Genomic DNA, 67233 nt, shown 5'->3' with positions numbered 1-67233 from the left:
CATCAGTGTGTCATCAGTATGTCCTCTGTCCTCATTCTGTCCTCTGTCCGTCCTCAGTCTGATCTCAGTCTATCCTCTGTCCTCAGTCTGTCCCCAGTCTTTCATCAGTCTGTCCTCAGTCTTTCATCAGTATGTCCTCAGTCTGTCCTCTGTCCGTCCTCAGTCTGTCCTCTGTTCGTCCTCAGTCTGTACTCAGTCTGTCCTCAGTTTGTCATCAGTCTGTCCTCAGTCTGTCCTCTGTCTGTCCTCAGTCTGTCCTCAGTCTGTCCTCTGTGTGTCATCTGTCCGTCCTCAGTCTGTCCTCAGTCTGTCCTCTGTCCTCAGTCTGTCCTCTGTCCGTCCTCAGTCTGTCCTCAGTATGTCCTCAGTCTGTCCTCAGTCTTTCATCAGTCTGTCATCAGTCTGTCCTCTGTCCTCCGTCTGTCCTCTGTCCGTCCTCAGTCTGATCTCAGTCTGTCCTCAGTCTGTCCTTAGTCTTTCATCAGTGTGTCATCAGTCTGTCCTCTGTCCTCTGTCCGTCCTCAGTTTGTCCTCTGTCCGTCCTCAGTCTGTCCTCAGTATTTCATCAGTCTGTCCTCAGTATGTCATCAGTCTGTCCTCAGTCTTTCATCAGTCTGTCCTCAGTCTGTCCTCTCTCCGTCCTCAGTCTGTACTCAGTCTGTCCTCAGTTTGTCATCAGTCTGTCCTCAGTCTGTCCTCTGTCTGTCCTCAGTTTGTCCTCTGTCTGTCATCTGTCCGTCCTCAGTCTGTCCTCAGTATGTCCTCAGTCTGTCCTCTGTCCTCAGTCTGTCCTCAGTCTTTCATCAGTCTGTCATCAGTCTGTCCTCTGTCCTCAGTCTGTCCTCTGTCCGTCCTCAGTCTGATATCAGTCTGTCCTCAGTCTGTCCTCTGTCCTCAGTCTGTCCTCAGTCTTTCATCAGTCTGTCCTCAGTCTGTCCTCTGTCCGTCCTCAGTCTGTACTCAGTCTGTCCTCAGTTTGTCATCAGTCTGTCCTCAGTCTGTCCTCTGTCTGTCCTCAGTCTGTCCTCAGTCTGTCCTCTGTCTGTCATCTGTCCGTCCTTAGTCTGTCCTCAGTCTGTCCTCTGTCCTCAGTCTGTCCTCTGTCCATCCTCAGTTTGTCCTCTGTCCGTCCTCAGTCTGTCCTCAGTATGTCCTCAGTCTGTCCTCTGTCCTCAGTCTGTCCTCAGTCTTTCATCAGTATGTCCTCAGTCTGTCCTCTGTCCGTCCTCAGTCTGTACTCAGTCTGTCCTCAGTTTGTCATCAGTCTGTCCTCAGTCTGTCCTCTGTCTGTCCTCAGTCTGTCCTCAGTCTGTCCTCTGTCTGTCATCTGTCCGTCCTCAGTCTGTCCTCAGTCTGTCCTCTGTCCTCAGTCTGTCCTCTGTCCGTCCTCAGTTTGTCCTCTGTCCGTCCTCAGTCTGTCCTCAGTATGTCCTCAGTCTGTCCTCAGTCTTTCATCAGTCTGTCATCAGTCTGTCCTCTGTCCTCCGTCTGTCCTCTGTCCGTCCTCAGTCTGATCTCAGTCTGTCCTCAGTCTGTCCTTAGTCTTTCATCAATATGTCATCAGTATGTCCTCTGTCCTCAGTCTGTCCTCTGTCCGTCCTCAGTCTGATCTCAGTATATCCTCTGTCCTCAGTATGTCCTCAGTCTTTCATCAGTCTGTCATCAGTCTATCATCAGGCTGTCCTCTGTCTGTCCTCAGTCTGTCCTCAGTCTGTCCTCAGTCTGTCCTCTGTCTGTCATCTGTCCGTCCTTAGTCTGTCCTCAGTCTGTCCTCTGTCCTCAGTCTGTCCTCTGTCCGTCCTCAGTTTGTCCTCTGTCCGTCCTCAGTCTGTCCTCAGTATGTCCTCAGTCTGTCCTCAGTCTTTCATCAGTGTGTCATCAGTCTCTCCTCTGTCCTCATTCTGTCCTCTGTCCGTCCTCAGTCTGATCTCAGTCTATCCTCTGTCCTCAGTCTGTCCCCAGTCTTTCATCAGTCTGTCCTCAGTCTTTCATCAGTATGTCCTCAGTCTGTTCTCTGTCCGTCTTCAGTCTGTCCTCTGTTCGTCCTCAGTCTGTCCTCTGTCATCAGTATATCATCAGTATGTCCTCAGTCTTTCATCAGTGTGTCATCAGTCTGTCCTCTGTCCTCATTCTGTCCTCTGTCCGTCCTCAGTCTGATCTCAGTCTATCCTCTGTCCTCAGTCTGTCCCCAGTCTTTCATCAGTCTGTCCTCAGTCTTTCATCAGTATGTCCTCAGTCTGTTCTCTGTCCGTCTTCAGTCTGTCCTCTGTTCGTCCTCAGTCTGTCCTCTGTCATCAGTATATCATCAGTATGTCCTCAGTCTTTCATCAGTCTGTCCTCACACTGTCCTATGTCCGTTCTCAGTCTGTCCTCAGTTTGTCATCAGTCTGTCCTCAGTCTGTCCTCTGTCTGTGATCTGTCCATCCTCAGTCTGTCCTCAGTATGTCCTCTGTCCTCAGTTATTCCTCTGTCCATACTCAGTTTGTCCTCTGTTCGTCCTCAGTTTGTCCTCTGTCCGTCCTCAGTCTGTCCTTGGTCTGTCCTCATTCTGTCCTCTGCCCTCAGTCTGTCCTCTGTCCTCATTATATCCTCAGTATGTCCTCAGTCTGTCTTCAGTCTGTCCTCTGTCCGTCCTCATTCTGTCCTCAGTCTGTCCTCTGTTCGTCCTCAGTCTGTCCTCGGTACTCAGTATATCATCAATCTGTCCTCGGTCTGTCCTCAATATGTCCTCTGCACTCAGTCTGTCCTCTGCACTAAGTCTGTCCTCAGTTTGTCCTCAGTCTGTCCTATGTTCTCAGTATGTCCTCTGTCTGTCCTCTGTCTGTCCTTAGTCTGTACTCAGTCTGTCCTCTGTCTGTACTCAGCCTGTCCTCTGTACTCAGTCTGTCCTCAGTCTGTCCTCAGTCTATCCTCTGTCTGTCCTCAGTCTGTACTCAGTCTATACTCAGTATGTCCTCAATATGTCCTCTATCTGTCCTCAGTCTGTCCTCAGTCTTTCCTCTATCCTCAGTGTGTCCTGAGTCTGTCCTCTGTCTGTCCTCAGTATCTCCTCTGTCTGCCCTCTGTCTGTCCTCTGTCCTCAGTATGTCCTCTGTGTGTCCTCAGTCTGTCCTCTGTCCATCCTCAGTCTGTACTCTGTTCGTCCTCAGTCTGTCCTCTGTCCTCAGCATAACATCAGTCTGTCCTCAGACTTTCATCAGTCTGTCATCGGTCTGTCCTCTGTCCTCAGTCTGTCCTCTGTCTGTCCTCAATCTGATATCAGTCTATCCTCTGTCCTCAGTCTGTCCTCAGTCTTTCATCAGTCTGTCATCAGTCTATCATCAGTCTGTCCTCTGTCTGTCCTCAGTCTGTCCTCAGTCTGTCCTCGGTCTGTCCTCAGTCTGTCATCAGTGTGTCATCAGTCTGTCCTCTGTCCTCAGTTAGTCCTCAGTCTTTCATCAGTCTGTCATCAGTCCGTCCTCAGTCTGTCCTCAGTCTTTCATCAGTCTGTCCTCAGTCTGTCCTAAGTCTTTCATCAGTCTGTCATCAGTCCGTCCTCAGTCTGTCCTCAGTCTTTCATCAGTCTGTCCTCATGCTCTCCTCTGTCCTCAGTCTGTCATCAGTCTGTCCTCAGTCTTTCATCAGTCTGTCATCAGTGTGTCATCAGTCTGTCCTCTGTCCTCAGTCTGTCCTCAGTCTTTCATCAGTCTGTCATCAGTCCGTCCTCAGTCTGTCCTCAGTCTTTCATCAGTCTGTCCTCAGTCTGTCCTAAGTCTTTCCTCAGTCTGTCCACAGTCTGTCATCGTTCTGTCCTCAGTCTCTCCTCTGTCCATCCTCTGTCAGTCCTCAGTCTGTCATCAGTATGTCCTCTGTCTGTCCTCAGTTTGTCCTATGTCCTCAATCTGTCCTCTGTCTGTCCTCAGTCTGTGCTCTGTCTGTCCTCAGTATGTCCTCTGTCTGTCATCTGTCCGTCATCAGTCTGCCCTCAGTATGTCCTCTGTCCTCAGTCTGTCCTCTGTCCGTCCTCAGTCTGTCCTATGTCCTCAGTCTGTCCTCAGTCTTTCATCAGTGTGTCATCAGTATGTCCTCTGTCCTCATTCTGTCCTCTGTCCGTCCTCAGTCTGATCTCAGTCTATCCTCTGTCCTCAGTCTGTCCCCAGTCTTTCATCAGTCTGTCCTCAGTCTTTCATCAGTATGTCCTCAGTCTGTCCTCTGTCCGTCCTCAGTCTGTCCTCTGTTCGTCCTCAGTCTGTCCTCTGTCCTCAGTATATCATCAGTCTGTCCTCAGTCTTTCATCAGTCTGTCCTCACTCTGTCCTATGTCCGTTCTCAGTCTGTCCTCAGTTTGTCATCAGTCTGTCCTCAGTCTGTCCTCTGTCTGTGATCTGTCCATCCTCAGTCTGTCCTCAGTACGTCCTCTGTCCTCAGTTAGTCCTCTGTCCATACTCAGTGTGTCCTCTGTTCGTCCTCAGTTTGTCCTCTGTCCGTCCTCAGTCTGTCCTTGGTCTGTCCTCATTCTGTCCTCTGCCCTCAGTCTGTCCTCTGTCCTCATTATATCCTCAGTATGTCCTCAGTCTGTCTTCAGTCTGTCCTCTGTCCGTCCTCATTCTGTCCTCAGTCTGTCCTCTGTTCGTCCTCAGTCTGTCCTCGGTACTCAGTATATCATCAATCTGTCCTCGGTCTGTCCTCAATCTGTCCTCTGCACTCAGTCTGTCCTCTGCACTCAGTCTGTCCTCAGTTTGTCCTCAGTCTGTCCTATGTTCTCAGTCTGTCCTCTGTCTGTCCTCTGTCTGTCCTTAGTCTGTACTCAGTCTATACTCAGTATGTCCTCAATATGTCCTCTATCTGTCCTCAGTCTGTCCTCAGTCTTTCCTCTATCCTCAGTGTGTCCTGAGTCTGTCCTCTGTCTGTCCTCAGTATCTCCTCTGTCTGCCCTCTGTCTGTCCTCTGTCCTCAGTATGTCCTCTGTCTGTCCTCAGTCTGTCCTCTGTCAATCCTCAGTCTGTACTCTGTTCGTCCTCAGTCTGTCCTCTGTCCTCAGCATAACATCAGTCTGTCCTCAGTCTTTCATCAGTCTGTCATCGGTCTGTCCTCTGTCCTCAGTCTGTCCTCTGTCTGTCCTCAGTCTGATATCAGTCTATCCTCTGTCCTCAGTCTGTCCTCAGTCTTTCATCAGTCTGTCATCAGTCTATCATCAGTCTGTCCTCTGTCTGTCCTCAGTCTGTCCTCAGTCTGTCCTCGGTCTGTCCTCAGTCTGTCATCAGTGTGTCATCAGTCTGTCCTCTGTCCTCAGTTAGTCCTCAGTCTTTCATCAGTCTGTCATCAGTCCGTCCTCAGTCTGTCCTCAGTCTTTCATCAGTCTGTCCTCAGTCTGTCCTAAGTCTTTCATCAGTCTGTCATCAGTCCGTCCTCAGTCTGTCCTCAGTCTTTCATCAGTCTGTCCTCATTCTCTCCTCTGTCCTCAGTCTGTCATCAGTCTGTCCTCAGTCTTTCATCAGTCTGTCATCAGTGTGTCATCAGTCTGTCCTCTGTCCTCAGTCTGTCCTCAGTCTTTCATCAGTCTGTCATCAGTGTGTCATCAGTCTGTCCTCTGTCCTCAGTCTGTCCTCAGTCTTTCATCAGTCTGTCATCAGTCCGTCCTCAGTCTGTCCTCAGTCTTTCATCAGTCTGTCCTCAGTCTGTCCTAAGTCTTTCCTCAGTCTGTCCACAGTCTGTCATCGTTCTGTCCTCAGTCTCTCCTCTATCTGTCCTCAGTCTGTCCTCAGTATGTCCTCAGTCCGTCCTCTGTCCATCCTCTGTCAGTCCTCAGTCTGTCATCAGTATGTCCTCTGTCTGTCCTCAGTTTGTCCTATGTCCTCAATCTGTCCTCTGTCTGTCCTCAGTCTGTGCTCTGTCTGTCCTCAGTATGTCCTTTGTCTGTCATCTGTCCGTCATCAGTCTGCCCTCAGTATGTCCTCTGTCCTCAGTCTGTCCTCTGTCCGTCCTCAGTCTGTCCTATGTCCTCAGTCTGTCCTCAGTCTTTCATCAGTGTGTCATCAGTATGTCCTCTGTCCTCATTCTGTCCTCTGTCCGTCCTCAGTCTGATCTCAGTCTATCCTCTGTCCTCAGTCTGTCCCCAGTCTTTCATCAGTCTGTCCTCAGTCTTTCATCAGTATGTCCTCAGTCTGTCCTCTGTCCGTCCTCAGTCTGTCCTCTGTTCGTCCTCAGTCTGTCCTCTGTCCTCAGTATATCATCAGTCTGTCCTCAGTCTTTCATCAGTCTGTCCTCACTCTGTCCTATGTCCGTTCTCAGTCTGTCCTCAGTTTGTCATCAGTCTGTCCTCAGTCTGTCCTCTGTCTGTGATCTGTCCATCCTCAGTCTGTCCTCAGTACGTCCTCTGTCCTCAGTTAGTCCTCTGTCCATACTCAGTTTGTCCTCTGTTCGTCCTCAGTTTGTCCTCTGTCCGTCCTCAGTCTGTCCTTGGTCTGTCCTCATTCTGTCCTCTGCCCTCAGTCTGTCCTCTGTCCTCATTATATCCTCAGTATGTCCTCAGTCTGTCTTCAGTCTGTCCTCTGTCAATCCTCATTCTGTCCTCAGTCTGTCCTCTGTTCGTCCTCAGTCTGTCCTCGGTACTCAGTATATCATCAATCTGTCCTCGGTCTGTCCTCAATCTGTCCTCTGCACTCAGTCTGTCCTCTGCATTCAGTCTGTCCTCAGTTTGTCCTCAGTCTGTCCTATGTTCTCAGTCTGTCCTCTGTCTGTCCTCTGTCTGTCCTTAGTCTGTACTCAGTGTGTCCTCTGTCTGTACTCAGCCTGTCCTCTGTACTCAGTCTGTCCTCAGTCTGTCCTCAGTCTATCCTCTGTCTGTCCTCAGTTTGTACTCAGTCTATACTCAGTATGTCCTCAATATGTCCTCTATCTGTCCTCAGTCTGTCCTCAGTCTTTCCTCTATCCTCAGTGTGTCCTGAGTCTGTCCTCTGTCTGTCCTCAGTATCTCCTCTGTCTGCCCTCTGTCTGTCCTCTGTCCTCAGTATGTCCTCTGTCTGTCCTCAGTCTGTCCTCTGTCCATCCTCAGTCTGTACTCTGTTCGTCCTCAGTCTGTCCTCTGTCCTCAGCATAACATCAGTCTGTCCTCAGTCTTTCATCAGTCTGTCATCGGTCTGTCCTCTGTCCTCAGTCTGTCCTCTGTCTGTCCTCAGTCTGATATCAGTCTATCCTCTGTCCTCAGTCTGTCCTCAGTCTTTCATCAGTCTGTCATCAGTCTATCATCAGTCTGTCCTCTGTCTGTCCTCAGTCTGTCCTCAGTCTGTCCTCGGTCTGTCCTCAGTCTGTCATCAGTGTGTCATCAGTCTGTCCTCTGTCCTCAGTTAGTCCTCAGTCTTTCATCAGTCTGTCATCAGTCCGTCCTCAGTCTGTCCTCAGTCTTTCATCAGTCTGTCCTCAGTCTGTCCTAAGTCTTTCATCAGTCTGTCATCAGTCCGTCCTCAGTCTGTCCTCAGTCTTTCATCAGTCTGTCCTCATTCTCTCCTCTGTCCTCAGTCTGTCATCAGTCTGTCCTCAGTCTTTCATCAGTCTGTCATCAGTGTGTCATCAGTCTGTCCTCTGTCCTCAGTCTGTCCTCAGTCTTTCATCAGTCTGTCATCAGTCCGTCCTCAGTCTGTCCTCAGTCTTTCATCAGTCTGTCCTCAGTCTGTCCTAAGTCTTTCCTCAGTCTGTCATCAGTCTATCATCAGTCTGTCCTCTGTCTATCATCAGTCTGTCCTCTGTCTGGCATCAGTCGATCCTCGGTCTGTCATCTGTCCGTCCTCAGTCTGTCCTCAGTATGTCCCCTGTCCTCAGTCTGTCCTCTGTCCGTCCTCAGTTTGTCCTCTGTCCGTCCTCAGTCTGGCATCAGTATGTCCTCAGTCTGTCCTCTGTCCGTCCTCAGTCTGATCTCAGTCTGTCCTCAGTCTGTCCTCTGTCCTCAGTCTGTCCTCAGTCTTTCATCAGTATGTCATCAGTCTGTCCTCTGTCCTCAGTCTGTCCTCTGTCCGTCCTCAGTCTGATCTCAGTCTATCCTCTGTCCTCAGTATGTCCTCAGTCATTCATCAGTCTGTCATCAGTCTATCATTAGTCTGTCCTCTGTCTATCCTCAGTCTGTCCTCAGTCTGTCCTCGGTCTGTCCTCAGTCTTTCACCAGTCTGGCATCAGTCGATCCTCGGTCTGTCATCTGTCCGTCCTCAGTCTGTCCTCAGTATGTCCTCTGTCCTCAGTCTGTCCTCTGTCCGTCCTCAGTGTGTCCTCTGTCCGTCCTCAGTCTGGCATCAGTATGTCCTCAGTCTGTCCTCTGTCCTCAGTCTGTCCTCTGTCCTCAGTCTGTCCTCTGTCCGTCCTCAGTCTGATCTCAGTCTATCCTCTGTCCTCAGTATGTCCTCAGTCATTCATCAGTCTGTCATCAGTCTATCATTAGTCTGTCCTCTGTCTATCCTCAGTGTGTCCTCAGTCTGTCCTCGGTCTGTCCTCAGTCTTTCACCAGTCTGGCATCAGTCGATCCTTGGTCTGTCATCTGTCCGTCCTCAGTCTGTCCTCAGTATGTCCTCTGTCCTCAGTCTGTCCTCAGTCGGTCCTCAGTCTTATCTCAGTCTGTCCTCAGTCTGTCCTCTGTCCGTCCTCATTCTGATCTCAGTATGTCCTCAGTCTGTCCTCAGTCTTTCATCAGTCTGTCCTCAGTCTGTCCTCTGTACGTCCTCAGTCTGTACTCAGTCTGTCCTCAGTTTGTCCTCAGTCTGTCCTCAGTCTTTCATCAGTCTGTCCTCATGCTCTCCTCTGTCCTCAGTCTGTCATCAGTCTGTCCTCAGTCTTTCATCAGTCTGTCATCAGTGTGTCATCAGTCTGTCCTCTGTCCTCAGTCTGTCCTCAGTCTTTCATCAGTCTGTCATCAGTCCGTCCTCAGTCTGTCCTCAGTCTTTCATCAGTCTGTCCTCAGTCTGTCCTAAGTCTTTCCTCAGTCTGTCCACAGTCTGTCATCGTTCTGTCCTCAGTCTCTCCTCTGTCCATCCTCTGTCAGTCCTCAGTCTGTCATCAGTATGTCCTCTGTCTGTCCTCAGTTTGTCCTATGTCCTCAATCTGTCCTCTGTCTGTCCTCAGTCTGTGCTCTGTCTGTCCTCAGTATGTCCTCTGTCTGTCATCTGTCCGTCATCAGTCTGCCCTCAGTATGTCCTCTGTCCTCAGTCTGTCCTCTGTCCGTCCTCAGTCTGTCCTATGTCCTCAGTCTGTCCTCAGTCTTTCATCAGTGTGTCATCAGTATGTCCTCTGTCCTCATTCTGTCCTCTGTCCGTCCTCAGTCTGATCTCAGTCTATCCTCTGTCCTCAGTCTGTCCCCAGTCTTTCATCAGTCTGTCCTCAGTCTTTCATCAGTATGTCCTCAGTCTGTCCTCTGTCCGTCCTCAGTCTGTCCTCTGTTCGTCCTCAGTCTGTCCTCTGTCCTCAGTATATCATCAGTCTGTCCTCAGTCTTTCATCAGTCTGTCCTCACTCTGTCCTATGTCCGTTCTCAGTCTGTCCTCAGTTTGTCATCAGTCTGTCCTCAGTCTGTCCTCTGTCTGTGATCTGTCCATCCTCAGTCTGTCCTCAGTACGTCCTCTGTCCTCAGTTAGTCCTCTGTCCATACTCAGTGTGTCCTCTGTTCGTCCTCAGTTTGTCCTCTGTCCGTCCTCAGTCTGTCCTTGGTCTGTCCTCATTCTGTCCTCTGCCCTCAGTCTGTCCTCTGTCCTCATTATATCCTCAGTATGTCCTCAGTCTGTCTTCAGTCTGTCCTCTGTCCGTCCTCATTCTGTCCTCAGTCTGTCCTCTGTTCGTCCTCAGTCTGTCCTCGGTACTCAGTATATCATCAATCTGTCCTCGGTCTGTCCTCAATCTGTCCTCTGCACTCAGTCTGTCCTCTGCACTCAGTCTGTCCTCAGTTTGTCCTCAGTCTGTCCTATGTTCTCAGTCTGTCCTCTGTCTGTCCTCTGTCTGTCCTTAGTCTGTACTCAGTCTATACTCAGTATGTCCTCAATATGTCCTCTATCTGTCCTCAGTCTGTCCTCAGTCTTTCCTCTATCCTCAGTGTGTCCTGAGTCTGTCCTCTGTCTGTCCTCAGTATCTCCTCTGTCTGCCCTCTGTCTGTCCTCTGTCCTCAGTATGTCCTCTGTCTGTCCTCAGTCTGTCCTCTGTCAATCCTCAGTCTGTACTCTGTTCGTCCTCAGTCTGTCCTCTGTCCTCAGCATAACATCAGTCTGTCCTCAGTCTTTCATCAGTCTGTCATCGGTCTGTCCTCTGTCCTCAGTCTGTCCTCTGTCTGTCCTCAGTCTGATATCAGTCTATCCTCTGTCCTCAGTCTGTCCTCAGTCTTTCATCAGTCTGTCATCAGTCTATCATCAGTCTGTCCTCTGTCTGTCCTCAGTCTGTCCTCAGTCTGTCCTCGGTCTGTCCTCAGTCTGTCATCAGTGTGTCATCAGTCTGTCCTCTGTCCTCAGTTAGTCCTCAGTCTTTCATCAGTCTGTCATCAGTCCGTCCTCAGTCTGTCCTCAGTCTTTCATCAGTCTGTCCTCAGTCTGTCCTAAGTCTTTCATCAGTCTGTCATCAGTCCGTCCTCAGTCTGTCCTCAGTCTTTCATCAGTCTGTCCTCATTCTCTCCTCTGTCCTCAGTCTGTCATCAGTCTGTCCTCAGTCTTTCATCAGTCTGTCATCAGTGTGTCATCAGTCTGTCCTCTGTCCTCAGTCTGTCCTCAGTCTTTCATCAGTCTGTCATCAGTGTGTCATCAGTCTGTCCTCTGTCCTCAGTCTGTCCTCAGTCTTTCATCAGTCTGTCATCAGTCCGTCCTCAGTCTGTCCTCAGTCTTTCATCAGTCTGTCCTCAGTCTGTCCTAAGTCTTTCCTCAGTCTGTCCACAGTCTGTCATCGTTCTGTCCTCAGTCTCTCCTCTATCTGTCCTCAGTCTGTCCTCAGTATGTCCTCAGTCCGTCCTCTGTCCATCCTCTGTCAGTCCTCAGTCTGTCATCAGTATGTCCTCTGTCTGTCCTCAGTTTGTCCTATGTCCTCAATCTGTCCTCTGTCTGTCCTCAGTCTGTGCTCTGTCTGTCCTCAGTATGTCCTTTGTCTGTCATCTGTCCGTCATCAGTCTGCCCTCAGTATGTCCTCTGTCCTCAGTCTGTCCTCTGTCCGTCCTCAGTCTGTCCTATGTCCTCAGTCTGTCCTCAGTCTTTCATCAGTGTGTCATCAGTATGTCCTCTGTCCTCATTCTGTCCTCTGTCCGTCCTCAGTCTGATCTCAGTCTATCCTCTGTCCTCAGTCTGTCCCCAGTCTTTCATCAGTCTGTCCTCAGTCTTTCATCAGTATGTCCTCAGTCTGTCCTCTGTCCGTCCTCAGTCTGTCCTCTGTTCGTCCTCAGTCTGTCCTCTGTCCTCAGTATATCATCAGTCTGTCCTCAGTCTTTCATCAGTCTGTCCTCACTCTGTCCTATGTCCGTTCTCAGTCTGTCCTCAGTTTGTCATCAGTCTGTCCTCAGTCTGTCCTCTGTCTGTGATCTGTCCATCCTCAGTCTGTCCTCAGTACGTCCTCTGTCCTCAGTTAGTCCTCTGTCCATACTCAGTTTGTCCTCTGTTCGTCCTCAGTTTGTCCTCTGTCCGTCCTCAGTCTGTCCTTGGTCTGTCCTCATTCTGTCCTCTGCCCTCAGTCTGTCCTCTGTCCTCATTATATCCTCAGTATGTCCTCAGTCTGTCTTCAGTCTGTCCTCTGTCAATCCTCATTCTGTCCTCAGTCTGCCCTCTGTTCGTCCTCAGTCTGTCCTCGGTACTCAGTATATCATCAATCTGTCCTCGGTCTGTCCTCAATCTGTCCTCTGCACTCAGTCTGTCCTCTGCACTCAGTCTGTCCTCAGTTTGTCCTCAGTCTGTCCTATGTTCTCAGTCTGTCCTCTGTCTGTCCTCTGTCTGTCCTTAGTCTGTACTCAGTCTGTCCTCTGTCTGTACTCAGCCTGTCCTCTGTACTCAGTCTGTCCTCAGTCTGTCCTCAGTCTATCCTCTGTCTGTCCTCAGTTTGTACTCAGTCTATACTCAGTATGTCCTCAATATGTCCTCTATCTGTCCTCAGTCTGTCCTCAGTCTTTCCTCTATCCTCAGTGTGTCCTGAGTCTGTCCTCTGTCTGTCCTCAGTATCTCCTCTGTCTGCCCTCTGTCTGTCCTCTGTCCTCAGTATGTCCTCTGTCTGTCCTCAGTCTGTCCTCTGTCCATCCTCAGTCTGTACTCTGTTCGTCCTCAGTCTGTCCTCTGTCCTCAGCATAACATCAGTCTGTCCTCAGTCTTTCATCAGTCTGTCATCGGTCTGTCCTCTGTCCTCAGTCTGTCCTCTGTCTGTCCTCAGTCTGATATCAGTCTATCCTCTGTCCTCAGTCTGTCCTCAGTCTTTCATCAGTCTGTCATCAGTCTATCATCAGTCTGTCCTCTGTCTGTCCTCAGTCTGTCCTCAGTCTGTCCTCGGTCTGTCCTCAGTCTGTCATCAGTGTGTCATCAGTCTGTCCTCTGTCCTCAGTTAGTCCTCAGTCTTTCATCAGTCTGTCATCAGTCCGTCCTCAGTCTGTCCTCAGTCTTTCATCAGTCTGTCCTCAGTCTGTCCTAAGTCTTTCATCAGTCTGTCATCAGTCCGTCCTCAGTCTGTCCTCAGTCTTTCATCAGTCTGTCCTCATTCTCTCCTCTGTCCTCAGTCTGTCATCAGTCTGTCCTCAGTCTTTCATCAGTCTGTCATCAGTGTGTCATCAGTCTGTCCTCTGTCCTCAGTCTGTCCTCAGTCTTTCATCAGTCTGTCATCAGTCCGTCCTCAGTCTGTCCTCAGTCTTTCATCAGTCTGTCCTCAGTCTGTCCTAAGTCTTTCCTCAGTCTGTCATCAGTCTATCATCAGTCTGTCCTCTGTCTATCATCAGTCTGTCCTCTGTCTGGCATCAGTCGATCCTCGGTCTGTCATCTGTCCGTCCTCAGTCTGTCCTCAGTATGTCCCCTGTCCTCAGTCTGTCCTCTGTCCGTCCTCAGTTTGTCCTCTGTCCGTCCTCAGTCTGGCATCAGTATGTCCTCAGTCTGTCCTCTGTCCGTCCTCAGTCTGATCTCAGTCTGTCCTCAGTCTGTCCTCTGTCCTCAGTCTGTCCTCAGTCTTTCATCAGTATGTCATCAGTCTGTCCTCTGTCCTCAGTCTGTCCTCTGTCCGTCCTCAGTCTGATCTCAGTCTATCCTCTGTCCTCAGTATGTCCTCAGTCATTCATCAGTCTGTCATCAGTCTATCATTAGTCTGTCCTCTGTCTATCCTCAGTCTGTCCTCAGTCTGTCCTCGGTCTGTCCTCAGTCTTTCACCAGTCTGGCATCAGTCGATCCTCGGTCTGTCATCTGTCCGTCCTCAGTCTGTCCTCAGTATGTCCTCTGTCCTCAGTCTGTCCTCTGTCCGTCCTCAGTTTGTCCTCTGTCCGTCCTCAGTCTGGCATCAGTATGTCCTCAGTCTGTCCTCTGTCCTCTGTCCGTCCTCAGTCTGATCTCAGTCTGTCCTCAGTCTGTCCTCTGTCCTCAGTCTGTCCTCTGTCCTCAGTCTGTCCTCTGTCCGTCCTCAGTCTGATCTCAGTCTATCCTCTGTCCTCAGTATGTCCTCAGTCATTCATCAGTCTGTCATCAGTCTATCATTAGTCTGTCCTCTGTCTATCCTCAGTGTGTCCTCAGTCTGTCCTCGGTCTGTCCTCAGTCTTTCACCAGTCTGGCATCAGTCGATCCTTGGTCTGTCATCTGTCCGTCCTCAGTCTGTCCTCAGTATGTCCTCTGTCCTCAGTCTGTCCTCAGTCGGTCCTCAGTCTTATCTCAGTCTGTCCTCAGTCTGTCCTCTGTCCGTCCTCATTCTGATCTCAGTATGTCCTCAGTCTGTCCTCAGTCTTTCATCAGTCTGTCCTCAGTCTGTCCTCTGTACGTCCTCAGTCTGTACTCAGTCTGTCCTCAGTTTGTCCTCAGTCTGTCCTCAGTCTGTCCTCTATCTGTCCTCAGTCTGTCCTCAGTATGTCGTCAGTATGCCATCAGTCTGTCCTCAGTCGGTCCTCAGTCTGTCCTAAGTTTGTCATTAGTCTGTCCTCAGTCTGTCCTCTGTCTGTCCTCAGTCTGTCCTCAGTCTGTCCTCAGTATGTCCTCAGTCTGTCCTCTGTCCGTCATCAGTTTGTCCTCTGTCCGTCCTCAGTCTGTCCTCAGTATGTCCTCTGTCCTCAGTCTGTCCTCTGTCCGTCATCAGTTTGTCCTCTGTCCGTCCTCAGTCTGTCCTCAGTATGTCATCAGTCTGTCCTCAGTCTTTAATCAGTCTCTCCTCAGTCTGTCCTTTGTCCGTCCTCAGTCTGTCCTCTGTCCTCAGTCTGTCCTCAGTCTTTCATCAGTGTGTCATCAGTCTGTCCTCTGTCCTCAGTCTGTCCTCTGTCCGTCCTCAGTCTGATCTCAGTCTATCCTCTGTCCTCAGTCTGTCCACAGTCTTTCATCAGTCTGTCCTCAGTCTTTCATCAGTCTGTCCTCATTCTGTCCTCTGTCCGTCCTCAGTCTGTACTCAGTCTGTCCTCAGTGTGTCATCAGTCTGTCCTCAGACTGTCCTCTGTCTGTCCTCAGTATGTCCTCAGTCTGTCCTCTGTCTGTCATCTGTCCGTTCTCAGTCAGTCCTCAGTATGTCCTCTGTCCTTAGTCTGTCCTCTGTCCGTCCTCAGTTTGTCCTCTGTCCGTCCTCAGTCTGTCCTCAGTATTTCATCAGTCTGTCCTCAGTATGTCATCAGTCTGTCCTCAGTCTTTCATCAGTCTGTCCTCAGTCTGTCCTCTGTCCGTCCTCTGTCCGTCCTCAGTCTGTACTCAGTCTGTCCTCAGTTTGTCATCAGTCTGTCCTCAGTCTGTCCTCTGTCTGTCCTCAGTTTGTCCTCTGTCTGTCATCTGTCCGTCCTCAGTCTGTCCTCAGTATGTCCTCTGTACTCAGTCTGTCCTCTGTCCGTCCTCAGTTTGTCCTCTGTCCGTCCTCAGTCTGTCCTCAGTATGTCCTCAGTCTGTCCTCTGTCCTCAGTCTGTCCTCTGTCTGTCCTCAGTCTGATATCAGTCTATCCTCTGTCCTCAGTCTGTCCTCAGTCTTTCATCAGTCTGTCATCAGTCTATCATCAGTCTGTCCTCTGTCTGTCCTCAGTCTGTCCTCAGTCTGTCCTCGGTCTGTCCTCAGTCTGTCATCAGTGTGTCATCAGTCTGTCCTCTGTCCTCAGTTAGTCCTCAGTCTTTCATCAGTCTGTCATCAGTCCGTCCTCAGTCTGTCCTCAGTCTTTCATCAGTCTGTCCTCAGTCTGTCCTAAGTCTTTCATCAGTCTGTCATCAGTCCGTCCTCAGTCTGTCCTCAGTCTTTCATCAGTCTGTCCTCATTCTCTCCTCTGTCCTCAGTCTGTCATCAGTCTGTCCTCAGTCTTTCATCAGTCTGTCATCAGTGTGTCATCAGTCTGTCCTCTGTCCTCAGTCTGTCCTCAGTCTTTCATCAGTCTGTCATCAGTGTGTCATCAGTCTGTCCTCTGTCCTCAGTCTGTCCTCAGTCTTTCATCAGTCTGTCATCAGTCCGTCCTCAGTCTGTCCTCAGTCTTTCATCAGTCTGTCCTCAGTCTGTCCTAAGTCTTTCCTCAGTCTGTCCACAGTCTGTCATAGTTCTGTCCTCAGTCTCTCCTCTATCTGTCCTCAGTCTGTCCTCAGTATGTCCTCAGTCCGTCCTCTGTCCATCCTCTGTCAGTCCTCAGTCTGTCATCAGTATGTCCTCTGTCTGTCCTCAGTTTGTCCTATGTCCTCAATCTGTCCTCTGTCTGTCCTCAGTCTGTGCTCTGTCTGTCCTCAGTATGTCCTCTGTCTGTCATCTGTCCGTCATCAGTCTGCCCTCAGTATGTCCTCTGTCCTCAGTCTGTCCTCTGTCCGTCCTCAGTCTGTCCTATGTCCTCAGTCTGTCCTCAGTCTTTCATCAGTGTGTCATCAGTATGTCCTCTGTCCTCATTCTGTCCTCTGTCCGTCCTCAGTCTGATCTCAGTCTATCCTCTGTCCTCAGTCTGTCCCCAGTCTTTCATCAGTCTGTCCTCAGTCTTTCATCAGTATGTCCTCAGTCTGTCCTCTGTCCGTCCTCAGTCTGTCCTCTGTTCGTCCTCAGTCTGTCCTCTGTCCTCAGTATATCATCAGTCTGTCCTCAGTCTTTCATCAGTCTGTCCTCACTCTGTCCTATGTCCGTTCTCAGTCTGTCCTCAGTTTGTCATCAGTCTGTCCTCAGTCTGTCCTCTGTCTGTGATCTGTCCATCCTCAGTCTGTCCTCAGTACGTCCTCTGTCCTCAGTTAGTCCTCTGTCCATACTCAGTTTGTCCTCTGTTCGTCCTCAGTTTGTCCTCTGTCCGTCCTCAGTCTGTCCTTGGTCTGTCCTCATTCTGTCCTCTGCCCTCAGTCTGTCCTCTGTCCTCATTATATCCTCAGTATGTCCTCAGTCTGTCTTCAGTCTGTCCTCTGTCAATCCTCATTCTGTCCTCAGTCTGTCCTCTGTTCGTCCTCAGTCTGTCCTCGGTACTCAGTATATCATCAATCTGTCCTCGGTCTGTCCTCAATCTGTCCTCTGCACTCAGTCTGTCCTCTGCACTCAGTCTGTCCTCAGTTTGTCCTCAGTCTGTCCTATGTTCTCAGTCTGTCCTCTGTCTGTCCTCTGTCTGTCCTTAGTCTGTACTCAGTCTGTCCTCTGTCTGTACTCAGCCTGTCCTCTGTACTCAGTCTGTCCTCAGTCTGTCCTCAGTCTATCCTCTGTCTGTCCTCAGTTTGTACTCAGTCTATACTCAGTATGTCCTCAATATGTCCTCTATCTGTCCTCAGTCTGTCCTCAGTCTTTCCTCTATCCTCAGTGTGTCCTGAGTCTGTCCTCTGTCTGTCCTCAGTATCTCCTCTGTCTGCCCTCTGTCTGTCCTCTGTCCTCAGTATGTCCTCTGTCTGTCCTCAGTCTGTCCTCTGTCCATCCTCAGTCTGTACTCTGTTCGTCCTCAGTCTGTCCTCTGTCCTCAGCATAACATCAGTCTGTCCTCAGTCTTTCATCAGTCTGTCATCGGTCTGTCCTCTGTCCTCAGTCTGTCCTCTGTCTGTCCTCAGTCTGATATCAGTCTATCCTCTGTCCTCAGTCTGTCCTCAGTCTTTCATCAGTCTGTCATCAGTCTATCATCAGTCTGTCCTCTGTCTGTCCTCAGTCTGTCCTCAGTCTGTCCTCGGTCTGTCCTCAGTCTGTCATCAGTGTGTCATCAGTCTGTCCTCTGTCCTCAGTTAGTCCTCAGTCTTTCATCAGTCTGTCATCAGTCCGTCCTCAGTCTGTCCTCAGTCTTTCATCAGTCTGTCCTCAGTCTGTCCTAAGTCTTTCATCAGTCTGTCATCAGTCCGTCCTCAGTCTGTCCTCAGTCTTTCATCAGTCTGTCCTCATTCTCTCCTCTGTCCTCAGTCTGTCATCAGTCTGTCCTCAGTCTTTCATCAGTCTGTCATCAGTGTGTCATCAGTCTGTCCTCTGTCCTCAGTCTGTCCTCAGTCTTTCATCAGTCTGTCATCAGTCCGTCCTCAGTCTGTCCTCAGTCTTTCATCAGTCTGTCCTCAGTCTGTCCTAAGTCTTTCCTCAGTCTGTCATCAGTCTATCATCAGTCTGTCCTCGGTCTATCATCAGTCTGTCCTCTGTCTGGCATCAGTCGATCCTCGGTCTGTCATCTGTCCGTCCTCAGTCTGTCCTCAGTATGTCCCCTGTCCTCAGTCTGTCCTCTGTCCGTCCTCAGTTTGTCCTCTGTCCGTCCTCAGTCTGGCATCAGTATGTCCTCAGTCTGTCCTCTGTCCGTCCTCAGTCTGATCTCAGTCTGTCCTCAGTCTGTCCTCTGTCCTCAGTCTGTCCTCAGTCTTTCATCAGTATGTCATCAGTCTGTCCTCTGTCCTCAGTCTGTCCTCTGTCCGTCCTCAGTCTGATCTCAGTCTATCCTCTGTCCTCAGTATGTCCTCAGTCATTCATCAGTCTGTCATCAGTCTATCATTAGTCTGTCCTCTGTCTATCCTCAGTCTGTCCTCAGTCTGTCCTCGGTCTGTCCTCAGTCTTTCACCAGTCTGGCATCAGTCGATCCTCGGTCTGTCATCTGTCCGTCCTCAGTCTGTCCTCAGTATGTCCTCTGTCCTCAGTCTGTCCTCTGTCCGTCCTCAGTTTGTCCTCTGTCCGTCCTCAGTCTGGCATCAGTATGTCCTCAGTCTGTCCTCTGTCCTCTGTCCGTCCTCAGTCTGATCTCAGTCTGTCCTCAGTCTGTCCTCTGTCCTCAGTCTGTCCTCTGTCCTCAGTCTGTCCTCTGTCCGTCCTCAGTCTGATCTCAGTCTATCCTCTGTCCTCAGTATGTCCTCAGTCATTCATCAGTCTGTCATCAGTCTATCATTAGTCTGTCCTCTGTCTATCCTCAGTGTGTCCTCAGTCTGTCCTCGGTCTGTCCTCAGTCTTTCACCAGTCTGGCATCAGTCGATCCTTGGTCTGTCATCTGTCCGTCCTCAGTCTGTCCTCAGTATGTCCTCTGTCCTCAGTCTGTCCTCAGTCGGTCCTCAGTCTTATCTCAGTCTGTCCTCAGTCTGTCCTCTGTCCGTCCTCATTCTGATCTCAGTATGTCCTCAGTCTGTCCTCAGTCTTTCATCAGTCTGTCCTCAGTCTGTCCTCTGTACGTCCTCAGTCTGTACTCAGTCTGTCCTCAGTTTGTCCTCAGTCTGTCCTCAGTCTGTCCTCTATCTGTCCTCAGTCTGTCCTCAGTATGTCGTCAGTATGCCATCAGTCTGTCCTCAGTCGGTCCTCAGTCTGTCCTAAGTTTGTCATTAGACTGTCCTCAGTCTGTCCTCTGTCTGTCCTCAGTCTGTCCTCAGTCTGTCCTCAGTATGTCCTCAGTCTGTCCTCTGTCCGTCATCAGTTTGTCCTCTGTCCGTCCTCAGTCTGTCCTCAGTATGTCCTCTGTCCTCAGTCTGTCCTCTGTCCGTCATCAGTTTGTCCTCTGTCCGTCCTCAGTCTGTCCTCAGTATGTCATCAGTCTGTCCTCAGTCTTTAATCAGTCTCTCCTCAGTCTGTCATTTGTCCGTCCTCAGTCTGTCCTCTGTCCTCAGTCTGTCCTCAGTCTTTCATCAGTGTGTCATCAGTCTGTCCTCTGTCCTCAGTCTGTCCTCTGTCCGTCCTCAGTCTGATCTCAGTCTATCCTCTGTCCTCAGTCTGTCCACAGTCTTTCATCAGTCTGTCCTCAGTCTTTCATCAGTCTGTCCTCATTCTGTCCTCTGTCCGTCCTCAGTCTGTACTCAGTCTGTCCTCAGTGTGTCATCAGTCTGTCCTCAGACTGTCCTCTGTCTGTCCTCAGTATGTCCTCAGTCTGTCCTCTGTCTGTCATCTGTCCGTTCTCAGTCAGTCCTCAGTATGTCCTCTGTCCTCAGTCTGTCCTCTGTCCGTCCTCAGTTTGTCCTCTGTCCGTCCTCAGTCTGTCCTCAGTATTTCATCAGTCTGTCCTCAGTATGTCATCAGTCTGTCCTCAGTCTTTCATCAGTCTGTCCTCAGTCTGTCCTCTGTCCGTCCTCTGTCCGTCCTCAGTCTGTACTCAGTCTGTCCTCAGTTTGTCATCAGTCTGTCCTCAGTCTGTCCTCTGTCTGTCCTCAGTTTGTCCTCTGTCTGTCATCTGTCCGTCCTCAGTCTGTCCTCAGTATGTCCTCTGTACTCAGTCTGTCCTCTGTCCGTCCTCAGTTTGTCCTCTGTCCGTCCTCAGTCTGTCCTCAGTATGTCCTCAGTCTGTCCTCTGTCCTCAGTCTGTCCTCAGTCTTTCATCAGTCTGTCATCAGTCTGTCCTCTGTCCTCAGTCTGTCCTCTGTCCGTCCTCAGTCTGATATCAGTCTGTCCTCAGTCTGTCCTCTGTCCTCAGTCTGTCCTCAGTCTTTCATCAGTCTGTCCTCAGTCTGTCCTCTGTCCGTCCTCAGTCTGTACTCAGTCTGTCCTCAGTTTGTCATCAGTCTGTCCTCAGTCTGTCCTCTGTCTGTCCTCAGTCTGTCCTCAGTCTGTCCTCTGTCTGTCATCTGTCCGTCCTTAGTCTGTCCTCAGTCTGTCCTCTGTCCTCAGTCTGTCCTCTGTCCATCCTCAGTTTGTCCTCTGTCCGTCCTCAGTCTGTCCTCAGTATGTCCTCAGTATGTCCTCTGTCCTCAATCTGTCCTCAGTCTTTCATCAGTCTGTCCTCAGTCTGTCCTCTGTCCGTCCTCAGTCTGTACTCAGTCTGTCCTCAGTTTGTCATCAGTCTGTCCTCAGTCTGTCCTCTGTCTGTCCTCAGTCTGTCCTCAGTCTGTCCTCTGTGTGTCATCTGTCCGTCCTCAGTCTGTCCTCAGTCTGTCCTCTGTCCTCAGTCTGTCCTCTGTCCGTCCTCAGTTTGTCCTCTGTCCGTCCTCAGTCTGTCCTCAGTATGTCCTCAGTCTGTCCTCAGTCTTTCATCAGTCTGTCATCAGTCTGTCCTCTGTCCTCCGTCTGTCCTCTGTCCGTCCTCAGTCTGATCTCAGTCTGTCCTCAGTCTGTCCTTAGTCTGTCATCAGTCTGTCCTCTGTCCTCAGTCTGTCCTCTGTCCGTCCTCAGTCTGATATCAGTCTGTCCTCAGTCTGTCCTCTGTCCTCAGTCTGTCCTCAGTCTTTCATCAGTCTGTCCTCAGTCTGTCCTCTGTCCGTCCTCAGTCTGTACTCAGTCTGTCCTCAGTTTGTCATCAGTCTGTCCTCAGTCTGTCCTCTGTCTGTCCTCAGTCTGTCCTCAGTCTGTCCTCTGTCTGTCATCTGTCCGTCCTTAGTCTGTCCTCAGTCTGTCCTCTGTCCTCAGTCTGTCCTCTGTCCATCCTCAGTTTGTCCTCTGTCCGTCCTCAGTCTGTCCTCAGTATGTCCTCAGTATGTCCTCTGTCCTCAATCTGTCCTCAGTCTTTCATCAGTCTGTCCTCAGTCTGTCCTCTGTCCGTCCTCAGTCTGTACTCAGTCTGTCCTCAGTTTGTCATCAGTCTGTCCTCAGTCTGTCCTCTGTCTGTCCTCAGTCTGTCCTCAGTCTGTCCTCTGTGTGTCATCTGTCCGTCCTCAGTCTGTCCTCAGTCTGTCCTCTGTCCTCAGTCTGTCCTCTGTCCGTCCTCAGTTTGTCCTCTGTCCGTCCTCAGTCTGTCCTCAGTATGTCCTCAGTCTGTCCTCAGTCTTTCATCAGTCTGTCATCAGTCTGTCCTCTGTCCTCCGTCTGTCCTCTGTCCGTCCTCAGTCTGATCTCAGTCTGTCCTCAGTCTGTCCTTAGTCTGTCATCAGTCTATCATCAGTCTGTCCTCTGTCTGTCCTCAGTCTGTCCTATGTCTGTCCTCGGTCTGTCCTCAGTCTGTCATCAGTGTGTCATCAGTCTGTCCTCTGTCCTCAGTTAGTCCTCAGTCTTTCATCAGTCTGTCATCAGTCCGTCCTCAGTCTGTCCTCAGTCTTTCATCAGTCTGTCCTCAGTCTGTCCTAAGTCTTTCATCAGTCTGTCATCAGTCCGTCCTCAGTCTGTCCTCAGTCTTTCATCAGTCTGTCCTCATTCTCTCCTCTGTCCTCAGTCTGTCATCAGTCTGTCCTCAGTCTTTCATCAGTCTGTCATCAGTGTGTCATCAGTCTGTCCTCTGTCCTCAGTCTGTCCTCAGTCTTTCATCAGTCTGTCATCAGTCCGTCCTCAGTCTGTCCTCAGTCTTTCATCAGTCTGTCCTCAGTCTGTCCTAAGTCTTTCCTCAGTCTGTCCACAGTCTGTCATCGTTCTGTCCTCAGTCTCTCCTCTATCTGTCCTCAGTCTGTCCTCAGTATGTCCTCAGTCCGTCCTCTGTCCATCCTCTGTCAGTCCTCAGTCTGTCATCAGTATGTCCTCTGTCTGTCCTCAGTTTGTCCTATGTCCTCAATCTGTCCTCTGTCTGTCCTCAGTCTGTCCTCTGTCTGTCCTCAGTATGTCCTCTGTCTGTCATCTGTCCGTCATCAGTCTGCCCTCAGTATGTCCTCTGTCCTCAGTCTGTCCTCTGTCCGTCCTCAGTCTGTCCTATGTCCTCAGTCTGTCCTCAGTCTTTCATCAGTGTGTCATCAGTCTGTCCTCTGTCCTCATTCTGTCCTCTGTCCATCCTCAGTCTGATCTCAGTCTATCCTCTGTCCTCAGTCTGTCCCCAGTCTTTCATCAGTCTGTCCTCAGTCTTTCATCAGTATGTCCTCAGTCTGTCCTCTGTCCGTCCTCAGTCTGTCCTCTGTTCGTCCTCATTCTGTCCTCTGTCCTCAGTATATCATCAGTCTGTCCTCAGTCTTTCATCAGTCTGTCCTCACTCTGTCCTATGTTCGTTCTCAGTCTGTCCTCAGTTTGTCATCAGTCTGTCCTCAGTCTGTCCTCTGTCTGTGATCTGTCCATCCTCAGTCTGTCCTCAGTATGTCCTCTGTCCTCAGTTAGTCCTCTGTCCATACTCAGTTTGTCCTCTGTTCGTCCTCAGTTTGTCCTCTGTCCGTCCTCAGTCTGTCCTCAGTCTGTCCTCGGTCTGTCCTCATTCAGTCCTCTGCCCTCAGTCTGTCCTCTGTCCTCATTATATCCTCAGTCTGTCCTCAGTCTGTCTTCAGTCTGTCCTCTGTCCGTCCTCATTCTGTCCTCTGTATGTCCTCAGTCTGTCCTCTGTTCGTCCTCAGTCTGTCCTCGGTACTCAGTATATCATCAATCTGTCCTCGGTCTGTCCTCAGTCTGTCCTCTGCACTCAGTCTGTCCTCAGTTTGTCCTCAGTCTGTCCTATGTTCTCAGTCTGTCCTCTGTCTGTCCTCTGTCTGTCCTTAGTCTGTACTCAGTCTGTCCTCTGTCTGTACTCAGCCTGTCCTCTGTACTCAGTCTGTCCTCAGTCTGTCCTCAGTCTATCATCTGTCTGTCCTCAGTCTGTACTCAGTCTATACTCAGTCTGTCCTCAGTATGTCCTCTGTCTGTCCTCAGTCTGTCCTCAGTCTTTCCTCTGTCCTCAGTGTGTCCTGAGTCTGTCCTCTGTCTGTCCTCAGTATGTCCTCTGTCTGCCCTCTGTCTGTCCTCTGTCCTCAGTATGTCCTGAGTCTGTCCTCTGTCTGTCCTCAGTATGTCCTATGTCTGCCCTCAGTCTGTCCTCTGTCCTCAGTCTTTCATCAGTGTGTCATCAGTCTGTCCTTTGTCCTCAGTTTGTCCTCACTCTTTCATCAGTCTGTCATCAGTCCGTCCTCAGTCTGTCCTCAGTCTTTCATCAGTCTGTCCTCAGTCTGTCCTAAGTCTTTCCTCAGTCTGTCCACCGTCTGTCATCGTTCTGTCCTCAGTCTCTCCTCTCTCTGTCCTCAGTCTGTCCTCAGTATGTCCTCAGTCCGTCCTCTGTCCATCCTCTGTCCGTCCTCAGTCTGTCCTCAGTATGTCCTCTGTCTGTACTCAGCCTGTCGTCTGTCCTCAGTCTGTCCTCAGTCTGTCCTCAGTCTATCATCTGTCTGTCCTGAGTCTGCAGTCATTCTGTCCTCAGTCTGTCCTCAGTCTATCCTCTGTCTGTCCTCAGTCTGTACTCAGTGTGTACTCAGTCTGTCCTCAGTCTGTCCTAAGTACTCAGTCTGTCCTCTGTCTGTCCTCAGTCTGTCCTCTGCCTGTCACCTGTCCATCCTCAGTCTGTCCAAAGTATGTCCTCTGTCCTCAGTCAGTCATCTGTCCGTACTCAGTTTGTCCTCTGTCCGTCCTCAGTTTGTCCGCTGTCCGTCCTCAGTCTGTACTCAGTCTGTCCTCTGTCTGTCATCTGTCCGTCCTCAGTCTGTCCTCAGTAGGTCCTCTGTCCTCAGTCTGTCCTCTGTCCGTCCTCAGTTTGTCCTCTGTCCGTCCTCAGTCTGGCATCAGTATGTCCTCAGTCTGTCCTCTGTCCTCAGTCTGTCCTCAGTCTTTCATCAGTCTGTCATCAGTCTGTCCTCTGTCCTCAGTCTGTCCTCTGTCCATCCTCAGTCTGATCTCAGTCTGTCCTCAGTCTGTCCTCTGTCCTCAGTCTGTCCTCAGTCTTTCATCAGTCTGTCATCAGTCTATCATCAGTCTGTCCTCTGTCTGTCCTCAGTCTGTCCTCAGTCTGTCCTCGGTCTGTCCTCAGTCTGTCATCAGTGTGTCATCAGTCTGTCCTCTGTCCTCAGTTAGTCCTCAGTCTTTCATCAGTCTGTCATCAGTCCGTCCTCAGTCTGTCCTCAGTCTTTCATCAGTCTGTCCTCATTCTCTCCTCTGTCCTCAGTCTTTCATCAGTCTGTCATCAGTGTGTCATCAGTCTGTCCTCTGTCCTCAGTCTGTCCTCAGTCTTTCATCAGTCTGTCATCAGTCCGTCCTCAGTCTGTCCTCAGTCTTTCATCAGTCTGTCCTCAGTCTGTCCTAAGTCTTTCCTCAGTCTGTCCACAGTCTGTCATCGTTCTGTCCTCAGTCTCTCCTCTATCTGTCCTCAGTCTGTCCTCAGTATGTCCTCAGTCCGTCCTCTGTCCATCCTCTGTCAGTCCTCAGTCTGTCATCAGTATGTCCTCTGTCTGTCCTCAGTTTGTCCTATGTCCTCAATCTGTCCTCTGTCTGTCCTCAGTCTGTCCTCTGTCTGTCCTCAGTATGTCCTCTGTCTGTCATCTGTCCGTCATCAGTCTGCCCTCAGTATGTCCTCTGTCCTCACTCTGTCCTCTGTCCGTCCTCAGTCTGTCCTATGTCCTCAGTCTGTCCTCAGTCTTTCATCAGTGTGTCATCAGTCTGTCCTCTGTCCTCATTCTGTCCTCTGTCCATCCTCAGTCTGATCTCAGTCTATCCTCTGTCCTCAGTCTGTCCCCAGTCTTTCATCAGTCTGTCCTCAGTCTTTCATCAGTATGTCCTCAGTCTGTCCTCTGTCCGTCCTCAGTCTGTCCTCTGTTCGTCCTCATTCTGTCCTCTGTCCTCAGTATATCATCAGTCTGTCCTCAGTCTTTCATCAGTCTGTCCTCACTCTGTCCTATGTTCGTTCTCAGTCTGTCCTCAGTTTGTCATCAGTCTGTCCTCAGTCTGTCCTCTGTCTGTGATCTGTCCATCCTCAGTCTGTCCTCAGTATGTCCTCTGTCCTCAGTTAGTCCTCTGTCCATACTCAGTTTGTCCTCTGTTCGTCCTCAGTTTGTCCTCTGTCCGTCCTCAGTCTGTCCTCAGTCTGTCCTCGGTCTGTCCTCATTCAGTCCTCTGCCCTCAGTCTGTCCTCTGTCCTCATTATATCCTCAGTCTGTCCTCAGTCTGTCTTCAGTCTGTCCTCTGTCCGTCCTCATTCTGTCCTCTGTATGTCCTCAGTCTGTCCTCTGTTCGTCCTCAGTCTGTCCTCGGTACTCAGTATATCATCAATCTGTCCTCGGTCTGTCCTCAGTCTGTCCTCTGCACTCAGTCTGTCCTCAGTTTGTCCTCAGTCTGTCCTATGTTCTCAGTCTGTCCTCTGTCTGTCCTCTGTCTGTCCTTAGTCTGTACTCAGTCTGTCCTCTGTCTGTACTCAGCCTGTCCTCTGTACTCAGTCTGTCCTCAGTCTGTCCTCAGTCTATCCTCTGTCTGTCCTCAGTCTGTACTCAGTCTATACTCAGTCTGTCCTCAGTATGTCCTCTGTCTGTCCTCAGTCTGTCCTCAGTCTTTCCTCTGTCCTCAGTGTGTCCTGAGTCTGTCCTCTGTCTGTCCTCAGTATGTCCTCTGTCTGCCCTCTGTCTGTCCTCTGTCCTCAGTATGTCCTGAGTCTGTCCTCTGTCTGTCCTCAGTATGTCCTATGTCTGCCCTCAGTCTGTCCTCTGTCCTCAGTCTTTCATCAGTGTGTCATCAGTCTGTCCTTTGTCCTCAGTTTGTCCTCACTCTTTCATCAGTCTGTCATCAGTCCGTCCTCAGTCTGTCCTCAGTCTTTCATCAGTCTGTCCTCAGTCTGTCCTAAGTCTTTCCTCAGTCTGTCCACCGTCTGTCATCGTTCTGTCCTCAGTCTCTCCTCTCTCTGTCCTCAGTCTGTCCTCAGTATGTCCTCAGTCCGTCCTCTGTCCATCCTCTGTCCGTCCTCAGTCTGTCCTCAGTATGTCCTCTGTCTGTACTCAGCCTGTCGTCTGTCCTCAGTCTGTCCTCAGTCTGTCCTCAGTCTATCATCTGTCTGTCCTGAGTCTGCAGTCATTCTGTCCTCAGTCTGTCCTCAGTCTATCCTCTGTCTGTCCTCAGTCTGTACTCAGTGTGTACTCAGTCTGTCCTCAGTCTGTCCTAAGTACTCAGTCTGTCCTCTGTCTGTCCTCAGTCTGTCCTCTGCCTGTCACCTGTCCATCCTCAGTCTGTCCAAAGTATGTCCTCTGTCCTCAGTCAGTCATCTGTCCGTACTCAGTTTGTCCTCTGTCCGTCCTCAGTTTGTCCGCTGTCCGTCCTCAGTCTGTACTCAGTCTGTCCTCTGTCTGTCATCTGTCCGTCCTCAGTCTGTCCTCAGTAGGTCCTCTGTCCTCAGTATGTCCTCTGTCCGTCCTCAGTTTGTCCTCTGTCCGTCCTCAGTCTGGCATCAGTATGTCCTCAGTCTGTCCTCTGTCCTCAGTCTGTCCTCAGTCTTTCATCAGTCTGTCATCAGTCTGTCCTCTGTCCTCAGTCTGTCCTCTGTCCATCCTCAGTCTGATCTCAGTCTGTCCTCAGTCTGTCCTCTGTCCTCAGTCTGTCCTCAGTCTTTCATCAGTCTGTCATCAGTCTATCATCAGTCTGTCCTCTGTCTGTCCTCAGTCTGTCCTCAGTCTGTCCTCGGTCTGTCCTCAGTCTGTCATCAGTGTGTCATCAGTCTGTCCTCTGTCCTCAGTTAGTCCTCAGTCTTTCATCAGTCTGTCATCAGTCCGTCCTCAGTCTGTCCTCAGTCTTTCATCAGTCTGCCCTCAGTCTGTCCTAAGTCTTTCATCATTCTGTCATCAGTCCGTCCTCAGTCTGCCCTCAGTCTTTCATCAGTCTGTCCTCATTCTCTCCTCTGTCCTCAGTCTGTCATCAGTCTGTCCTCAGTCTTTCATCAGTCTGTCATCAGTGTGTCATCAGTCTGTCCTCTGTCCTCAGTCTGTCCTCAGTCTTTCATCAGTCTGTCATCAGTCCGTCCTCAGTCTTTCATCAGTCTGTCCTCAGTCTGTCCTCAGTCTGTCCTAAGTCTTTCCTCAGTCTGTCCACAGTCTGTCATCGTTCTGTCCTCAGTCTCTCCTCTATCTGTCCTCAGTATGTCCTCAGTATGTCCTCAGTCCGTCCTCTGTCCATCCTCTGTCCGTCCTCAGTCTGTCCTCAGTATGTCCTCTGTCTGTACTCAGCCTGTCGTCTGTCCTCAGTCTGTCCACAGTCTGTCCTCAGTCTATAATCTGTCTGTCCTGAGTCTGCAGTCATTCTGTACTCAGTCTGTCCTCAGTTTGTCCTATGTACTCAATCTGTCCTCTGTCTGTCCTCAGTCTGTCCTCTGTCTGTCCTCAGTATGTCCTCTGTCTGTCATATGTCCGTCATCAGTCTGCCCTCAGTATGTCCTCTGTCCTCAGCCTGTCCTCAGTCTTTCATCAGTGTGTCATAAGTCTGTCCTCTGTCCTCATGCTGTCCTCTGTCCGTCCTCAGTCTGATCTCAGTCTATCCTCTGTCCTCAGTCTGTCCCCAGTCTGTCCTCTGTTCGTCCTCAGTCGGTCCTCTGTCCTCAGTATATCATCAGTCTGTCCTCAGTCTTTCATCAGTCTGTCCTCACTCTGTCCTATGTGCGTTCTCAGTCTGTCCTCAGTTTGACATCAGTCTGTCCTCAGTCTGTCCTCTGTCTGTGATCTGTCCATCCTCAGTCTGTCCTCAGTATGTCCTCTGTCCTCAGTTAGTCCTCTGTCCATACTCAGTTTGTCCTCTGTTCGTCCTCAGTTTGTCCTCTGTCCGTCCTCAGTCTGTCCTCAGTCTGTCCTCGGTCTGTCCTCATTCTGTCCTCTGCCCTCAGTCTGTCCTCTGTCCTCATCATATCCTCAGTCTGTCCTCAGTCTGTCTTCAGTCTGTCCTCTGTCCGTCCTCATTCTGTCCTCTGTATGTCCTCAGTCTGTCCTCTGTTCGTCCTCAGTCTGTCCTCGGTACTCAGTATATCATCAATCTGTCCTCGGTCTGTCCTCAGTCTGTCCTCTGCACTCAGTCTGTCCTCAGTTTGTCCTCAGTCTGTCCTATGTTCTCAGTCTGTCCTCTGTCTGTCCTCTGTCTGTCCTTAGTCTGTACTCAGTCTGTCCTCTGTCTGTACTCAGCCTGTCCTCTGTACTCAGTCTGTCCTCAGTCTGTCCTCAGTCTATCCTCTGTCTGTCCTCAGTCTGTACTCAGTCTATACTCAGTCTGTCCTCAGTATGTCCTCTGTCTGTCGTCAGTATGTCATCAGTCTGTCCTCAGTTGGTCCTCAGTCTGTCCTAAGTTTGTCATTAGTCTGTCCTCAGTCTGTCCTCTGTCTGTCCTCAGTCTGTCCTCAGTCTGTCCTCAGTCTGTCCTCTGTCTGTCTTCTGTCCGTCATCAGTCTGTCCTCAGTATGTCATCAGTCTGTCCTAAGTCTTTCATCATTCTGTCATCAGTCCGTCCTCAGTCTGCCCTCAGTCTTTCATCAGTCTGTCCTCATTCTCTCCTCTGTCCTCAGTCTGTCATCAGTCTGTCCTCAGTCTTTCATCAGTCTGTCATCAGTGTGTCATCAGTCTGTCCTCTGTCCTCAGTCTGTACTCAGTCTTTCATCAGTCTGTCATCAGTCCGTCCTCAGTCTTTCATCAGTCTGTCCTCAGTCTGTCCTCAGTCTGTCCTAAGTCTTTCCTCAGTCTGTCCACAGTCTGTCATCGTTCTGTCCTCAGTCTCTCCTCTCGCTGTCCTCAGTATGTCCTCAGTATGTCCTCAGTCCGTCCTCTGTCCATCCTCTGTCCGTCCTCAGTCTGTCCTCAGTATGTCCTCTGTCTGTACTCAGCCTGTCGTCTGTCCTCAGTCTGTCCACAGTCTGTCCTCAGTCTATAATCTGTCTGTCCTGAGTCTGCAGTCATTCTGTACTCAGTCTGTCCTCAGTTTGTCCTATGTACTCAATCTGTCCTCTGTCTGTCCTCAGTCTGTCCTCTGTCTGTCCTCAGTATGTCCTCTGTCTGTCATATGTCCGTCATCAGTCTGCCCTCAGTATGTCCTCTGTCCTCAGTCTGTCCTCAGTCTTTCATCAGTGTGTCATAAGTCTGTCCTCTGTCCTCATGCTGTCCTCTGTCCGTCCTCAGTCTGATCTCAGTCTATCCTCTGTCCTCAGTCTGTCCCCAGTCTGTCCTCTGTTCGTCCTCAGTCGGTCCTCTGTCCTCAGTATATCATCAGTCTGTCCTCAGTCTTTCATCAGTCTGTCCTCACTCTGTCCTATGTGCGTTCTCAGTCTGTCCTCAGTTTGACATCAGTCTGTCCTCAGTCTGTCCTCTGTCTGTGATCTGTCCATCCTCAGTCTGTCCTCAGTATGTCCTCTTTCCTCAGTTAGTCCTCTGTCCATACTCAGTTTGTCCTCTGTTCGTCCTCAGTTTGTCCTCTGTCCGTCCTCAGTCTGTCCTCAGTCTGTCCTCATTCTGTCCTCTGCCCTCAGTCTGTCCTCTGTCCTCATCATATCCTCAGTCTGTCCTCAGTCTGTCTTCAGTCTGTCCTCTGTCCGTCCTCATTCTGTCCTCTGTATGTCCTCAGTCTGTCCTCTGTTCGTCCTCAGTCTGTCCTCGGTACTCAGTATATCATCAATCTGTCCTCGGTCTGTCCTCAGTCTGTCCTCTGCACTCAGTCTGTCCTCAGTCTGTCCTCTGTCTGTCCTCTGTCTGTCCTTAGTCTGTACTCAGTCTGTCCTCTGTCTGTACTCAGCCTGTCCTCTGTACTCAGTCTGTCCTCAGTCTGTCCTCAGTCTATCCTCTGTCTGTCCTCAGTCTGTACTCAGTCTATACTCAGTCTGTCCTCAGTATGTCCTCTGTCTGTCGTCAGTATGTCATCAGTCTGTCCTCAGTTGGTCCTCAGTCTGTCCTAAGTTTGTCATTAGTCTGTCCTCAGTCTGTCCTCTGTCTGTCCTCAGTCTGTCCTCGGTCTGTCCTCAGTCCTCAGTATGTCCTCTGTCCGTCATCAGTTTGTCCTCTGTCCGTCCTCAGTCTGTCCTCAGTATGTCATCAGTCTGTCCTCAGTCTTTCATCAGTGTGTCAACAGTCTGTCCTCTGTCCTCAGTCTGTCCTCTGTCCATCCTCAGTCTGAACTCAGTCTATCCTCTGTCCTCAGTCTGTCCCCAGTCTTTCATCAGTCTGTCCTCAGTCTGTCCTCTGTCCGTCCTCAGTTTGTCCTCTGTCCGTCCTCAGTCTGTCCTCAGAATGTCATCAGTCTGTCCTCAGTCTTTCATCAGTCTGTCCTCAGTCTGTCCTCTGTCCGTCCTCAGTCTGTACTCAGTCTGTCCTCAGTTTGTCATCAGTCTGTCCTCAGTCTGTCCTCAGTCTGTCCTCAGTTTGTCCTCTGTCTGTCATCTGTCCGTCCTCAGTCTGTCCTCAGTATGTCCTCTGTCCTCAGTCTGTCCTCTGTCCGTCCTCAGTTTGTCCTCTGTCCGTCCTCAGTCTGTCCTCAGTATGTCCTCAGTATGTCCTCTGTCCTCAGTCTGTCCTCAGTCTTTCATCAGTCTGTCATCAGTCTGTCCTCTGTCCTCAGTCTGTCCATCCTCAGTCTGATCTCAGTCTGTCCTCAGTCTGTCCTCTGTCCTCAGTCTGTCCTCAGTCTTTCATCAGTATGTCATCAGTCTGTCCTCAGTCTGTCCTCAGTCTGTCCTCTGTCCGTCCTCAGTCTGATCTCAGTCTATCCTCTGTCCTCAGTATGTCCTCAGTCTTTCATCAGTCTGTCATCAGTCTATCATTAGTCTGTCCTCTGTCTATCCTCAGTCTGTCCTCAGTCTGTCCTCGGTCTGTCCTCAGTCTTTCACCAGTCTGGCATCAGTCGATCCTCGGTCTGTCATCTGTCCGTCCTCAGTCTGTCCTCAGTCTGTCCTCAGTATGTCATCAGTCTGTCCTCAGTCCGTCCTCAGTCTGTCCTAAGTTTGTCATTAGTCTGTCATCAGTCTGTCCTCTGTCTGTCATCAGTCTGTACTCAGTCTGTCCTCTGTCTGTACTCAGCCTGTCCTCTGTACTCAGTCTGTCCTCAGTCTGTCCTCAGTCTATCCTCTGTCTGTCCTCAGTCTGTACTCAGTCTATACTCAGTCTGTCCTCAGTATGTCCTCTGTCTGTCCTCAGTCTGTCCTCAGTCTTTCCTCTGTCCTCAGTGTGTCCTGAGTCTGTCCTCTGTCTGTCCTCAGTATGTCCTCTGTCTGCCCTCTGTCTGTCCTCTGTCCTCAGTATGTCCTGAGTCTGTCCTCTGTCTGTCCTCAGTATGTCCTATGTCTGCCCTCAGTCTGTCCTCTGTCCTCAGTCTTTCATCAGTGTGTCATCAGTCTGTCCTTTGTCCTCAGTTTGTCCTCAGTCTTTCATCAGTCTGTCATCAGTCCGTCCTCAGTCTTTCCTCAGTCTTTCATCAGTCTGTCCTCAGTCTGTCCTAAGTCTTTCCTCAGTCTGTCCACAGTCTGTCATCGTTCTGTCCTCAGTCTCTCCTCTCTCTGTCCTCAGTCTGTCCTCAGTATGTCCTCAGTCCGTCCTCTGTCCATCCTCTGTCCGTCCTCAGTCTGTCCTCAGTATGTCCTCTGTCTGTACTCAGCCTGTCGTCTGTCCTCAGTCTGTCCTCAGTCTGTCCTCAGTCTATCATCTGTCTGTCCTGAGTCTGCAGTCATTCTGTCCTCAGTCTGTCCTCAGTCTATCCTCTGTCTGTCCTCAGTCTGTACTCAGTGTGTACTCAGTCTGTCCTCAGTCTGTCCTAAGTACTCAGTCTGTCCTCTGTCTGTCCTCAGTCTGTCCTCTGCCTGTCACCTGTCCATCCTCAGTCTGTCCAAAGTATGTCCTCTGTCCTCAGTCAGTCATCTGTCCGTACTCAGTTTGTCCTCTGTCCGTCCTCAGTTTGTCCGCTGTCCGTCCTCAGTCTGTACTCAGTCTGTCCTCTGTCTGTCATCTGTCCGTCCTCAGTATGTCCTCAGTATGTCCTCTGTCCTCAGTCTGTCCTCTGTCCGTCCTCAGTTTGTCCTCTGTCCGTCCTCAGTCTGGCATCAGTATGTCCTCAGTCTGTCCTCTGTCCTCAGTCTGTCCTCAGTCTTTCATCAGTCTGTCCTCTGTCCTCAGTCTGTCCTCTGTCCATCCTCAGTCTGATCTCAGTCTGTCCTCAGTCTGTCCTCTCTCCTCAGTCTGTCCTCAGTCTTTCATCAGTCTGTCATCAGTCTATCATCAGTCTGTCCTCTGTCTGTCCTCAGTCTGTCCTCAGTCTGTCCTCGGTCTATCCTCAGTCTGTCATCAGTGTGTCATCAGTCTGTCCTCTGTCCTCAGTTAGTCCTCAGTCTTTCATCAGTCTGTCATCAGTCCGTCCTCAGTCTGTCCTCAGTCTTTCATCAGTCTGCCCTCAGTCTGTCCTAAGTCTTTCATCAGTCTGTCATCAGTCCGTCCTCAGTCTGCCCTCAGTCTTTCATCAGTCTGTCCTCATTCTCTCCTCTGTCCTCAGTCTGTCATCAGTCTGTCCTCAGTCTTTCATCAGTCTGTCATCAGTGTGTCATCAGTCTGTCCTCTGTCCTCAGTCTGTCCTCAGTCTTTCATCAGTCTGTCATCAGTCCGTCCTCAGTCTTTCATCAGTCTGTCCTCAGTCTGTCCTCAGTCTGTCCTAAGTCTTTCCTCAGTCTGTCCACAGTCTGTCATCGTTCTGTCCTCAGTCTCTCCTCTATCTGTCCTCAGTATGTCCTCAGTATGTCCTCAGTCCGTCCTCTGTCCATCCTCTGTCCGTCCTCAGTCTGTCCTCAGTATGTCCTCTGTCTGTACTCAGCCTGTCGTCTGTCCTCAGTCTGTCCACAGTCTGTCCTCAGTATATAATCTGTCTGTCCTGAGTCTGCAGTCATTCTGTACTCAGTCTGTCCTCAGTTTGTCCTATGTACTCAATCTGTCCTCTGTCTGTCCTCAGTCTGTCCTCTGTCAGTGTGTCATCAGTCTGTCCTCTGTCCTCAGTTAGTCCTCAGTCTTTCATCAGTCTGTCATCAGTCCGTCCTCAGTCTGCCCTCAGTCTTTCATCAGTCTGTCCTCATTCTCTCCTCTGTCCTCAGTCTGTCATCAGTCTGTCCTCAGTCTTTCATCAGTCTGTCATCAGTGTGTCATCAGTCTGTCCTCTGTCCTCAGTCTGTCCTCAGTCTTTCATCAGTCTGTCATCAGTCCGTCCTCAGTCTTTCATCAGTCTGTCCTCAGTCTGTCCTCAGTCTGTCCTAAGTCTTTCCTCAGTCTGTCCACAGTCTGTCATCGTTCTGTCCTCAGTCTCTCCTCTATCTGTCCTCAGTATGTCCTCAGTATGTCCTCAGTCCGTCCTCTGTCCATCCTCTGTCCGTCCTCAGTCTGTCCTCAGTATGTCCTCTGTCTGTACTCAGCCTGTCGTCTGTCCTCAGTCTGTCCACAGTCTGTCCTCAGTATATAATCTGTCTGTCCTGAGTCTGCAGTCATTCTGTACTCAGTCTGTCCTCAGTTTGTCCTATGTACTCAATCTGTCCTCTGTCTGTCCTCAGTCTGTCCTCTGTCTGTCCTCAGTATGTCCTCTGTCTGTCATATGTCCGTCATCAGTCTGCCCTCAGTATGTCCTCTGTCCTCAGTCTGTCCTCAGTCTTTCATCAGTGTGTCATAAGTCTGTCCTCTGTCCTCATGCTGTCCTCTGTCCGTCCTCAGTCTGATCTCAGTCTATCCTCTGTCCTCAGTCTGTCCCCAGTCTGTCCTCTGTTCGTCCTCAGTCGGTCCTCTGTCCTCAGTATATCATCAGTCTGTCCTCAGTCTTTCATCAGTCTGTCCTCACTCTGTCCTATGTGCGTTCTCAGTCTGTCCTCAGTTTGACATCAGTCTGTCCTCAGTCTGTCCTCTGTCTGTGATCTGTCCATCCTCAGTCTGTCCTCAGTATGTCCTCTGTCCTCAGTTAGTCCTCTGTCCATACTCAGTTTGTCCTCTGTTCGTCCTCAGTTTGTCCTCTGTCCGTCCTCAGTCTGTCCTCAGTCTGTCCTCGGTCTGTCCTCATTCTGTCCTCTGCCCTCAGTCTGTCCTCTGTCCTCATCATATCCTCAGTCTGTCCTCAGTCTGTCTTCAGTCTGTCCTCTGTCCGTCCTCATTATGTCCTCTGTATGTCCTCAGTCTGTCCTCTGTTCGTCCTCAGTCTGTCCTCGGTACTCAGTATATCATCAATCTGTCCTCTGTCCGTCCTCAGTCTGTCCTCAGTCTGTCCTCGGTCTGTCCTCATTCTGTCCTCTGCCCTCAGTCTGTCCTCTGTCCTCATCATATCCTCAGTCTGTCCTCAGTCTGTCTTCAGTCTGTCCTCTGTCCGTCCTCATTCTGTCCTCTGTATGTCCTCAGTCTGTCCTCTGTTCGTCCTCAGTCTGTCCTTGGTACTCAGTATATCATCAATCTGTCCTCGGTCTGTCCTCAGTCTGTCCTCTGCACTCAGTCTGTCCTCAGTTTGTCCTCAGTCTGTCCTATGTTCTCAGTCTGTCCTCTGTCTGTCCTCTGTCTGTCCTTAGTCTGTACTCAGTCTGTCCTCTGTCTGTACTCAGCCTGTCCTCTGTACTCAGTCTGTCCTCAGTCTGTCCTCAGTCTATCCTCTGTCTGTCCTCAGTCTGTACTCAGTCTATACTCAGTCTGTCCTCAGTATGTCCTCTGTCTGTCGTCAGTATGTCATCAGTCTGTCCTCAGTTGGTCCTCAGTCTGTCCTAAGTTTGTCATTAGTCTGTCCTCAGTCTGTCCTCTGTCTGTCCTCAGTCTGTCCTCTGTCTGTCTTCTGTCCGTCATCAGTCTGTCCTCAGTATGTCCTCTGTCCGTCATCAGTTTGTCCTCTGTCCGTCCTCAGTCTGTCCTCAGTATGTCATCAGTCTGTCCTCAGTCTTTAATCAGTCTCTCCTCAGTCTGTCCTTTGTCCGTCCTCAGTCTGTCCTCTGTCCTCAGTCTGTCCTCAGTCTTTCATCAGTGTGTCAACAGTATGTCCTCTGTCCTCAGTCTGTCCTCTGTCCGTCCTCAGTCTGAACTCAGTCTATCCTCTGTCCTCAGTCTGTCCCCAGTCTTTCATCAGTCTGTCCTCAGTCTGTCCTCTGTCCGTCCTCAGTTTGTCCTCTGTCCGTCCTCAGTCTGTCCTCAGAATGTCATCAGTCTGTCCTCAGTCTTTCATCAGTCTGTCCTCAGTTTGTCCTCTGTCCGTCCTCAGTCTGTACTCAGTCTGTCCTCAGTTTGTCATCAGTCTGTCCTCAGTCTGTCCTCAGTCTGTCCTCAGTTTGTCCTCTGTCTGTCATCTGTCCGTCCTCAGTCTGTCCTCAGTATGTCCTCTGTCCTCAGTCTGTCCTCTGTCCGTCCTCAGTTTGTCCTCTGTCCGTCCTCAGTCTGTCCTCAGTATGTCCTCAGTCTGTCCTCTGTCCTCAGTCTGTCCTCAGTCTTTCATCAGTCTGTCATCAGTCTGTCCTCTGTCCTCAGTCTGTCCATCCTCAGTCTGATCTCAGTCTGATCTCAGTCTGTCCTCTGTCCTCAGTCTGTCCTCAGTCTTTCATCAGTATGTCATCAGTCTGTCCTCAGTCTATCCTCAGTCTGTCCTCTGTCCGTCCTCAGTCTGATCTCAGTTTATCCTCTGTCCTCAGTATGTCCTCAGTCTTTCATCAGTCTGTCATCAGTCTATCATTAGTCTGTCCTCTGTCTATCCTCAGTCTGTCCTCAGTCTGTCCTCGGTCTGTCCTCAGTCTTTCACCAGTCTGGCATCAGTCGATCCTCGGTCTGTCATCTGTCCGTCCTCAGTCTGTCCTCAGTCTGTCCTCAGTATGTCATCAGTCTGTCCTCAGTCCGTCCTCAGTCTGTCCTAAGTTTGTCATTAGTCTGTCATCAGTCTGTCCTCTGTCTGTCATCAGTCTGTCCTCTGTCTGTCCTCAGTATGTCCTCTGTATGTCCTCTGTTCGTCATCAGTCTGCCCTCAGTATGTCCTCTGTCCTCAGTCTCTCCTCTGTCCGTCCTCAGTCTGTCCTCTGTCCTCAGTCTGTCCTCAGTCTTTCATCAGTGTGTCATCAGTCTGTCCTCTGTCCTCAGTCTGTCCCCAGTCCTCAGTCTCTCCTCTGTCCGTCCTCAGTCTGTCCTCTGTCCTCAGTCTGTCCTCAGTCTGTCCTCAGTCTGTCATCAGTCTGTCCTCAGTCTTTCATCAGTCTGTCATCAGTCTTTCATCAGTCTGTCATCAGTGTGTCATCAGTCTGTCCTCTGTCCTCAGTCTGTCCTCAGTCTTTCATCAGTCTGTCATCAGTCCGTCCTCAGTCTGTCCTCAGTCTTTCATCAGTCTGTCCTCAGTCTGTCCTAAGTCTTTCCTCAGTCTGTCATCAGTCTATCATCAGTCTGTCCTCTGTCTATCATCAGTCTGTCCTCTGTCTGGCATCAGTCGATCCTCGGTCTGTCATCTGTCCGTCCTCAGTCTGTCCTCAGTATGTCCCCTGTCCTCAGTCTGTCCTCTGTCCGTCCTCAGTTTGTCCTCTGTCCGTCCTCAGTCTGGCATCAGTATGTCCTCAGTCTGTCCTCTGTCCGTCCTCAGTCTGATCTCAGTCTGTCCTCAGTCTGTCCTCTGTCCTCAGTCTGTCCTCAGTCTTTCATCAGTATGTCATCAGTCTGTCCTCTGTCCTCAGTCTGTCCTCTGTCCGTCCTCAGTCTGATCTCAGTCTATCCTCTGTCCTCAGTATGTCCTCAGTCATTCATCAGTCTGTCATCAGTCTATCATTAGTCTGTCCTCTGTCTATCCTCAGTCTGTCCTCAGTCTGTCCTCGGTCTGTCCTCAGTCTTTCACCAGTCTGGCATCAGTCGATCCTCGGTCTGTCATCTGTCCGTCCTCAGTCTGTCCTCAGTATGTCCTCTGTCCTCAGTCTGTCCTCTGTCCGTCCTCAGTTTGTCCTCTGTCCGTCCTCAGTCTGGCATCAGTATGTCCTCAGTCTGTCCTCTGTCCTCTGTCCGTCCTCAGTCTGATCTCAGTCTGTCCTCAGTCTGTCCTCTGTCCTCAGTCTGTCCTCTGTCCTCAGTCTGTCCTCTGTCCGTCCTCAGTCTGATCTCAGTCTATCCTCTGTCCTCAGTATGTCCTCAGTCATTCATCAGTCTGTCATCAGTCTATCATTAGTCTGTCCTCTGTCTATCCTCAGTGTGTCCTCAGTCTGTCCTCGGTCTGTCCTCAGTCTTTCACCAGTCTGGCATCAGTCGATCCTTGGTCTGTCATCTGTCCGTCCTCAGTCTGTCCTCAGTATGTCCTCTGTCCTCAGTCTGTCCTCAGTCGGTCCTCTGTCCGTCATCAGTTTGTCCTCTGTCCGTCCTCAGTCTGTCCTCAGTATGTCCTCTGTCCTCAGTCTGTCCTCAGTCGGTCCTCTGTCCGTCCTCAGTTTGTCCTCTGTCCGTCCTCAGTCTGGCATCAGTATGTCCTCAGTCTGTCCTCTGTCCTCTGTCCGTCCTCAGTCTGATCTCAGTCTGTCCTCAGTCTGTCCTCTGTCCTCAGTCTGTCCTCTGTCCTCAGTCTGTCCTCTGTCCGTCCTCAGTCTGATCTCAGTCTATCCTCTGTCCTCAGTATGTCCTCAGTCATTCATCAGTCTGTCATCAGTCTATCATTAGTCTGTCCTCTGTCTATCCTCAGTGTGTCCTCAGTCTGTCCTCGGTCTGTCCTCAGTCTTTCACCAGTCTGGCATCAGTCGATCCTTGGTCTGTCCTCAGTCTGTCCTCAGTCTGTCCTCAGTATGTCCTCAGTCTGTCCTCTGTCCGTCATCAGTTTGTCCTCTGTCCGTCCTCAGTCTGTCCTCAGTATGTCCTCTGTCCTCAGTCTGTCCTCTGTCCGTCATCAGTTTGTCCTCTGTCCGTCATCAGTCTGTCCTCAGTATGTCATCAGTCTGTCCTCAGTCTTTAATCAGTCTCTCCTCAGTCTGTCCTTTGTCCGTCCTCAGTCTGTCCTCTGTCCTCAGTCTGTCCTCAGTCTTTCATCAGTGTGTCATCAGTCTGTCCTCTGTCCTCAGTCTGTCCTCTGTCCGTCCTCAGTCTGATCTCAGTCTATCCTCTGTCCTCAGTCTGTCCACAGTCTTTCATCAGTCTGTCCTCAGTCTTTCATCAGTCTGTCCTCATTCTGTCCTCTGTCCGTCCTCAGTCTGTACTCAGTCTGTCCTCAGTGTGTCATCAGTCTGTCCTCAGACTGTCCTCTGTCTGTCCTCAGTATGTCCTCAGTCTGTCCTCTGTCTGTCATCTGTCCGTTCTCAGTCAGTCCTCAGTATGTCCTCTGTCCTTAGTCTGTCCTCTGTCCGTCCTCAGTTTGTCCTCTGTCCGTCCTCAGTCTGTCCTCAGTATTTCATCAGTCTGTCCTCAGTATGTCATCAGTCTGTCCTCAGTCTTTCATCAGTCTGTCCTCAGTCTGTCCTCTGTCCGTCCTCTGTCCGTCCTCAGTCTGTACTCAGTCTGTCCTCAGTTTGTCATCAGTCTGTCCTCAGTCTGTCCTCTGTCTGTCCTCAGTTTGTCCTCTGTCTGTCATCTGTCCGTCCTCAGTCTGTCCTCAGTATGTCCTCTGTACTCAGTCTGTCCTCTGTCCGTCCTCAGTTTGTCCTCTGTCCGTCCTCAGTCTGTCCTCAGTATGTCCTCAGTCTGTCCTCTGTCCTCAGTCTGTCCTCTGTCTGTCCTCAGTCTGATATCAGTCTATCCTCTGTCCTCAGTCTGTCCTCAGTCTTTCATCAGTCTGTCATCAGTCTATCATCAGTCTGTCCTCTGTCTGTCCTCAGTCTGTCCTCAGTCTGTCCTCGGTCTGTCCTCAGTCTGTCATCAGTGTGTCATCAGTCTGTCCTCTGTCCTCAGTTAGTCCTCAGTCTTTCATCAGTCTGTCATCAGTCCGTCCTCAGTCTGTCCTCAGTCTTTCATCAGTCTGTCCTCAGTCTGTCCTAAGTCTTTCATCAGTCTGTCATCAGTCCGTCCTCAGTCTGTCCTCAGTCTTTCATCAGTCTGTCCTCATTCTCTCCTCTGTCCTCAGTCTGTCATCAGTCTGTCCTCAGTCTTTCATCAGTCTGTCATCAGTGTGTCATCAGTCTGTCCTCTGTCCTCAGTCTGTCCTCAGTCTTTCATCAGTCTGTCATCAGTGTGTCATCAGTCTGTCCTCTGTCCTCAGTCTGTCCTCAGTCTTTCATCAGTCTGTCATCAGTCCGTCCTCAGTCTGTCCTCAGTCTTTCATCAGTCTGTCCTCAGTCTGTCCTAAGTCTTTCCTCAGTCTGTCCACAGTCTGTCATCGTTCTGTCCTCAGTCTCTCCTCTATCTGTCCTCAGTCTGTCCTCAGTATGTCCTCAGTCCGCCCTCTGTCCATCCTCTGTCAGTCCTCAGTCTGTCATCAGTATGTCCTCTGTCTGTCCTCAGTTTGTCCTATGTCCTCAATCTGTCCTCTGTCTGTCCTCAGTCTGTGCTCTGTCTGTCCTCAGTATGTCCTCTGTCTGTCATCTGTCCGTCATCAGTCTGCCCTCAGTATGTCCTCTGTCCTCAGTCTGTCCTCTGTCCGTCCTCAGTCTGTCCTATGTCCTCAGTCTGTCCTCAGTCTTTCATCAGTGTGTCATCAGTATGTCCTCTGTCCTCATTCTGTCCTCTGTCCGTCCTCAGTCTGATCTCAGTCTATCCTCTGTCCTCAGTCTGTCCCCAGTCTTTCATCAGTCTGTCCTCAGTCTTTCATCAGTATGTCCTCAGTCTGTCCTCTGTCCGTCCTCAGTCTGTCCTCTGTTCGTCCTCAGTCTGTCCTCTGTCCTCAGTATATCATCAGTCTGTCCTCAGTCTTTCATCAGTCTGTCCTCACTCTGTCCTATGTCCGTTCTCAGTCTGTCCTCAGTTTGTCATCAGTCTGTCCTCAGTCTGTCCTCTGTCTGTGATCTGTCCATCCTCAGTCTGTCCTCAGTACGTCCTCTGTCCTCAGTTAGTCCTCTGTCCATACTCAGTTTGTCCTCTGTTCGTCCTCAGTTTGTCCTCTGTCCGTCCTCAGTCTGTCCTTGGTCTGTCCTCATTCTGTCCTCTGCCCTCAGTCTGTCCTCTGTCCTCATTATATCCTCAGTATGTCCTCAGTCTGTCTTCAGTCTGTCCTCTGTCAATCCTCATTCTGTCCTCAGTCCGTCCTCTGTCCATCCTCTGTCAGTCCTCAGTCTGTCATCAGTATGTCCTCTGTCTGTCCTCAGTTTGTCCTATGTCCTCAATCTGTCCTCTGTCTGTCCTCAGTCTGTCCTCTGTCTGTCCTCAGTATGTCCTCTGTCTGTCATCTGTCCGTCATCAGTCTGCCCTCAGTATGTCCTCTGTCCTCAGTCTGTCCTCTGTCCGTCCTCAGTCTGTCCTATGTCCTCAGTCTGTCATCAGTCTTTCATCAGTGTGTCATCAGTCTGTCCTCTGTCCTCATTCTGTCCTCTGTCCATCCTCAGTCTGATCTCAGTCTATCCTCTGTCCTCAGTCTGTCCCCAGTCTTTCATCAGTCTGTCCTCAGTCTTTCATCAGTATGTCCTCAGTCTGTCCTCTGTCCGTCCTCAGTCTGTCCTCTGTTCGTCCTCATTCTGTCCTCTGTCCTCAGTATATCATCAGTCTGTCCTCAGTCTTTCATCAGTCTCTCCTCACTCTGTCCTATGTTCGTTCTCAGTCTGTCCTCAGTTTGTCATCAGTCTGTCCTCAGTCTGTCCTCTGTCTGTGATCTGTCCATCCTCAGTCTGTCCTCAGTATGTCCTCTGTCCTCAGTTAGTCCTCTGTCCATACTCAGTTTGTCCTCTGTTCGTCCTCAGTTTGTCCTCTGTCCGTCCTCAGTCTGTCCTCAGTCTGTCCTCGGTCTGTCCTCATTCAGTCCTCTGCCCTCAGTCTGTCCTCTGTCCTCATTATATCCTCAGTCTGTCCTCAGTCTGTCTTCAGTCTGTCCTCTGTCCGTCCTCATTCTGTCCTCTGTATGTCCTCAGTCTGTCCTCTGTTCGTCCTCAGTCTGTCCTCGGTACTCAGTATATCATCAATCTGTCCTCGGTCTGTCCTCAGTCTGTCCTCTGCACTCAGTCTGTCCTCAGTTTGTCCTCAGTCTGTCCTATGTTCTCAGTCTGTCCTCTGTCTGTCCTCTGTCTGTCCTTAGTCTGTACTCAGTCTGTCCTCTGTCTGTACTCAGCCTGTCCTCTGTACTCAGTCTGTCCTCAGTCTGTCCTCAGTCTATCCTCTGTCTGTCCTCAGTCTGTACTCAGTCTATACTCAGTCTGTCCTCAGTATGTCCTCTGTCTGTCCTCAGTCTGTCCTCAGTCTTTCCTCTGTCCTCAGTGTGTCCTGAGTCTGTCCTCTGTCTGTCCTCAGTATGTCCTCTGTCTGCCCTCTGTCTGTCCTCTGTCCTCAGTATGTCCTGAGTCTGTCCTCTGTCTGTCCTCAGTATGTCCTATGTCTGCCCTCAGTCTGTCCTCTGTCCTCAGTCTTTCATCAGTGTGTCATCAGTCTGTCCTTTGTCCTCAGTTTGTCCTCACTCTTTCATCAGTCTGTCATCAGTCCGTCCTCAGTCTGTCCTCAGTCTTTCATCAGTCTGTCCTCAGTCTGTCCTAAGTCTTTCCTCAGTCTGTCCACCGTCTGTCATCGTTCTGTCCTCAGTCTCTCCTCTCTCTGTCCTCAGTCTGTCCTCAGTATGTCCTCAGTCCGTCCTCTGTCCATCCTCTGTCCGTCCTCAGTCTGTCCTCAGTATGTCCTCTGTCTGTACTCAGCCTGTCGTCTGTCCTCAGTCTGTCCTCAGTCTGTCCTCAGTCTATCATCTGTCTGTCCTGAGTCTGCAGTCATTCTGTCCTCAGTCTGTCCTCAGTCTATCCTCTGTCTGTCCTCAGTCTGTACTCAGTGTGTACTCAGTCTGTCCTCAGTCTGTCCTAAGTACTCAGTCTGTCCTCTGTCTGTCCTCAGTCTGTCCTCTGCCTGTCACCTGTCCATCCTCAGTCTGTCCAAAGTATGTCCTCTGTCCTCAGTCAGTCATCTGTCCGTACTCAGTTTGTCCTCTGTCCGTCCTCAGTTTGTCCGCTGTCCGTCCTCAGTCTGTACTCAGTCTGTCCTCTGTCTGTCATCTGTCCGTCCTCAGTCTGTCCTCAGTAGGTCCTCTGTCCTCAGTCTGTCCTCTGTCCGTCCTCAGTTTGTCCTCTGTCCGTCCTCAGTCTGGCATCAGTATGTCCTCAGTCTGTCCTCTGTCCTCAGTCTGTCCTCAGTCTTTCATCAGTCTGTCATCAGTCTGTCCTCTGTCCTCAGTCTGTCCTCTGTCCATCCTCAGTCTGATCTCAGTCTGTCCTCAGTCTGTCCTCTGTCCTCAGTCTGTCCTCAGTCTTTCATCAGTCTGTCATCAGTCTATCATCAGTCTGTCCTCTGTCTGTCCTCAGTCTGTCCTCAGTCTGTCCTCGGTCTGTCCTCAGTCTGTCATCAGTGTGTCATCAGTCTGTCCTCTGTCCTCAGTTAGTCCTCAGTCTTTCATCAGTCTGTCATCAGTCCGTCCTCAGTCTGTCCTCAGTCTTTCATCAGTCTGCCCTCAGTCTGTCCTAAGTCTTTCATCATTCTGTCATCAGTCCGTCCTCAGTCTGCCCTCAGTCTTTCATCAGTCTGTCCTCATTCTCTCCTCTGTCCTCAGTCTGTCATCAGTCTGTCCTCAGTCTTTCATCAGTCTGTCATCAGTGTGTCATCAGTCTGTCCTCTGTCCTCAGTCTGTCCTCAGTCTTTCATCAGTCTGTCATCAGTCCGTCCTCAGTCTTTCATCAGTCTGTCCTCAGTCTGTCCTCAGTCTGTCCTAAGTCTTTCCTCAGTCTGTCCACAGTCTGTCATCGTTCTGTCCTCAGTCTCTCCTCTATCTGTCCTCAGTATGTCCTCAGTATGTCCTCAGTCCGTCCTCTGTCCATCCTCTGTCCGTCCTCAGTCTGTCCTCAGTATGTCCTCTGTCTGTACTCAGCCTGTCGTCTGTCCTCAGTCTGTCCACAGTCTGTCCTCAGTCTATAATCTGTCTGTCCTGAGTCTGCAGTCATTCTGTACTCAGTCTGTCCTCAGTTTGTCCTATGTACTCAATCTGTCCTCTGTCTGTCCTCAGTCTGTCCTCTGTCTGTCCTCAGTATGTCCTCTGTCTGTCATATGTCCGTCATCAGTCTGCCCTCAGTATGTCCTCTGTCCTCAGTCTGTCCTCAGTCTTTCATCAGTGTGTCATAAGTCTGTCCTCTGTCCTCATGCTGTCCTCTGTCCGTCCTCAGTCTGATCTCAGTCTATCCTCTGTCCTCAGTCTGTCCCCAGTCTGTCCTCTGTTCGTCCTCAGTCGGTCCTCTGTCCTCAGTATATCATCAGTCTGTCCTCAGTCTTTCATCAGTCTGTCCTCACTCTGTCCTATGTGCGTTCTCAGTCTGTCCTCAGTTTGACATCAGTCTGTCCTCAGTCTGTCCTCTGTCTGTGATCTGTCCATCCTCAGTCTGTCCTCAGTATGTCCTCTGTCCTCAGTTAGTCCTCTGTCCATACTCAGTTTGTCCTCTGTTCGTCCTCAGTTTGTCCTCTGTCCGTCCTCAGTCTGTCCTCAGTCTGTCCTCGGTCTGTCCTCATTATGTCCTCTGCCCTCAGTCTGTCCTCTGTCCTCATCATATCCTCAGTCTGTCCTCAGTCTGTCTTCAGTCTGTCCTCTGTCCGTCCTCATTCTGTCCTCTGTATGTCCTCAGTCTGTCCTCTGTTCGTCCTCAGTCTGTCCTCGGTACTCAGTATATCATCAATCTGTCCTCGGTCTGTCCTCAGTCTGTCCTCTGCACTCAGTCTGTCCTCAGTTTGTCCTCAGTCTGTCCTATGTTCTCAGTCTGTCCTCTGTCTGTCCTCTGTCTGTCCTTAGTCTGTACTCAGTCTGTCCTCTGTCTGTACTCAGCCTGTCCTCTGTACTCAGTCTGTCCTCAGTCTGTCCTCAGTCTATCCTCTGTCTGTCCTCAGTCTGTACTCAGTCTATACTCAGTCTGTCCTCAGTATGTCCTCTGTCTGTCGTCAGTATGTCATCAGTCTGTCCTCAGTTGGTCCTCAGTCTGTCCTAAGTTTGTCATTAGTCTGTCCTCAGTCTGTCCTCTGTCTGTCCTCAGTCTGTCCTCAGTCTGTCCTCAGTCTGTCCTCTGTCTGTCTTCTGTCCGTCATCAGTCTGTCCTCAGTATGTCATCAGTCTGTCCTAAGTCTTTCATCATTCTGTCATCAGTCCGTCCTCAGTCTGCCCTCAGTCTTTCATCAGTCTGTCCTCATTCTCTCCTCTGTCCTCAGTCTGTCATCAGTCTGTCCTCAGTCTTTCATCAGTCTGTCATCAGTGTGTCATCAGTCTGTCCTCTGTCCTCAGTCTGTACTCAGTCTTTCATCAGTCTGTCATCAGTCCGTCCTCAGTCTTTCATCAGTCTGTCATCAGTGTGTCATCAGTCTGTCCTCTGTCCTCAGTCTGTCCTCGGTCTGTCCTCAGTCTGTCCTCTGCACTCAGTCTGTCCTCAGTTTGTCCTCAGTCTGTCCTATGTTCTCAGTCTGTCCTCTGTCTGTCCTCTGTCTGTCCTTAGTCTGTACTCAGTCTGTCCTCTGTCTGTACTCAGCCTGTCCTCTGTACTCAGTCTGTCCTCAGTCTGTCCTCAGTCTATCCTCTGTCTGTCCTCAGTCTGTACTCAGTCTATACTCAGTCTGTCCTCAGTATGTCCTCTGTCTGTCGTCAGTATGTCATCAGTCTGTCCTCAGTTGGTCCTCAGTCTGTCCTAAGTTTGTCATTAGTCTGTCCTCAGTCTGTCCTCTGTCTGTCCTCAGTCTGTCCTCAGTCTGTCCTCAGTCTGTCCTCTGTCTGTCTTCTGTCCGTCATCAGTCTGTCCTCAGTATGTCATCAGTCTGTCCTAAGTCTTTCATCATTCTGTCATCAGTCCGTCCTCAGTCTGCCCTCAGTCTTTCATCAGTCTGTCCTCATTCTCTCCTCTGTCCTCAGTCTGTCATCAGTCTGTCCTCAGTCTTTCATCAGTCTGTCATCAGTGTGTCATCAGTCTGTCCTCTGTCCTCAGTCTGTACTCAGTCTTTCATCAGTCTGTCATCAGTCCGTCCTCAGTCTTTCATCAGTCTGTCCTCAGTCTGTCCTCAGTCTGTCCTAAGTCTTTCCTCAGTCTGTCCACAGTCTGTCATCGTTCTGTCCTCAGTCTCTCCTCTCGCTGTCCTCAGTATGTCCTCAGTATGTCCTCAGTCCGTCCTCTGTCCATCCTCTGTCCGTCCTCAGTCTGTCCTCAGTATGTCCTCTGTCTGTACTCAGCCTGTCGTCTGTCCTCAGTCTGTCCACAGTCTGTCCTCAGTCTATAATCTGTCTGTCCTGAGTCTGCAGTCATTCTGTACTCAGTCTGTCCTCAGTTTGTCCTATGTACTCAATCTGTCCTCTGTCTGTCCTCAGTCTGTCCTCTGTCTGTCCTCAGTATGTCCTCTGTCTGTCATATGTCCGTCATCAGTCTGCCCTCAGTATGTCCTCTGTCCTCAGTCTGTCCTCAGTCTTTCATCAGTGTGTCATAAGTCTGTCCTCTGTCCTCATGCTGTCCTCTGTCCGTCCTCAGTCTGATCTCAGTCTATCCTCTGTCCTCAGTCTGTCCCCAGTCTGTCCTCTGTTCGTCCTCAGTCGGTCCTCTGTCCTCAGTATATCATCAGTCTGTCCTCAGTCTTTCATCAGTCTGTCCTCACTCTGTCCTATGTGCGTTCTCAGTCTGTCCTCAGTTTGACATCAGTCTGTCCTCAGTCTGTCCTCTGTCTGTGATCTGTCCATCCTCAGTCTGTCCTCAGTATGTCCTCTTTCCTCAGTTAGTCCTCTGTCCATACTCAGTTTGTCCTCTGTTCGTCCTCAGTTTGTCCTCTGTCCGTCCTCAGTCTGTCCTCAGTCTGTCCTCATTCTGTCCTCTGCCCTCAGTCTGTCCTCTGTCCTCATCATATCCTCAGTCTGTCCTCAGTCTGTCTTCAGTCTGTCCTCTGTCCGTCCTCATTCTGTCCTCTGTATGTCCTCAGTCTGTCCTCTGTTCGTCCTCAGTCTGTCCTCGGTACTCAGTATATCATCAATCTGTCCTCGGTCTGTCCTCAGTCTGTCCTCTGCACTCAGTCTGTCCTCAGTTTGTCCTCAGTCTGTCCTATGTTCTCAGTCTGTCCTCTGTCTGTCCTCTGTCTGTCCTTAGTCTGTACTCAGTCTGTCCTCTGTCTGTACTCAGCCTGTCCTCTGTACTCAGTCTGTCCTCAGTCTGTCCTCAGTCTATCCTCTGTCTGTCCTCAGTCTGTACTCAGTCTATACTCAGTCTGTCCTCAGTATGTCCTCTGTCTGTCGTCAGTATGTCATCAGTCTGTCCTCAGTTGGTCCTCAGTCTGTCCTAAGTTTGTCATTAGTCTGTCCTCAGTCTGTCCTCTGTCTGTCCTCAGTCTGTCCTCAGTCTGTCCTCAGTCCTCAGTATGTCCTCTGTCCGTCATCAGTTTGTCCTCTGTCCGTCCTCAGTCTGTCCTCAGTATGTCATCAGTCTGTCCTCAGTCTTTCATCAGTGTGTCAACAGTCTGTCCTCTGTCCTCAGTCTGTCCTCTGTCCATCCTCAGTCTGAACTCAGTCTATCCTCTGTCCTCAGTCTGTCCCCAGTCTTTCATCAGTCTGTCCTCAGTCTGTCCTCTGTCCGTCCTCAGTTTGTCCTCTGTCCGTCCTCAGTCTGTCCTCAGAATGTCATCAGTCTGTCCTCAGTCTTTCATCAGTCTGTCCTCAGTCTGTCCTCTGTCCGTCCTCAGTCTGTACTCAGTCTGTCCTCAGTTTGTCATCAGTCTGTCCTCAGTCTGTCCTCAGTCTGTCCTCAGTTTGTCCTCTGTCTGTCATCTGTCCGTCCTCAGTCTGTCCTCAGTATGTCCTCTGTCCTCAGTCTGTCCTCTGTCCGTCCTCAGTTTGTCCTCTGTCCGTCCTCAGTCTGTCCTCAGTATGTCCTCAGTATGTCCTCTGTCCTCAGTCTGTCCTCAGTCTTTCATCAGTCTGTCATCAGTCTGTCCTCTGTCCTCAGTCTGTCCATCCTCAGTCTGATCTCAGTCTGTCCTCAGTCTGTCCTCTGTCCTCAGTCTGTCCTCAGTCTTTCATCAGTATGTCATCAGTCTGTCCTCAGTCTGTCCTCAGTCTGTCCTCTGTCCGTCCTCAGTCTGATCTCAGTCTATCCTCTGTCCTCAGTATGTCCTCAGTCTTTCATCAGTCTGTCATCAGTCTATCATTAGTCTGTCCTCTGTCTATCCTCAGTCTGTCCTCAGTCTGTCCTCGGTCTGTCCTCAGTCTTTCACCAGTCTGGCATCAGTCGATCCTCGGTCTGTCATCTGTCCGTCCTCAGTCTGTCCTCAGTCTGTCCTCAGTATGTCATCAGTCTGTCCTCAGTCCGTCCTCAGTCTGTCCTAAGTTTGTCATTAGTCTGTCATCAGTCTGTCCTCTGTCTGTCATCAGTCTGTACTCAGTCTGTCCTCTGTCTGTACTCAGCCTGTCCTCTGTACTCAGTCTGTCCTCAGTCTGTCCTCAGTCTATCCTCTGTCTGTCCTCAGTCTGTACTCAGTCTATACTCAGTCTGTCCTCAGTATGTCCTCTGTCTGTCCTCAGTCTGTCCTCAGTCTTTCCTCTGTCCTCAGTGTGTCCTGAGTCTGTCCTCTGTCTGTCCTCAGTATGTCCTCTGTCTGCCCTCTGTCTGTCCTCTGTCCTCAGTATGTCCTGAGTCTGTCCTCTGTCTGTCCTCAGTATGTCCTATGTCTGCCCTCAGTCTGTCCTCTGTCCTCAGTCTTTCATCAGTGTGTCATCAGTCTGTCCTTTGTCCTCAGTTTGTCCTCAGTCTTTCATCAGTCTGTCATCAGTCCGTCCTCAGTCTTTCCTCAGTCTTTCATCAGTCTGTCCTCAGTCTGTCCTAAGTCTTTCCTCAGTCTGTCCACAGTCTGTCATCGTTCTGTCCTCAGTCTCTCCTCTCTCTGTCCTCAGTCTGTCCTCAGTATGTCCTCAGTCCGTCCTCTGTCCATCCTCTGTCCGTCCTCAGTCTGTCCTCAGTATGTCCTCTGTCTGTACTCAGCCTGTCGTCTGTCCTCAGTCTGTCCTCAGTCTGTCCTCAGTCTATCATCTGTCTGTCCTGAGTCTGCAGTCATTCTGTCCTCAGTCTGTCCTCAGTCTATCCTCTGTCTGTCCTCAGTCTGTACTCAGTGTGTACTCAGTCTGTCCTCAGTCTGTCCTAAGTACTCAGTCTGTCCTCTGTCTGTCCTCAGTCTGTCCTCTGCCTGTCACCTGTCCATCCTCAGTCTGTCCAAAGTATGTCCTCTGTCCTCAGTCAGTCATCTGTCCGTACTCAGTTTGTCCTCTGTCCGTCCTCAGTTTGTCCGCTGTCCGTCCTCAGTCTGTACTCAGTCTGTCCTCTGTCTGTCATCTGTCCGTCCTCAGTATGTCCTCAGTATGTCCTCTGTCCTCAGTTTGTCCTCTGTCCGTCCTCAGTTTGTCCTCTGTCCGTCCTCAGTCTGGCATCAGTATGTCCTCAGTCTGTCCTCTGTCCTCAGTCTGTCCTCAGTCTTTCATCAGTCTGTCCTCTGTCCTCAGTCTGTCCTCTGTCCATCCTCAGTCTGATCTCAGTCTGTCCTCAGTCTGTCCTCTCTCCTCAGTCTGTCCTCAGTCTTTCATCAGTCTGTCATCAGTCTATCATCAGTCTGTCCTCTGTCTGTCCTCAGTCTGTCCTCAGTCTGTCCTCGGTATATCCTCAGTCTGTCATCAGTGTGTCATCAGTCTGTCCTCTGTCCTCAGTTAGTCCTCAGTCTTTCATCAGTCTGTCATCAGTCCGTCCTCAGTCTGTCCTCAGTCTTTCATCAGTCTGCCCTCAGTCTGTCCTAAGTCTTTCATCAGTCTGTCATCAGTCCGTCCTCAGTCTGCCCTCAGTCTTTCATCAGTCTGTCCTCATTCTCTCCTCTGTCCTCAGTCTGTCATCAGTCTGTCCTCAGTCTTTCATCAGTCTGTCATCAGTGTGTCATCAGTCTGTCCTCTGTCCTCAGTCTGTCCTCAGTCTTTCATCAGTCTGTCATCAGTCCGTCCTCAGTCTTTCATCAGTCTGTCCTCAGTCTGTCCTCAGTCTGTCCTAAGTCTTTCCTCAGTCTGTCCACAGTCTGTCATCGTTCTGTCCTCAGTCTCTCCTCTATCTGTCCTCAGTATGTCCTCAGTATGTCCTCAGTCCGTCCTCTGTCCATCCTCTGTCCGTCCTCAGTCTGTCCTCAGTATGTCCTCTGTCTGTACTCAGCCTGTCGTCTGTCCTCAGTCTGTCCACAGTCTGTCCTCAGTATATAATCTGTCTGTCCTGAGTCTGCAGTCATTCTGTACTCAGTCTGTCCTCAGTTTGTCCTATGTACTCAATCTGTCCTCTGTCTGTCCTCAGTCTGTCCTCTGTCTGTCCTCAGTATGTCCTCTGTCTGTCATATGTCCGTCATCAGTCTGCCCTCAGTATGTCCTCTGTCCTCAGTCTGTCCTCAGTCTTTCATCAGTGTGTCATAAGTCTGTCCTCTGTCCTCATGCTGTCCTCTGTCCGTCCTCAGTCTGATCTCAGTCTATCCTCTGTCCTCAGTCTGTCCCCAGTCTGTCCTCTGTTCGTCCTCAGTCGGTCCTCTGTCCTCAGTATATCATCAGTCTGTCCTCAGTCTTTCATCAGTCTGTCCTCACTCTGTCCTATGTGCGTTCTCAGTCTGTCCTCAGTTTGACATCAGTCTGTCCTCAGTCTGTCCTCTGTCTGTGATCTGTCCATCCTCAGTCTGTCCTCAGTATGTCCTCTGTCCTCAGTTAGTCCTCTGTCCATACTCAGTTTGTCCTCTGTTCGTCCTCAGTTTGTCCTCTGTCCGTCCTCAGTCTGTCCTCAGTCTGTCCTCGGTCTGTCCTCATTCTGTCCTCTGCCCTCAGTCTGTCCTCTGTCCTCATCATATCCTCAGTCTGTCCTCAGTCTGTCTTCAGTCTGTCCTCTGTCCGTCCTCATTATGTCCTCTGTATGTCCTCAGTCTGTCCTCTGTTCGTCCTCAGTCTGTCCTCGGTACTCAGTATATCATCAATCTGTCCTCTGTCCGTCCTCAGTCTGTCCTCAGTCTGTCCTCGGTCTGTCCTCATTCTGTCCTCTGCCCTCAGTCTGTCCTCTGTCCTCATCATATCCTCAGTCTGTCCTCAGTCTGTCTTCAGTCTGTCCTCTGTCCGTCCTCATTCTGTCCTCTGTATGTCCTCAGTCTGTCCTCTGTTCGTCCTCAGTCTGTCCTTGGTACTCAGTATATCATCAATCTGTCCTCGGTCTGTCCTCAGTCTGTCCTCTGCACTCAGTCTGTCCTCAGTTTGTCCTCAGTCTGTCCTATGTTCTCAGTCTGTCCTCTGTCTGTCCTCTGTCTGTCCTTAGTCTGTACTCAGTCTGTCCTCTGTCTGTACTCAGCCTGTCCTCTGTACTCAGTCTGTCCTCAGTCTGTCCTCAGTCTATCCTCTGTCTGTCCTCAGTCTGTACTCAGTCTATACTCAGTCTGTCCTCAGTATGTCCTCTGTCTGTCGTCAGTATGTCATCAGTCTGTCCTCAGTTGGTCCTCAGTCTGTCCTAAGTTTGTCATTAGTCTGTCCTCAGTCTGTCCTCTGTCTGTCCTCAGTCTGTCCTCTGTCTGTCTTCTGTCCGTCATCAGTCTGTCCTCAGTATGTCCTCTGTCCGTCATCAGTTTGTCCTCTGTCCGTCCTCAGTCTGTCCTCAGTATGTCATCAGTCTGTCCTCAGTCTTTAATCAGTCTCTCCTCAGTCTGTCCTTTGTCCGTCCTCAGTCTGTCCTCTGTCCTCAGTCTGTCCTCAGTCTTTCATCAGTGTGTCAACAGTCTGTCCTCTGTCCTCAGTCTGTCCTCTGTCCGTCCTCAGTCTGAACTCAGTCTATCCTCTGTCCTCAGTCTGTCCCCAGTCTTTCATCAGTCTGTCCTCAGTCTGTCCTCTGTCCGTCCTCAGTTTGTCCTCTGTCCGTCCTCAGTCTGTCCTCAGAATGTCATCAGTCTGTCCTCAGTCTTTCATCAGTCTGTCCTCAGTTTGTCCTCTGTCCGTCCTCAGTCTGTACTCAGTCTGTCCTCAGTTTGTCATCAGTCTGTCCTCAGTCTGTCCTCAGTCTGTCCTCAGTTTGTCCTCTGTCTGTCATCTGTCCGTCCTCAGTCTGTCCTCAGTATGTCCTCTGTCCTCAGTCTGTCCTCTGTCCGTCCTCAGTTTGTCCTCTGTCCGTCCTCAGTCTGTCCTCAGTATGTCCTCAGTCTGTCCTCTGTCCTCAGTCTGTCCTCAGTCTTTCATCAGTCTGTCATCAGTCTGTCCTCTGTCCTCAGTCTGTCCATCCTCAGTCTGATCTCAGTCTGATCTCAGTCTGTCCTCTGTCCTCAGTCTGTCCTCAGTCTTTCATCAGTATGTCATCAGTCTGTCCTCAGTCTATCCTCAGTCTGTCCTCTGTCCGTCCTCAGTCTGATCTCAGTTTATCCTCTGTCCTCAGTATGTCCTCAGTCTTTCATCAGTCTGTCATCAGTCTATCATTAGTCTGTCCTCTGTCTATCCTCAGTCTGTCCTCAGTCTGTCCTCGGTCTGTCCTCAGTCTTTCACCAGTCTGGCATCAGTCGATCCTCGGTCTGTCATCTGTCCGTCCTCAGTCTGTCCTCAGTCTGTCCTCAGTATGTCATCAGTCTGTCCTCAGTCCGTCCTCAGTCTGTCCTAAGTTTGTCATTAGTCTGTCATCAGTCTGTCCTCTGTCTGTCATCAGTCTGTCCTCTGTCTGTCCTCAGTATGTCCTCTGTATGTCCTCTGTTCGTCATCAGTCTGCCCTCAGTATGTCCTCTGTCCTCAGTCTCTCCTCTGTCCGTCCTCAGTCTGTCCTCTGTCCTCAGTCTGTCCTCAGTCTTTCATCAGTGTGTCATCAGTCTGTCCTCTGTCCTCAGTCTGTCCCCAGTCTTTCATCAGTCTGTCCTCAGTCTTTCATCAGTCTGTCCTCTGTCCGTCTTCAGTCTGTCCTCTGTTCGTCCTCAGTATGTCCTCTGTCCTCAGTATATCATCAGTCTGTCCTCAGTCTTTCATCAGTCTGTCCTCACTCTGTCCTATGTCCTTTCTCAGTCTGTCCTCAGTTTTTCATCAGTCTGTCCTCTGTCTGTGATCTGTCCATCCTCAGTCTGTCCTCAGTATGTCCTCTGTCCTCAGTTAGTCCTCTGTCCATACTCAGTTTGTCCTCTGTTCGTCCTCAGTGTGTCCTCTGTCCGTCCTCAGTCTGTCCTCAGTCTGTCCTCGGTCTGTCCTCTGCCCTCAGTCTGTCCTCGGTCCTCATTATATCCTCAGTCTGTCCTCAGTCTGTCTTCAGTCTGTCCTCTGTCCGTCCTCATTCTGTCCTCTGTCTGTCCTCAGTCTGTCCTCGGTACTCAGTATATCATCAATCTGTCCTCGGTCTGTCCTCAATCTGTCCTCTGCACTCAGTCTGTCCTCAGTTTGTCCTCAGTCTGTCCTATGTTCTCAGTCTGTCCTCTGTCTGTCCTCTGTCTGTCCTTAGTCTGTACTCAGTCTGTCCTCTGTCTGTACTCAGCCTGTCCTCTGTACTCAGTCTGTCCTCAGTCTGTCCTCAGTCTATCCTCTGTCTGTCCTCAGTCTGTACTCAGTCTATACTCAGTCTGTCCTCAGTATGTCCTCTGTCTGTCCTCAGTCTGTCCTCAGTCTTTCCTCTGTCCTCAGTGTGTCCTGAGTCTGTCCTCTGTCTGTCCTCAGTATGTCCTCTGTCTGCCCTATGTCTGTCCTCTGTCCTCAGTATGTCCTCTGTCTGTCCTAAGTCTGTCCTCTGTCCGTCCTCGGTCTGTCCTCATTCTGTCCTCTGCCCTCATTCTGTCCTCTGTCCTCATTATATCATCAGTCTGTCCTCAGTCTGTCTTAAGTCTGTACTCTGTCCGTCCTCATTCTGTCCTCTGTATGTCCTCAGTCTGTCCTCTGTTCGTCCTCAGTCTGTCCTCGGTACTCAGTATATCATCAATCTGTCCTCGGTATGTCATCAGTCTGTCCTCTGCACTCATTGTGTCCTCAGTTTGTCCTCAGTCTGTCCTATGTTCTCAGTCTGTCCTCTGTCTGTCCTCTGTCTGTCCTTAGTCTGTACTCAGTCTGTCCTCTGTCTGTACTCAGCCTGTCCTCTGTACTCAGTCTGTCCTCAGTCTGTCCTCAGTCTATCCTCTGTCTGTCCTCAGTCTGTACTCAGTCTATACTCAGTCTGTCCTCAGTCTGTCCTCAGTCTTTCCTCTGTCCTCAGTGTGTCCTGAGTCTGTCCTCTGTCTGTCCTCAGTATGTCCTCTGTCTGCCCTCTGTCTGTCCTCTGTCCTCAGTAAGTCCTGAGTCTGTCCTCTGTCTGTCCTCAGTATGTCCTATGTCTGCCCTCAGTCTGTCCTCTGTCCTCAGTATTTCATCAGTGTGTCATCAGTCTGTCCTCTGTCCTCAGTTTGTCCTCAGTCTTTCATCAGTTTGTCATCAGTCCGTCCTCAGTCTGTCCTCAGTCTTTCATCAGTCTTTCCTCAGTCTGTCCACAGTCTGTCATCGTTCTGTCCTCAGTCTCTCCTCTCTCTGTCCTCAGTCTGTCCTCAGTATGTCCTCAGTCCGTCCTCTGTCCATACTCTGTCCGTCCTCAGTCTGTCCTCAGTATGTCCTCTGTCTGTACTCAGCCTGTCGTCTGTCCTCAGTCTGTCCTCAGTCTGTCCTCAGTCTATCATCTGTCTGTCCTGAGTCTGCAGTCATTCTGTACTCAGTCTGTCCTCAGTTTGTCCTATGTACTCAATATGTCCTCTGTCTGTCCTCAGTCTGTCCTCTGTCTGTCCTCAGTCTGTACTCAGTCTGTCCTCTGTCTGTACTCAGCCTGTCCTCTGTCCTCAGTCTGTCCTCAGTCTATCCTCTGTCTGTCCTCAGTCTGTACTCAGTATGTACTCAGTCTGTCCTCAGTCTGTCCTAAGTACTCAGTCTGTCCTCTGTCGGTCCTCAGTCTGTCCTCTGTCTGTCACCTGTCCATCCTCAGTCTGTCCAAAGTATGTCCTCTGTCCTCAGTCTGTCATCTGTCCGTACTCAGTTTGTCCTCTGTCCGTCCTCAGTTTGTCCGCTGTCCGTCATCAGTCTGTACTCAGTCTGTCCTCAGTTTGTCATCAGTCTGTCCTCAGTCTGTCCTCAGTCTGTCCTCAGTTTGTCCTCTGTCTGTCATCTGTCCATCCTCAGTCTGTCCTCAGTATGTACTCTGTCCTCAGTCTGTCCTCTGTCCGTCCTCAGTTTGTCCTCTGTCCGTCCTCAGTCTGGCATCAGTATGTCCTCAGTCTGTCCTCTGTCCTCTGTCCGTCCTCAGTCTGATCTCAGTCTGTCCTCAGTCTGTCCTCTGTCCTCAGTCTGTCCTCAGTCTTTCATCAGTATGTCATCAGTCTGTCCTCTGTCCCCAGTCTGTCCTCTGTCCGTCCTCAGTCTGATCTCAGTCTATCCTCTGTCCTCAGTTAGTCCTCTGTCCATACTCAGTTTGTCCTCTGTTCGTCCTCAGTTTGTCCTCTGTCCGTCCTCAGTCTGTCCTCAGTCTGTCCTCGGTCTGTCCTCATTCAGTCCTCTGCCCTCAGTCTGTCCTCTGTCCTCATTATATCCTCAGTATGTCCTCAGTCTGTCTTCAGTCTGTCCTCTGTCCGTCCTCATTCTGTCCTCTGTATGTCCTCAGTCTGTCCTCTGTTCGTCCTCAGTCTGTCCTCGGTACTCAGTATATCATCAATCTGTCCTCGGTCTGTCCTCAGTCTGTCCTCTGCACTCAGTCTGTCCTCAGTTTGTCCTCAGTCTGTCCTATGTTCTCAGTCTGTCCTCTGTCTGTCCTCTGTCTGTCCTTAGTCTGTACTCAGTCTGTCCTCTGTCTGTACTCAGCCTGTCCTCTGTACTCAGTCTGTCCTCAGTCTGTCCTCAGTCTATCCTCTGTCTGTCCTCAGTCTGTACTCAGTCTATACTCAGTCTGTCCTCAGTATGTCCTCTGTCTGTCCTCAGTCTGTCCTCAGTCTTTCCTCTGTCCTCAGTGTGTCCTGAGTCTGTCCTCTGTCTGTCCTCAGTATGTCCTCTGTCTGCCCTCTGTCTGTCCTCTGTCCTCAGTATGTCCTGAGTCTGTCCTCTGTCTGTCCTCAGTATGTCCTATGTCTGCCCTCAGTCTGTCCTCTGTCCTCAGTCTTTCATCAGTGTGTCATCAGTCTGTCCTTTGTCCTCAGTTTGTCCTCACTCTTTCATCAGTCTGTCATCAGTCCGTCCTCAGTCTGTCCTCAGTCTTTCATCAGTCTGTCCTCAGTCTGTCCTAAGTCTTTCCTCAGTCTGTCCACAGTCTGTCATCGTTCTGTCCTCAGTCTCTCCTCTCTCTGTCCTCAGTCTGTCCTCAGTATGTCCTCAGTCCGTCCTCTGTCCATCCTCTGTCCGTCCTCAGTCTGTCCTCAGTATGTCCTCTGTCTGTACTCAGCCTGTCGTCTGTCCTCAGTCTGTCCTCAGTCTGTCCTCAGTCTATCATCTGTCTGTCCTGAGTCTGCAGTCATTCTGTCCTCAGTCTGTCCTCAGTCTATCCTCTGTCTGTCCTCAGTCTGTACTCAGTGTGTACTCAGTCTGTCCTCAGTCTGTCCTAAGTACTCAGTCTGTCCTCTGTCTGTCCTCAGTCTGTCCTCTGCCTGTCACCTGTCCATCCTCAGTCTGTCCAAAGTATGTCCTCTGTCCTCAGTCAGTCATCTGTCCGTCCTCAGTCTGTCCTCAGTATGTCCTCTGTCCTCAGTCTGTCCTCTGTCCGTCCTCAGTTTGTCCTCTGTCCGTCCTCAGTCTGGCATCAGTATGTCCTCAGTCTGTCCTCTGTCCTCAGTCTGTCCTCAGTCTTTCATCAGTCTGTCATCAGTCTGTCCTCTGTCCTCAGTCTGTCCTCTGTCCATCCTCAGTCTGATCTCAGTCTGTCCTCAGTCTGTCCTCTGTCCTCAGTCTGTCCTCAGTCTTTCATCAGTCTGTCATCAGTCTATCATCAGTCTGTCCTCTGTCTGTCCTCAGTATGTCCTCAGTCTGTCCTCGGTCTGTCCTCAGTCTGTCATCAGTGTGTCATCAGTCTGTCCTCTGTCCTCAGTTAGTCCTCAGTCTTTCATCAGTCTGTCATCAGTCCGTCCTCAGTCTGTCCTCAGTCTTTCATCAGTCTGCCCTCAGTCTGTCCTAAGTCTTTCATCATTCTGTCATCAGTCCGTCCTCAGTCTGCCCTCAGTCTTTCATCAGTCTGTCCTCATTCTCTCCTCTGTCCTCAGTCTGTCATCAGTCTGTCCTCAGTCTTTCATCAGTCTGTCATCAGTGTGTCATCAGTCTGTCCTCTGTCCTCAGTCTGTCCTCAGTCTTTCATCAGTCTGTCATCAGTCCGTCCTCAGTCTTTCATCAGTCTGTCCTCAGTCTGTCCTCAGTCTGTCCTAAGTCTTTCCTCAGTCTGTCCACAGTCTGTCATCGTTCTGTCCTCAGTCTCTCCTCTATCTGTCCTCAGTATGTCCTCAGTATGTCCTCAGTCCGTCCTCTGTCCATCCTCTGTCCGTCCTCAGTCTGTCCTCAGTATGTCCTCTGTCTGTACTCAGCCTGTCGTCTGTCCTCAGTCTGTCCACAGTCTGTCCTCAGTCTATAATCTGTCTGTCCTGAGTCTGCAGTCATTCTGTACTCAGTCTGTCCTCAGTTTGTCCTATGTACTCAATCTGTCCTCTGTCTGTCCTCAGTCTGTCCTCTGTCTGTCCTCAGTATGTCCTCTGTCTGTCATATGTCCGTCATCAGTCTGCCCTCAGTATGTCCTCTGTCCTCAGTCTGTCCTCAGTCTTTCATCAGTGTGTCATAAGTCTGTCCTCTGTCCTCATGCTGTCCTCTGTCCGTCCTCAGTCTGATCTCAGTCTATCCTCTGTCCTCAGTCTGTCCCCAGTCTGTCCTCTGTTCGTCCTCAGTCGGTCCTCTGTCCTCAGTATATCATCAGTCTGTCCTCAGTCTTTCATCAGTCTGTCCTCACTCTGTCCTATGTGCGTTCTCAGTCTGTCCTCAGTTTGACATCAGTCTGTCCTCAGTCTGTCCTCTGTCTGTGATCTGTCCATCCTCAGTCTGTCCTCAGTATGTCCTCTGTCCTCAGTTAGTCCTCTGTCCATACTCAGTTTGTCCTCTGTTCGTCCTCAGTTTGTCCTCTGTCCGTCCTCAGTCTGTCCTCAGTCTGTCCTCGGTCTGTCCTCATTCTGTCCTCTGCCCTCAGTCTGTCCTCTGTCCTCATCATATCCTCAGTCTGTCCTCAGTCTGTCTTCAGTCTGTCCTCTGTCCGTCCTTATTCTGTCCTCTGTATGTCCTCAGTCTGTCCTCTGTTCGTCCTCAGTCTGTCCTCTGTTCGTCCTCAGTCTGTCCTCGGTACTCAGTATATCATCAATCTGTCCTCGGTCTGTCCTCAGTCTGTCCTCTGCACTCAGTCTGTCCTCAGTTTGTCCTCAGTCTGTCCTATGTTCTCAGTCTGTCCTCTGTCTGTCCTCTGTCTGTCCTTAGTCTGTACTCAGTCTGTCCTCTGTCTGTACTCAGCCTGTCCTCTGTACTCAGTCTGTCCTCAGTCTGTCCTCAGTCTATCCTCTGTCTGTCCTCAGTCTGTACTCAGTCTATACTCAGTCTGTCCTCAGTATGTCCTCTGTCTGTCGTCAGTATGTCATCAGTCTGTCCTCAGTTGGTCCTCAGTCTGTCCTAAGTTTGTCATTAGTCTGTCCTCAGTCTGTCCTCTGTCTGTCCTCAGTCTGTCCTCAGTCTGTCCTCAGTCTGTCCTCTGTCTGTCTTCTGCCCGTCATCAGTCTGTCCTCAGTATGTCATCAGTCTGTCCTAAGTCTTTCATCATTCTGTCATCAGTCCGTCCTCAGTCTGCCCTCAGTCTTTCATCAGTCTGTCCTCATTCTCTCCTCTGTCCTCAGTCTGTCATCAGTCTGTCCTCAGTCTTTCATCAGTCTGTCATCAGTGTGTCATCAGTCTGTCCTCTGTCCTCAGTCTGTCCTCAGTCTTTCATCAGTCTGTCATCAGTCCGTCCTCAGTCTTTCATCAGTCTGTCCTCAGTCTGTCCTCAGTCTGTCCTAAGTCTTTCCTCAGTCTGTCCACAGTCTGTCATCGTTCTGTCCTCAGTCTCTCCTCTATCTGTCCTCAGTATGTCCTCAGTATGTCCTCAGTCCGTCCTCTGTCCATCCTCTGTCCGTCCTCAGTCTGTCCTCAGTATGTCCTCTGTCTGTACTCAGCCTGTCGTCTGTCCTCAGTCTGTCCACAGTCTGTCCTCAGTCTATAATCTGTCTGTCCTGAGTCTGCAGTCATTCTGTACTCAGTCTGTCCTCAGTCTGTCCTAAGTACTCAGTCTGTCCTCTGTCTGTCCTCAGTCTGTCCTCTGCCTGTCACCTGTCCATCCTCAGTCTGTCCAAAGTATGTCCTCTGTCCTCAGTCAGTCATCTGTCCGTACTCAGTTTGTCCTCTGTCCGTCCTCAGTTTGTCCGCTGTCCGTCCTCAGTCTGTACTCAGTCTGTCCTCTGTCTGTCATCTGTCCGTCCTCAGTCTGTCCTCAGTATGTCCTCTGTCCTCAGTCTGTCCTCTGTCCGTCCTCAGTTTGTCCTCTGTCCGTCCTCAGTCTGGCATCAGTATGTCCTCAGTCTGTCCTCTGTCCTCAGTCTGTCCTCAGTCTTTCATCAGTCTGTCATCAGTCTGTCCTCTGTCCTCAGTCTGTCCTCTGTCCATCCTCAGTCTGATCTCAGTCTGTCCTCAGTCTGTCCTCTGTCCTCAGTCTGTCCTCAGTCTTTCATCAGTCTGTCATCAGTCTATCATCAGTCTGTCCTCTGTCTGTCCTCAGTCTGTCCTCAGTCTGTCCTCGGTCTGTCCTCAGTCTGTCATCAGTGTGTCATCAGTCTGTCCTCTGTCCTCAGTTAGTCCTCAGTCTTTCATCAGTCTGTCATCAGTCCGTCCTCAGTCTGTCCTCAGTCTTTCATCAGTCTGCCCTCAGTCTGTCCTAAGTCTTTCATCATTCTGTCAACAGTCCGTCCTCAGTCTGCCCTCAGTCTTTCATCAGTCTGTCCTCATTCTCTCCTCTGTCCTCAGTCTGTCATCAGTCTGTCCTCAGTCTTTCATCAGTCTGTCATCAGTGTGTCATCAGTCTGTCCTCTGTCCTCAGTCTGTCCTCAGTCTTTCATCAGTCTGTCATCAGTCCGTCCTCAGTCTTTCATCAGTCTGTCCTCAGTCTGTCCTCAGTCTGTCCTAAGTCTTTCCTCAGTCTGTCCACAGTCTGTCATCGTTCTGTCCTCAGTCTCTCCTCTATCTGTCCTCAGTATGTCCTCAGTATGTCCTCAGTCCGTCCTCTGTCCATCCTCTGTCCGTCCTCAGTCTGTCCTCAGTATGTCCTCTGTCTGTACTCAGCCTGTCGTCTGTCCTCAGTCTGTCCACAGTCTGTCCTCAGTCTATAATCTGTCTGTCCTGAGTCTGCAGTCATTCTGTACTCAGTCTGTCCTCAGTTTGTCCTATGTACTCAATCTGTCCTCTGTCTGTCCTCAGTCTGTCCTCTGTCTGTCCTCAGTATGTCCTCTGTCTGTCATATGTCCGTCATCAGTCTGCCCTCAGTATGTCCTCTGTCCTCAGTCTGTCCTCAGTCTTTCATCAGTGTGTCATAAGTCTCTCCTCTGTCCTCATGCTGTCCTCTGTCCGTCCTCAGTCTGATCTCAGTCGGTCCTCTGTCCTCAGTATATCATCAGTCTGTCCTCAGTCTTTCATCAGTCTGTCCTCACTCTGTCCTATGTGCGTTCTCAGTCTGTCCTCAGTTTGACATCAGTCTGTCCTCAGTCTGTCCTCTGTCTGTGATCTGTCCATCCTCAGTCTGTCCTCAGTATGTCCTCTGTCCTCAGTTAGTCCTCTGTCCATACTCAGTTTGTCCTCTGTTCGTCCTCAGTTTGTCCTCTGTCCGTCCTCAGTCTGTCCTCAGTCTGTCCTCGGTCTGTCCTCATTCTGTCCTCTGCCCTCAGTCTGTCCTCTGTCCTCATCATATCCTCAGTCCGTCCTCAGTCTGTCTTCAGTCTGTCCTCTGTCCGTCCTCATTCTGTCCTCTGTATGTCCTCAGTCTGTCCTCTGTTCGTCCTCAGTCTGTCCTCGGTACTCAGTATATCATCAATCTGTCCTCGGTCTGTCCTCAGTCTGTCCTCTGCACTCAGTCTGTCCTCAGTTTGTCCTCAGTCTGTCCTATGTTCTCAGTCTGTCCTCTGTCTGTCCTCTGTATGTCCTTAGTCTGTACTCAGTCTGTCCTCTGTCTGTACTCAGCCTGTCCTCTGTACTCAGTCTGTCCTCAGTCTGTCCTCAGTCTATCCTCTGTCTGTCCTCAGTCTGTACTCAGTCTATACTCAGTCTGTCCTCAGTATGTCCTCTGTCTGTCGTCAGTATGTCATCAGTCTGTCCTCAGTTGGTCCTCAGTCTGTCCTAAGTTTGTCATTAGTCTGTCCTCAGTCTGTCCTCTGTCTGTCCTCAGTCTGTCCTCAGTCTGTCCTCAGTCTGTCCTCTGTTCGTCCTCAGTCTGTCCTCTGTTCGTCCTCAGTCTGTCCTCGGTACTCAGTATATCATCAATCTGTCCTCGGTCTGTCCTCAGTCTGTCCTCTGCACTCAGTCTGTCCTCAGTTTGTCCTCAGTCTGTCCTATGTTCTCAGTCTCTCCTCTGTCTGTCCTCTGTCTGTCCTTAGTCTGTACTCAGTCTGTCCTCTGTCTGTACTCAGCCTGTCCTCTGTACTCAGTCTGTCCTCAGTCTGTCCTCAGTCTATCCTCTGTCTGTCCTCAGTCTGTACTCAGTCTATACTCAGTCTGTCCTCAGTATGTCCTCTGTCTGTCGTCAGTATGTCATCAGTCTGTCCTCAGTTGGTCCTCAGTCTGTCCTAAGTTTGTCATTAGTCTGTCCTCAGTCTGTCCTCTGTCTGTCCTCAGTCTGTCCTCAGTCTGTCCTCAGTCTGTCCTCTGTCTGTCTTCTGTCCGTCATCAGTCTGTCCTCAGTATGTCATCAGTCTGTCCTAAGTCTTTCATCATTCTGTCATCAGTCCGTCCTCAGTCTGCCCTCAGTCTTTCATCAGTCTGTCCTCATTCTCTCCTCTGTCCTCAGTCTGTCATCAGTCTGTCCTCAGTCTTTCATCAGTCTGTCATCAGTGTGTCATCAGTCTGTCCTCTGTCCTCAGTCTGTCCTCAGTCTTTCATCAGTCTGTCATCAGTCCGTCCTCAGTCTTTCATCAGTCTGTCCTCAGTCTGTCCTCAGTCTGTCCTAAGTCTTTCCTCAGTCTGTCCACAGTCTGTCATCGTTCTGTCCTCAGTCTCTCCTCTATCTGTCCTCAGTATGTCCTCAGTATGTCCTCAGTCCGTCCTCTGTCCATCCTCTGTCCGTCCTCAGTCTGTCCTCAGTATGTCCTCTGTCTGTACTCAGCCTGTCGTCTGTCCTCAGTCTGTCCACAGTCTGTCCTCAGTCTATAATCTGTCTGTCCTGAGTCTGCAGTCATTCTGTACTCAGTCTGTCCTCAGTCTGTCCTAAGTACTCAGTCTGTCCTCTGTCTGTCCTCAGTCTGTCCTCTGCCTGTCACCTGTCCATCCTCAGTCTGTCCAAAGTATGTCCTCTGTCCTCAGTCAGTCATCTGTCCGTACTCAGTTTGTCCTCTGTCCGTCCTCAGTTTGTCCGCTGTCCGTCCTCAGTCTGTACTCAGTCTGTCCTCTGTCTGTCATCTGTCCGTCCTCAGTCTGTCCTCAGTATGTCCTCTGTCCTCAGTCTGTCCTCTGTCCGTCCTCAGTTTGTCCTCTGTCCGTCCTCAGTCTGGCATCAGTATGTCCTCAGTCTGTCCTCTGTCCTCAGTCTGTCCTCAGTCTTTCATCAGTCTGTCATCAGTCTGTCCTCTGTCCTCAGTCTGTCCTCTGTCCATCCTCAGTCTGATCTCAGTCTGTCCTCAGTCTGTCCTCTGTCCTCAGTCTGTCCTCAGTCTTTCATCAGTCTGTCATCAGTCTATCATCAGTCTGTCCTCTGTCTGTCCTCAGTCTGTCCTCAGTCTGTCCTCGGTCTGTCCTCAGTCTGTCATCAGTGTGTCATCAGTCTGTCCTCTGTCCTCAGTTAGTCCTCAGTCTTTCATCAGTCTGTCATCAGTCCGTCCTCAGTCTGTCCTCAGTCTTTCATCAGTCTGCCCTCAGTCTGTCCTAAGTCTTTCATCATTCTGTCAACAGTCCGTCCTCAGTCTGCCCTCAGTCTTTCATCAGTCTGTCCTCATTCTCTCCTCTGTCCTCAGTCTGTCATCAGTCTGTCCTCAGTCTTTCATCAGTCTGTCATCAGTGTGTCATCAGTCTGTCCTCTGTCCTCAGTCTGTCCTCAGTCTTTCATCAGTCTGTCATCAGTCCGTCCTCAGTCTTTCATCAGTCTGTCCTCAGTCTGTCCTCAGTCTGTCCTAAGTCTTTCCTCAGTCTGTCCACAGTCTGTCATCGTTCTGTCCTCAGTCTCTCCTCTATCTGTCCTCAGTATGTCCTCAGTATGTCCTCAGTCCGTCCTCTGTCCATCCTCTGTCCGTCCTCAGTCTGTCCTCAGTATGTCCTCTGTCTGTACTCAGCCTGTCGTCTGTCCTCAGTCTGTCCACAGTCTGTCCTCAGTCTATAATCTGTCTGTCCTGAGTCTGCAGTCATTCTGTACTCAGTCTGTCCTCAGTTTGTCCTATGTACTCAATCTGTCCTCTGTCTGTCCTCAGTCTGTCCTCTGTCTGTCCTCAGTATGTCCTCTGTCTGTCATATGTCCGTCATCAGTCTGCCCTCAGTATGTCCTCTGTCCTCAGTCTGTCCTCAGTCTTTCATCAGTGTGTCATAAGTCTCTCCTCTGTCCTCATGCTGTCCTCTGTCCGTCCTCAGTCTGATCTCAGTCGGTCCTCTGTCCTCAGTATATCATCAGTCTGTCCTCAGTCTTTCATCAGTCTGTCCTCACTCTGTCCTATGTGCGTTCTCAGTCTGTCCTCAGTTTGACATCAGTCTGTCCTCAGTCTGTCCTCTGTCTGTGATCTGTCCATCCTCAGTCTGTCCTCAGTATGTCCTCTGTCCTCAGTTAGTCCTCTGTCCATACTCAGTTTGTCCTCTGTTCGTCCTCAGTTTGTCCTCTGTCCGTCCTCAGTCTGTCCTCAGTCTGTCCTCTGTCTGTCCTCATTCTGTCCTCTGCCCTCAGTCTGTCCTCTGTCCTCATCATATCCTCAGTCCGTCCTCAGTCTGTCTTCAGTCTGTCCTCTGTCCGTCCTCATTCTGTCCTCTGTATGTCCTCAGTCTGTCCTCTGTTCGTCCTCAGTCTGTCCTCGGTACTCAGTATATCATCAATCTGTCCTCGGTCTGTCCTCAGTCTGTCCTCTGCACTCAGTCTGTCCTCAGTTTGTCCTCAGTCTGTCCTATGTTCTCAGTCTGTCCTCTGTCTGTCCTCTGTCTGTCCTTAGTCTGTACTCAGTCTGTCCTCTGTCTGTACTCAGCCTGTCCTCTGTACTCAGTCTGTCCTCAGTCTGTCCTCAGTCTATCCTCTGTCTGTCCTCAGTCTGTACTCAGTCTATACTCAGTCTGTCCTCAGTATGTCCTCTGTCTGTCGTCAGTATGTCATCAGTCTGTCCTCAGTTGGTCCTCAGTCTGTCCTAAGTTTGTCATTAGTCTGTCCTCAGTCTGTCCTCTGTCTGTCCTCAGTCTGTCCTCAGTCTGTCCTCAGTCTGTCCTCTGTCTGTCTTCTGTCCGTCATCAGTCTGTCCTCAGTATGTCATCAGTCTGTCCTAAGTCTTTCATCATTCTGTCATCAGTCCGTCCTCAGTCTGCCCTCAGTCTTTCATCAGTCTGTCCTCATTCTCTCCTCTGTCCTCAGTCTGTCATCAGTCTGTCCTCAGTCTTTCATCAGTCTGTCATCAGTGTGTCATCAGTCTGTCCTCTGTCCTCAGTCTGTCCTCAGTCTTTCATCAGTCTGTCATCAGTCCGTCCTCAGTCTTTCATCAGTCTGTCCTCAGTCTGTCCTCAGTCTGTCCTAAGTCTTTCCTCAGTCTGTCCACAGTCTGTCATCGTTCTGTCCTCAGTCTCTCCTCTATCTGTCCTCAGTATGTCCTCAGTATGTCCTCAGTCCGTCCTCTGTCCATCCTCTGTCCGTCCTCAGTCTGTCCTCAGTATGTCCTCTGTCTGTACTCAGCCTGTCGTCTGTCCTCAGTCTGTCCACAGTCTGTCCTCAGTCTATAATCTGTCTGTCCTGAGTCTGCAGTCATTCTGTACTCAGTCTGTCCTCAGTTTGTCCTATGTACTCAATCTGTCCTCTGTCTGTCCTCAGTCTGTCATCTGTCTGTCCTCAGTATGTCCTCTGTCTGTCATATGTCCGTCATCAGTCTGCCCTCGGTATGTCCTCTGTCCTCAGTCTGTCCTCAGTCTTTCATCAGTGTGTCATAAGTCTGTCCTCTGTCCTCATGCTGTCCTCTGTCCGTCCTCAGTCTGATCTCAGTCTATCCTCTGTCCTCAGTCTGTCCCCAGTCTGTCCTCTGTTCGTCCTCAGTCGGTCCTCTGTCCTCAGTATATCATCAGTCTGTCCTCAGTCTTTCATCAGTCTGTCCTCACTCTGTCCTATGTGCGTTCTCAGTCTGTCCTCAGTTTGACATCAGTCTGTCCTCAGTCTGTCCTCTGTCTGTGATCTGTCCATCCTCAGTCTGTCCTCAGTATGTCCTCTTTCCTCAGTTAGTCCTCTGTCCATACTCAGTTTGTCCTCTGTTCGTCCTCAGTTTGTCCTCTGTCCGTCCTCAGTCTGTCCTCAGTCTGTCCTCGGTCTGTCCTCATTCTGTCCTCTGCCCTCAGTCTGTCCTCTGTCCTCATCATATCCTCAGTCTGTCCTCAGTCTGTCTTCAGTCTGTCCTCTGTCCGTCCTCATTCTGTCCTCTGTATGTCCTCAGTCTGTCCTCTGTTCGTCCTCAGTCTGTCCTCGGTACTCAGTATATCATCAATCTGTCCTCGGTCTGTCCTCAGTCTGTCCTCTGCACTCAGTCTGTCCTCAGTTTGTCCTCAGTCTGTCTCCTATGTTCTCAGTCTGTCCTCTGTCTGTCCTCTGTCTGTCCTTAGTCTGTACTCAGTCTGTCCTCTGTCTGTACTCAGCCTGTCCTCTGTACTCAGTCTGTCCTCAGTCTGTCCTCAGTCTATCCTCTGTCTGTCCTCAGTCTGTACTCAGTCTATACTCAGTCTGTCCTCAGTATGTCCTCTGTCTGTCGTCAGTATGTCATCAGTCTGTCCTCAGTTGGTCCTCAGTCTGTCCTAAGTTTGTCATTAGTCTGTCCTCAGTCTGTCCTCTGTCTGTCCTCAGTCTGTCCTCAGTCTGTCCTCAGTCTGTCCTCTGTCTGTCTTCTGTCCGTCATCAGTCTGTCCTCAGTATGTCCTCTGTCCTCAGTATGTCCTCTGTCCGTCATCAGTTTGTCCTCTGTCCGTCCTCAGTCTGTCCTCAGTATGTCATCAGTCTGTCCTCAGTCTTTAATCACTCTCTCCTCAGTCTGTCCTTTGTCCGTCCTCAGTCTGTCCTCTGTCCTCAGTCTGTCCTCAGTCTTTCATCAGTGTGTCAACAGTCTGTCCTCTGTCCTCAGTCTGTCCTCTGTCCATCCTCAGTCTGAACTCAGTCTATCCTCTGTCCTCAGTCTGTCCCCAGTCTTTCATCAGTCTGTCCTCAGTCTGTCCTCTGTCCGTCCTCAGTTTGTCCTCTGTCCGTCCTCAGTCTGTCCTCAGAATGTCATCAGTCTGTCCTCAGTCTTTCATCAGTCTGTCCTCAGTCTGTCCTCTGTCCGTCCTCAGTCTGTACTCAGTCTGTCCTCAGTTTGTCATCAGTCTGTCCTCAGTCTGTCCTCAGTCTGTCCTCAGTTTGTCCTCTGTCTGTCATCTGTCCGTCCTCAGTCTGTCCTCAGTATGTCCTCTGTCCTCAGTCTGTCCTATGTCCGTCCTCAGTTTGTCCTCTGTCCGTCCTCAGTCTGTCCTCAGTATGTCCTCAGTATGTCCTCTGTCCTCAGTCTGTCCTCAGTCTTTCATCAGTCTGTCATCAGTCTGTCCTCTGTCCTCAGTCTGTCCATCCTCAGTCTGATCTCAGTCTGTCCTCAGTCTGTCCTCTGTCCTCAGTCTGTCCTCAGTCTTTCATCAGTATGTCATCAGTCTGTCCTCAGTCTGTCCTCAGTCTGTCCTCTGTCCGTCCTCAGTCTGATCTCAGTCTATCCTCTGTCCTCAGTAGGTCCTCAGTCTTTCATCAGTCTGTCATCAGTCTATCATTAGTCTGTCCTCTGTCTATCCTCAGTCTGTCCTCAGTCTGTCCTCGGTCTGTCCTCAGTCTTTCACCAGTCTGGCATCAGTCGATCCTCGGTCTATCATCTGTCCGTCCTCAGTCTGTCCTCAGTCTGTCCTCAGTATGTCATCAGTCTGTCCTCAGTCCGTCCTCAGTCTGTCCTAAGTTTGTCATTAGTCTGTCATCAGTCTGTCCTCTGTCTGTCATCAGTCTGTACTCAGTCTGTCCTCTGTCTGTACTCAGCCTGTCCTCTGTACTCAGTCTGTCCTCAGTCTGTCCTCAGTCTATCCTCTGTCTGTCCTCAGTCTGTACTCAGTCTATACCCAGTCTGTCCTCAGTATGTCCTCTGTCTGTCCTCAGTCTGTCCTCAGTCTTTCCTCTGTCCTCAGTGTGTCCTGAGTCTGTCCTCTGTCTGTCCTCAGTATGTCCTCTGTCTGCCCTCTGTCTGTCCTCTGTCCTCAGTATGTCCTGAGTCTGTCCTCTGTCTGTCCTCAGTATGTCCTATGTCTGCCCTCAGTCTGTCCTCTGTCCTCAGTCTTTCATCAGTGTGTCATCAGTCTGTCCTTTGTCCTCAGTTTGTCCTCAGTCTTTCATCAGTCTGTCATCAGTCCGTCCTCAGTCTTTCCTCAGTCTTTCATCAGTCTGTCCTCAGTCTGTCCTAAGTCTTTCCTCAGTCTGTCCACAGTCTGTCATCGTTCTGTCCTCAGTCTCTCCTCTCTCTGTCCTCAGTCTGTCCTCAGTATGTCCTCAGTCCGTCCTCTGTCCATCCTCTGTCCGTCCTCAGTCTGTCCTCAGTATGTCCTCTGTCTGTACTCAGCCTGTCGTCTGTCCTCAGTCTGTCCTCAGTCTGTCCTCAGTCTATCATCTGTCTGTCCTGAGTCTGCAGTCATTCTGTCCTCAGTCTGTCCTCAGTCTATCCTCTGTCTGTCCTCAG

Source organism: Notothenia rossii (assembly GCF_949606895.1).
Source record: "Notothenia rossii genome assembly, chromosome: 9".
Classification (NCBI taxonomy): domain Eukaryota; kingdom Metazoa; phylum Chordata; class Actinopteri; order Perciformes; family Nototheniidae; genus Notothenia; species Notothenia rossii.
This window is presented reverse-complemented; position numbering follows the sequence as displayed.